At 38.4% G+C, this 60,948-nt stretch overlaps 2 protein-coding genes across 3 annotated transcripts in view; both read right to left on the bottom strand.

The window, feature by feature from the left end:
- Positions 1–5,166: 5,166 nt before the first annotated feature.
- Positions 5,167–52,620, bottom strand: CAV1 (caveolin 1). Of its 2 annotated transcripts, none has more exons than XM_081957012.1 (4): positions 52,464–52,620; positions 50,500–50,664; positions 6,456–10,211; positions 5,167–6,291 (listed from the first exon to the last, which is right to left on the bottom strand). In XM_081957012.1, the coding sequence occupies exons 1-3, from the start codon at positions 52,491–52,493 to the stop codon at positions 9,870–9,872; spliced, it is 537 nt and encodes a 178-aa protein (XP_081813138.1). In that variant the 5' UTR covers positions 52,494–52,620; the 3' UTR covers positions 5,167–6,291; positions 6,456–9,869. The 2 variants fall into 2 exon arrangements, with proteins under 2 accessions (XP_081813138.1, XP_081813139.1); XM_081957013.1 differs by lacking the exon at positions 52,464–52,620 and adding an exon at positions 52,114–52,354.
- Positions 52,621–57,714: 5,094 nt separating this feature from the next.
- Positions 57,715–60,948, bottom strand: part of CAV2 (caveolin 2) — an 11,698-nt gene continuing 8,464 nt past the window's right edge. The window contains exon 3 of the mRNA XM_081958618.1: positions 57,715–60,948. This exon is cut by the window's right edge and continues 166 nt beyond it. The gene's annotated coding sequence lies outside the window, so the exon portion shown is untranslated.

The following is a 60,948-nucleotide window of genomic DNA, read 5'->3' as shown; positions in this document are numbered from 1 at the left end:
CTAAAGAACAGCTGGGTTTAGACACGCTTATGTCAAGATCTCTGGACTTCACATTAGTGCTTTCCCAGTGATATCCAAAACCTGAGCTTTTTGTGGAGAACATAACAGTTTTAAAATTCTGGGCACATTTTGAATGTTTCCTCTCTCTTTTCCTAATAGTTAGAATCCTGTTTGCCTGTGTTGCTGAATAGATTCTGGGTCAAAATAAGGTTTCTAGTACAGATTCTCCACCCCACCCACCCCCGTCATTTCATTTCTACTCTATTTCATCTCGACAGTCAACTAGGTAAAAAAATTACTGAAATTAATTAATCATAGGCGTCAAAGTGTTTCTCAAGAGAGGCTTACAAATACTTCAAAATCGAAAAAAGAAAAGGTTGCATTCCAAAGTGTGAAGTATACAATGAAGCAAATTAAATAAGCTGTTAAATTAAACTAAACCATTAAAATGGTTCCTTGCTACCAGAAATTAGATTTATTAAAATCATAATTAGTGCATAAAATAGTTAGGAAACTTGCTGTGCACCTTCAAAAACTTTTGACTTATTCAATTTGGTTATTTTACACATTTGGAATATATTGCACTCCAGACAAAAATCTCTTCATGACTTCTGGTGGAGTGAGAGTGTTATACAGTAGTAGCAGATGAAGTTTGTCCTAAACTATTAGGTCATTCTAGATCAAAGGCTTTTTATTTTATTTTCTATATATAAATTTATAGAGACCCTTTTAGCAGACAGCCACCAGATGGCAACATCTGCATTTAGTTTATCAAGACTTGCCTATTAGGGAGTATCATTTTTGCAAAAACTTAACATGTTATACTTTATCTCCTTAAGCATATCGGACTGTATGACTAAATGATTCAATGCAGCCTGGTTTGTCGAGAAATTCTGGACCACAATGTCCTAGGCAGTATGTCCAATTCTAGATTGGGGAAGACAGCTAGGCAAAGATGGGAAGGTAAGAAGAATTGAAAAAAAATATTTCCCCATAATTAGGAATGGTTAGATTTTAACAAAAAGTGAGCAGTACATATGAATGTAATGCAGGTAGTCCTCAGTTTACAACTGTTCATTTAGTGATTGTTCGAAGTTACAATTGCACTAAAAAAAAGTGGTTCACAACCTGTCTTTGCACATATAACTGTTGCAACATCCCTATAATCATGTGATTAAAACACAGGCAATGGTCATCACCCTGGGGCACTGCAACCATAGGTGGTATTCAGCAGGTTCTGGAGAACCGGTAGCAGAAATTTTGAGTAGTTCAGAGAACTATTGGCCCTGCCCCCATCTATTCTCTGCCTCCCGAGTCCCAGCTGATTGGGAGGGAATGGGGATTTTGCAGTAACCTTCCTGTGGAGTGGCAGATTTTACAGTATCCTCCCCCTGCCACGCCCACCAAGCCATGCCCACAGAATGGTAGTAAATTTTTTTGAATCCCACCACTGACTGCAACTGTTATAAACACATGGCCTTTGCCTGAATTTGTTTTTTCATTCACTTCACAGCAAAAATATAAAATTATGTAGCACTAAGAGTGTGCAGGTTTCATTGATCTATTTTGAAATTTGTTTTTTCATTAACCCCCCTTCCGCCCATACACAAACACACTTCACGGCTTCTGTACAGATGGTATTGTTTTGCCTATGGATACTCAGTGAATTAAAGTAGTGATTTAGTATATTCAAGTAAGAACATACAAAATTGGAATGCACTTTTGGTGTGTTTAGCTAACAATAGTAGTAACAAAAAGAAATCCTGTCTTGAATCTTGGCTTTTATTTATGTGTAAATGTTTTTAAAAAAATGAAAGCATCAAATCAGTGGAACACACATTTTTTTACTTGCAGCCAATTTAGAAGATCAAAGGAGACACAGTGAGAGATTGGCAATCATTCAACTTGAGAGGCATGAGGGATTTTTTACTTTGGCAATAGTGGCAAGGATAGTCTTGCGGCCAATTCTAGCTCTACTGGATTTCTCTGTTGATAGCTAATGGGCATCTCTCCAATGTCCTAATGGCAGCCCAGTGAAAGCCTATAAATGACCATAAATGACCATTCTGGACAATGACTGGTTGTCTCTGAAGGTTAGGTTTTTTAAAATATATAAATATACATGTTATATAGATAGATGATAGATAGCTAGATAGCTAGATAGCTAGATAGCTAGCTAGCTAGCTAGCTAGCTAGATAGATAGATAGATAGATAGATAGATAGATAGATAGATAGATAGATGATAGATAGATAGATGATAGATAGATGATAGATAGATAGATAGATAGATAGATAGATAGATAGATAGATAGATAAATATTCTGTCTCTTTTGCACAGTCCTCTTTCAGAAAGGAAGTAGAGAAAACTATAACCAAAAAAGAGTTATAAAGAACGATAACTGAGATATAGACTGAACAGTTCAATTTTATTTTACTTTGCCCTCTCTGCACTCTGCTTTCTGTTGTAGCTAGCTATTCAATTATTGCAAGACTTTCAATCAGCCTCTGCCATTATATTCTATTCACCACCAGCAGATTCCATTCTTTACCCTGTCAGCTTCCTCTGGTCCCTTGTTCCTTTTCCAAGGACTCAATACTTTCTGTCTATTGTGTATGTGTTTCTCTCTGTAATACATCCAGAGCTTTAGACGTGTGTGTAGAGTTCAGAATTGAACAGATAAATCCATGATGTAGTACTTCTTCAAGCATATTGTCTACTTATATTTATTTATACAGAGACTGTCCAATCTTCAGAAGGCTTACCTCTAAAAACATGAAACAATTACACAAAAAAAGAACTGTATACACTTAGGAATAGACACAGCACACCAAAAAGAAAAACAAAAAAAACCCCAACCCTAAAATAATTACATTTAGGGGCTCAGCAACCATTCTAACCCGGGGCCTGAGAACAAAACCAGATATTCAAAGACTGCTAGTATAACTAAATGATGGAACATTGACATATGATCACCAGAAAAATTATCTAGAATGTCCTGTATAAAAGTGGTTCAAATCTATTTTGGAAATATGAATAACAAGCAGCCAGGGTTGAAATCCAGCAGGTTCTGGAGAACTGGTAGCGGAAACTTTGAGTAGTTCGGAGAACCGGTAGCAGAAAATTTGAGTTGTTTGGAGAACCGTCAAATGCCACCTCTGGGTGGGAATGGAGATTTTGCAATATCCTTCACCTGCCATGCCCACCAAGCCACACCACGCCCACCAAGCCATGCCCACAGAACCGGTAGTAAAAAAATTGAATTTCACCACTGCAAGCAGTGTCATTTTTGCTATGCTTGATGGACATGCAAAAAAGTTAGATGATTTTGGCTTCAAGGGCATATGCAGTATTGTTTCAGAGGATTTTAAAGACTGATATAGAAAGAACTGATGGATAAACTTTTGGAAAATAGTCATGGAACTTTGTTTTTATATATGGAAACAGCAGTTGGGGTTATTATAAGCACAAATTTGGAAAGATTTGGCAATATCCAAGTGGAAGAATATTTGGTGAAGATGAAAGAACTTGCTGATTAAAGAAAAGACAATATCATCTATGTTTATTGCTGTCTGGAAACCCCTTATGGGATTCTTGCATTAAACATAAAAAAATAAACATGTTCTATGGTTTTCATGATGAAATAGGATGGATTATAGAAAGAAGAGAATCATAATGTAACTTTAGAGAAAGTGGTAAATCTACAATTAGACTTATACCCCAAAGGTGCTTTTTCAAGAGGCAATTGGACTTTTTGGTTTTTCTTTGAAGACATTTCACTTCTCATCCAAGAAATTTCTTCAACTCTGACTGTTTGGTCAGGAATGGAAGGATTTATATTCCTTGTAGACAGCTGGTCATTTGCATTATTTTAGAGAGTCTTTGAGGCCACCTGGAGGCTTATCTGTGTTGTCATGGTCACCTGAGTTGTACAAATGGTTGTGGAGCCTTCTTGGAACTGTTGAAAGGACTGTGTTGTAGACTGGAGATAGATGATGTCACATCCCTCCACCTCTGTTGAGAGAGGGCTGTTCAATTTTGACACAGATGGCCTCTTTGACTCCTCTTTCAAACCAGTGGTCCTCTCTGTCCAAAATGTGGACTTTGCTGTCTTCAAAAGAGTGGCCTTTGTCTTTTAAATGCAGATGGACTACTTAATCTTGTTCTGATGGGTTTGTTCTCCTGTGTTGTGCCATGCATTTATGAATTTTGCTGTTTTGTTTTCCCAATGTACAGATCTGCCCATGGCTCACTGCATTGTACTGCATATAACCCATATAGAGTGTATTACTGTAGCCAATTTGTAAGTTGACTAAGTCATAGCAATAGCAAGACTTATATACCACTTCATAATGCTTTACAGTCCTCTCTAAGCGGTTTACAGAGTCAGCATATTTCCCCAACAACCTGGGTCCTCATTTTACCCACCTCAGAAGGATGGAAGGCTGAGTCAATCTTGAGCCAGTGAGATTTGAAATGCTGAACTGCAGCTAGCAGTCAGCTAAAGTAAACTGCAGTACTGCACTCTAGCCACTATGTCACCCCAGAAAGATATCATGGTTGGTGGTATTGAAACCTGCTAAAAGATCAAGGAACACAAAAATGTAAGCAGTACTTCTATTCTGTCACATCTTAACAAGTGCAACCAATACTGTCTCTGTATTGCAGTCTAAAACCCAACTGAATGGGTCCAGATAGTTCATTTTCTTCAAGTGCTCTGTGGAACAAGAGTATTACAGAAGTCAAGCAGATTTTTTTGAATATGGCAATCATTCTCCAAGAAGAAACATTCCACATTCTCTAAATTTCAGATGTACTGACCAGCTCCCCAAAATTGGGAAATTGAGCCATTGTCTTGTCATGATGTGGACTGGTTGGTTTTAGCTTAGTGTTGTATGAAATCAGCAATTGTGATATGTTGAGGCAATCAGATAAATATGGCTTATGGAGTAAACCATAGCTAAACAGACCATGGCTTAGTGTAATATGTGAACCTGGCCATTCTGCATCAAAGCGTGAACCCGATCAATCTGCATAGTTATTCAGACTTTGACAAACTACCATTATGGAAGATGCAGTGAACAGACTATAGTTTCTCGAAACTATCCCAAATCTTGTACTAGTAGCTAGAACTTATTTTTAAAGAGAAGAATTATTTAGACCAGTGTTTGTATTAAAACAGCTTTTATTGTGCAGATTGTAACCATGGCTATTGAACATGCAGAATAAAAAAAATGGCTGTTACATCTTGTAAGCATATGTGAATATCTTGGATCAATAAAGTTATTTGCTTTGGGATGCACTTTCTCAATATACCATTCTAGGCAATATATTTCAAAGTGTTTTTTTAATTATATAAAACTAAAATATGTTTACATTCTCACAAAAAGTGTGTTGTTGCTGTATTACAACTTATATAGATATATATCTAAATAATATTTCTTATTTATATACATTATAAAAATTATGCCAGACCAGTGTATGTTTTAAATGCAAAAGGAAAACATATAAAGTTATTTATATTTCAAAAACTAGTGTTCAAGACACAAAAAACACTTTTATAAAATGTCTATTTCTAGTGTTTAGAGTTACAGTACTGAAAGCTGATTGAAATTTTATAGGGATTTGCTCCCTAGTAAAACTGATATTTGTGGGTAATATTCTATAGCACTTTGTAGCAATAGCACTTAGAGCAATATACCACACCATTGTGCTTTGCAGCACTCTCTGGGCAGTTTATAATGTCAGCACATTAGCCCCAACAATCTGGGTCCTCATTTTATGACTTGGAAGTCAGATGGAAGGATGAGTTAACCTTGACTGTGTCATCAGGATCGAACTCTAGGCTGTGTGCAGAGTTTGCTTGCAATACTGATAGTTTAACTACTGCACTACCCAGACTGCTGTACTAATTTCTTGGCCAACAAAAGTTTTGCATTTTACATTTCTTGAGCAAACTGTATATAACTAAATTCTCATTACTTCATGTGATTTCAAGCTCATCTCAATGGTCTGGACTACATATTCAACCACATTCTTTTTCTCTGTCATGAAATGAGTACATTTTATATTAACTATTTTTGAGCAAAATATATGAATAAACACTGCTTCCATATTCCATACCAGCATTCTATAGCTTGATGTCCTCAACTCTTGGACTTCATTTCCCATAATTCCTATGGGGTGGAATTTATGGGAAATAGAGTTCAAGGTTGAGAAAGATTATTCCACTCCCCACAAAGTTTAGTTGGGAGACAAACTTTGTTAAGTGTAGATTACACACTAGAAAGAACTGTGTAAAGCAGTGTTTCTCAAACTTGGCGACTTTAAGTCCTGTGGACTTCAACTCCCAGAATTCAGAGCTGGTGGGGCAAAATTGAGCAAAAAGCATAGCTGGCTGGGGGATTCTGGGAGTTGAAGTCCACAGGACTTAAAGTCGCCAAGTTTGAGAAACACTGGTGTAAAGCATTGGGAGATCAAACCTAAAGGAAATCATAAGGATGGAGATCAGTCTGCTGTGCTCACTATTTGTTTCTTTGACTAAATTACTGTTGTCAATAGCTATGTGTAGTAAATTAATGTGATTTCTGAAAAGGTAATCCAAAAGATGGGACAGACTTTTATCCTTATGAAACCAATAAATAAATGCAATTGTTGGCACATTGCACTTTTCAAGCAATAAAATATTAGTCAAAATACAGTTGAATTTATATCTTATATTGTACAAATAAAGACATTCTGAAGTTCAGCTTCATATGTCCGTACAATATTATTCTTGACAATAATGTGGTATGTAATTGTTCTCTTCTGGATTTTATCAGCCTCTTTGTTTAGTATTTTACTATACTATTAGCATAAGTGAAAGAGTCCCTGTGGATTTTACTCTGCTAGTCGTTGCTGACTATAGGGGGTGGCGTTCAAGGCCATTGAGCCAGCACTGTCTGAAGACATTTCCATGGTCATGTGGCCAGCATGACATCACGAAGTGATACCTATTCATCTACTTGCATTTGTAGACACACACACACACACACACACACACACACACAAACCATATTTTTCGGAGTATAAGACGCACCAACGTTTGAAGAGGCAAATTTGAAAAAAGGTTTTTGCACTCTGCAGACCTCTCAAAAAATGCCCCTTTTTTCGTGAAAACGTCCCCCCCCCTTTTTTTCTTCAAAAAAGGGCATGAATAGCCTTTAGGAGGCTTGTAGATTGCTCCTGGGGGATGCCCCCCCCAATGAGCAAAAAATGTCCCATTTTTTTGTCAACAAAAGGGCATGCATAGCCCTTAGGAGCCTTGCAGAGTGCTCCTGGGAGCTGGTGGGGCAAAATTGAGCAAAAAGCAGCCTGTTTTTCTCTCATTTCTGCCCTCCCCAGCCCACAGGATCACCTGAAAGCCTCCTAAAGGCTATGCACGGCCATTTTGGTGAAGGGGGCAGGGTTTCAGGTGGCAAAAAAAATGCTGCATTCAGTGTATAAGTCTGCACCCAGATTTTCAGCCCCTGTTTTGAGGGAAAAAGGTGTGTCTTATACTCCGAAAAATACGGCACCCTATTAGTATAGGACAGTAATAAAAGAAAAGATGATTCTACACCTGTGCATACTGCAACTATTGCCTATTGTCAATAAAATGTTCATCCTTTATTCAAAATAATGAGCTGCTATGGTCCTGTATCAATGCACGTGGACATGAAAGGTAAGTCTAATCAATTAATTATCTAATGTAGTAGAAATGTAATTTAATGAAGGACACCAATATTATTCTTAGTAAAACCTGTATTTGCAAAAAGCAAGGCATTTACAGACCATCTGAGCAATTTTGGTATAATGTTAATTTCAATTACCCTAAAGATCTCTTCTTCAGAACTGGTCCTGCCATATGGCAGGATGAAGTGTTGAGGTTATATGAGTGAATTTTTATTTTTATTTTACAGGGGCAACTTTAGGTTGGTGTAGAAGAGAGATGCCATTTGAGCTCCAGTTCAGATAAGCAACATGTTTGGGAATTAGCACTTGCCTCCCTCGGCTGATGGATACCAATCTCTGAGTGATTATGCTTAGGCTTGCACTAAAAAAAATAGACAGGTTGAAGCAATCAGATAGTTTAAAAAAACTAGTCGGGGCATTATTATTAACTATGCTATGGCTGTAACCAGAACCTATTCTAGATACTCAAGATCCAAGTAAGTCACCCTTGTAATTAGTTTCTAACAAAAGCAGAACACACTTTGAAATTCTTCAGTTTATATTTAAGAAAGATGATATTGTTTAATAGCTATAAGGAAAGCAGCACATTCATGCAAAACCAATGCAGCTATTTTCTCACTTCATTGGCACTGTGGTGACAGTAAAGATTCTGCAACACGCTATTAAATAACACTATAAATGCTTTATTTCTGTATCTTTCATACAGTTTTATGCACCTGGAAAGCTCCTTGAATTATGTATAGTTCAGTTTAGAAGGGGGGGGAAGGTGAACCATAACATAGTGCTGCCTAAACCACTTGTATGGATGGTTAGGGAAAAGTTAGCAATGTGTAAACAGAACTAGCAGACTGGGGCTGCTTGGATTTAATGAATTCGTTTTAAAGATTCTTAAATCTGTTCTCATAGAAAACAGCCAAATCACTCTTAAAACCCAGTATATAGTTGGCATGATTCAACACAATTTGTACATACCTTGCTGTCTACTTTTAAGGGAATAATTAGTCCCTTTGTAGTAAGTTTTATTTAAATTAATTGGAACATCTGTTCTTAAGAATGATGCTAAAAAAAATTAAACACGATAGTGTCCTTGCTATTTTAATCTAGGGATAAATTAACTTTCAATATGTGCACACCATAAGGATTTTCTTCATGGAAGCCTTTTCAGAAAATAAATCCAACTATATCCCTACCTTGACTTTTGATTTATAGCTTGAACATTTTAGAAGTCTTTGTTCAGAGATAAAATTGTCTCATATTTCTAAAAAGCTGTTTATTCACATCCTGCCATTTCTAGTTAAGGAGATTTCAAAGAAAAAGGGTCCACTCGCATGCCAGTGTCATCAGGGTTTCATAAATTATTTGGTTAAAGCACTAAGGTTCCCCTTTACATTTTCTCTTAGTGACATATATTATATATTTATACTCCAAATACTCTCTCGTGGGGATTACAAAATAAGACAGAAGCAGTACTAGTAGCTTTTTGTCAACATGCCCAGTTATTTGAATAGAAAGCTTTGTCTTTTTAAAGACACTTGATCTCCTTTTCTCAGCACATATGTTACAGTAGTCATTTCTTTAAATCTGTGTGTGGCAATTAGATATGGTCACTACAGTGTAAAGCGCTACAGTCATCTGACAATACATCTATAAAAGGAACATTCTGTTGACATCTGCCAGCTTGTTGCCATGTGCATTATGCTGCAGTAGCTTTTATACCTCTTTTACTCACAGTAAAATGAAGAGCAGTGTGATAGTGCTGGAAAGCGTATTTGCAGTTCTGCATAATAATCAATGTGAGTTTAATTTGCAACAAATTAATGGAAGGGGTAAGCAGAATAGAAGTCAATTCATCAAAGGTCAGCAAAACAACAAGCAGGTGAAATGGACGAGCAGCTATTTAATTTGTTTGTGTTTGTTTAATGCAAATTGACTTTCCTCCTGAAAAGAGTAAATAGCATAAATCCAGGAGTGATTAAGTAACGAAGAAAGTTAAAAAGGAATTATTTGCTGCATTCAAGTTGGTTGGGTTTTTTTTTTTTTGAGTGATGCTGTTAAGTGCTGGTCACTTTATTAATTTATGGCAGCCTTGAGACTGGCACCAAACTATGAAGGAAGGAGGGGGGGGAAACCTCATTCTTCAGCTCCTTGAAATGTCATTTATGCTTCCTTTCGTATTGTTGCTCTGATAGAGCTCAGCATTTTGCCAACAGCCTCATAGAACGGGTCACAGAAGGTATGGATAAAGATAGAATAAACTCGGCCAATGCACTGGATCTCAATTAGGTAGCTTCTGATACAAGGCACCACCGCCCAGATGTGTAAGAATGACAAAATGGCAAAATAAATGCCCCAGATAAGAGCCAGGGGAATGCCAAAGATTGCAGACAATAAGCGATAAAACCAGTATTTTGTCACAGTGAAGGTGGTGAAACTGGCCTTCCAGATCCCATCGAAACTGTGGGTTCCTGCAGGTTCGGCAATCACATCTTCAAAGTCAATCTATACACAAAAGATGACATAAGTTAGAATGAAACTCATAATAGTTGCTCCAACACATGAACTTTAAGTCACAATCAGAGGTATCCACAAGTGGAGACCAAAAACGTCAAGGTGGTAGCTCCCAGCATGAGGTTGAAGTCCCATTCCTTTTTTATGAATGTTGCATAACATGGACATTTTTCAGCGCTGCTGAGGTTGCGCCTGGCCACAAGCTAAATAAATGGACAAACATTTCAATGATACATATGAAAAAGAAAGCCACATTCCATATTCCCTTTCAAATCTTCTGTCTTCCACATTGGAATTTTTACCTACATCCTAAAAGCTAATTACATTTACATCTTCTGCAGCATGCAGAGCAAAATAGCAATCATGAGTTATTCACATTTTTTACACTTGAAATGCTAAGAGGATGGAACTATAGTAGAAAGATCAAACCAGTAAGTTCAATCATGCTTCTCAGCAAAATTTCTATGCACTACATCAGCAACGAATAAGAGGATGAATAGAGTGCCACACAAATTAAATTTCTGCATTGACAACTCTAGAGAGGAAAAAACAGATCCTCCACTGACACCTTAACAAGCTCAAGTGAGCATGTGCATTCTGTACATTTTGGAGCTTCTAAAATGGTTCTGAAGAGAAAAGAAGAACTATTGGTACAACTACTGGAGGCACCCATAATTGAGATTGAAAAAATAGAAGGTGCTGTAGGCAGAATTGATAAAGAAGAAGGCGCGGTGGGTAGCGTAAATCCCAGAGAACAACGAGAACCCAGATCAACTAGAGCCATAAATCCTGTGTATAAAGTATAAACATGGAGGGAAAAAAATGGTCACAATCAATATAAACGGACTTAACTCAGCAATTAAAAGAAGGAAAATATTTCACAAATTAGAAAAGCTAAAACCTGACATAATCTGCCTACAAGAAGTGCATATTCAAAAAAGACATGAATACTAGCACAACCAAAACTTGGAAAAATGTTTACTATACTGGCGAATTGTAAGAAAAGAGGAGTGATCTTCTCTATTAAAGATAATATTCCAGAGAAACTAATCTATGCAGATGAAGAGGGAAGAATCTTGATGGTGGAAATTATGGATAATATTAAAAAAATACTCTCAATTGCAATGTATGCACCTAATGAAAAACAAGATGAATTTTACAAAAAACTGCACAAAAAAAATTCTGATTTGGACTATGTTGATATTTGTATGATGGGAGATTTTAATGGCATTGTAAACCAGAACAGGGACTATAAAACACACAAAACAACAAAGTTAAATAGAAAATTGCTTGCGAAATCCTTTTTCAGGATGATAGATGAAATAAATCTAAAAGATATTTGGAGAGAAAGAAATCCTACAAAAGAACAATATAGTTTTTATTCAAATAGACATTCATCATTTCCCAAAATTGTCATGATATGGGCCTCAACGGAACTGATTTGTAACGTATAAGAAATTGAGATTGAAACAAGCACTTGGGCGGACCATAATCCAATTACAATCAAATGGAAAGGTCAAAGGACAAGATCTAGATAAATAATACCATATTGAAAGAAAAAGACTTTGTACAGAAAATGGAAAAAAACCTGGCCTTTTTCTTTAAAGAAAATAGAAAAGTAGATACATCAATGCAGAATCTTTTGGATACAATGAAGGCTGTTACTAGAGGTCTGATAATAGAACACATAAAGTTTTAGAGAACAATTATAAACTACCTGAAAAAGAGCTACAGAGATCTCCACAAAAAAAGATGTTAAAATAAAAATGGATATAATTAAACATAAAATGGATCTACTGGAAAAGGAAGAACTGGCACAAAAAATTAGAGGTACTAAACAGAATTACTTTGAAAATGCAAATGAACCAGGCAGATGGTTGGCATATAAACTGAAAAAAGAGAGAGAAACAAAGAAAATATTGCAGCTAAGAGATGAGCAAGGACAAATTCAGTATGGAAATGCTGAGAAGAAGAAAATTATACAAGACTACTATGCTAAGATGTATGAACAAGAGAAAATAGAAGAGGGAGGAGTCAAAAATATTTACAGGACGCTAATCTTCCCCAGATATCAGGCGAAACTAGAACAATGTTGGAAGGTAAAATAATGATTATGGAGCTAACGGAAGCACTTAAAAAACAAAATAATGGAATGGCCCCAGGACCGGATGGATTACCAGTGGAATTCTACAAAACATTTGAAGAATCTTTGTCTCTCCCACTCTTAGAAATTATGAATGAAGTGATGTCTGAGAGTAGAATACCTAAATCATGGTCAGAAGCATATATTGCATTGCTACCCAAAGAGGAGACTGATTTAACACAAACCAAGAACTATAGACCAATCTCGGAGTTCCGGTTCCGGCGGCGGCGGCGACGGGCAGCTCTTTGCCCGCTCCGGCTCCCCGGTGGGCTTCCCCACTCCTTGGGGGGCACAGGACACCCCGCAGAGGGGTCCTGCCGGAGGGGCGGCATCGCGGAGGTCTCCTGCAGCGGCGGCAGCCGGCGGGGGCTCTCTCGCGCGCCCAAGGCACCGGGGAGCAAGCTCGGAGGGCGCATCGCGTTTCCACGCCTCGCGCCTCGCTACAAGCCGACTGGAGAATGCTACAATTGAAGGAAGCAGCTGCGGTGCGGTGAGGTTGCCTCTCTCTTCATCCCTTACTTTGCATGAAGATTTGATTCAGCTTTTAAAACTTTAAAACAACTTTCGGAGCATTTTGGAGGTGCGGCTGGAGGGAGGGGGGTTTCCCCCCCCCCCTTGGACAAGCGGCAAGAAACAATTTTGCTCTCAGCCCCTGGGGAAGGAGGAGGGGGGAGAGCCAACGAATGAAGCCTCACTTAGGCTGAGATGATTTTCTTTTCAATTTAATTTTACATATTACAATGATTTGAGGACTTTTGGAACTTTCTAAAACTTTGTTACGCCTCTGTGCCCAAAACTGGCAGGGCAAGATGGCACACTTCCGTTGTCTTTATGAACTCTGAAACCTGACTCCACCTTTAAAATTCAGGCTTCCGGTCTTTGTCTCCGTGTCTCCCAGAGGAACCTCTTGTGGATTGGTATTTTTTTAACCTTCTAGGGGAAATTTTCTATCTATTGCCAGACTTATTGGAGAGATTCTCTTCTGCCTGGTTATTCTGCTCCCGGATTCACCTGGCTACCCTTCTTTTCTAATTGCTTACTTCATATTTGGACTGAACTTTTAACGTTATAAAGGATGGCATCTAAAAGACCCCCTCCTGGAAAACCTGGCTTTGCCACTTCTGCTCCAACATCCGCAACATCCAGTCCAGCCACACAGTCAAAGATAACAGAACTGATGCAACATAAGACTACAGAGATGGACTTTCAACAAATGCTTCAACAAATTCTACAGGGCCAGGAGGAAATCAAGAAACAGTTAAGGGAAATGAAAGATGAAATTAAAGAAAATCAAGCCCAAATATATAAGAACTCACAAAGACTGAATCTTGTGGAAGGGGGGGTGGAGGAGGTGAGGGGGGGGGTGGAAGCCGTGCAGAAAGGGAACAAAGATCTTGACATCCAACAGATGAAATTAGAATTTGAGAGAATGTCCTATTATCTTAGATTTCAAAATGTTATAGAAGAAGATGGGGAAAATATAAGGGACATCATGACAAACATTCTGGCTGACTATACACACAAAGAAAAACAACAGATGGGGTGGGATATAGATCTGGTTTATAGAGTGAACTCAGCTTATGCTAGAACACACAATTTACCCAGGGAGGTTCACATTAAATTCCTTAGAAAAACCACAAGAGATGAAATTCTGGGTGTACAAAGGGGGCAAGCATTGACATATCATGATATGGAGATAACCATTCTGAAGCAGATCCCTAAGAAGATTAGAGAAAAAAGAAAAAATTATTCGCAATTAGCGAATAAATTATACCAGAAAGGGGTGTGGTTTAGATGGTTGATGCCTGAAGGTATGCTGATATTCTGGGAGGAGACAAGAATCAGAATTAATTCACCCATAGAGGCGCAGGCCTTTATGGAAAAAAATAAAACACTCCTAGAGAAACCACCAGACACTACAACGGACACGCAGGACACGGGAGGGGCCAGAGCTCTGCCAGTGGAGGGAGATGGGGCAACAGCAAGAAGACTCAGATCACAGAAATAAATATGAAAATCATATTATTATAAATTGACCGAAAGTGAAAATGGAATTATATTTGGATTTTATATTGTAATGTTTAATTTGATTGAATTTAATAATAGAACTAATATGCTGATTATAATTAATTATATACTAATGCATTATATATAAATGTACGCTATGGGTATGGAGGGAGGGGGGCCTCACACACTTTGCAACTGCCAAAATTTGTATACCTGTCCATTTACCCTTTTCCCTATAAATTTTGAAAAACCAATAAAATTTTATTACAAAAAAAAGAACTATAGACCAATCTCTTTATTAAATTCAGATTATAAATTATTTGCATCTATATTAGCAGAGAGAATTAAAAAATAATAGTTTTAGCCACTCTGATCAAAATGTTTTTTTTTACCAAAGAGACAAATTAAAGACAATATGAGAATGATTTTGAATACTTTGGAATATTATGAGGCTCATCCCGAAAAACAAATGGCTTTGATGTTTCTTGATGCACAGAAGGCTTTCGATAACGTGAATTGGCAATTTATGTTCTTACAATTGGAACAGATATAATGAAGATAGAAAATCAAAAGGTCTTTACAACAAAATGACTGAGCTAGATGAAATTTTAACATGAAAAAGTAATTTAAAAACTATATGGATATTAGAGGTCAAACTACAAGAGGAACAAGTTAAAGAAACTATGATAGCTTGGGGGGAAAATTTTGGACATGGGATTGATTTAGAGAAATGGCAGAAATTGTGGTCTCAAAATTATAAAATGACAGTGTCAACTGTATATAGAGAAAATTGTATAAGATGTTTTACAGGTGGCATCTACCCCCAATGAGAATTGCAAGAATGTTCAAGAATAAATTGGAAAAGTGTTGGTAATGTCATCAGACACCAGGCTCATATTACCACATGTGGTGGACTTGCATTGAAGCCAAAAGTTACTGGACTAAAATTCACATGTGGTTGGAGAAAATGATACATACATAGACCTTATACCAGAGATTTTTTAATTGGGAATCATACCAGAAATTTATAATAAAGACTTGAAATATCTGTTTGTAAACATTTTAACAGCAGCTAGAATCGTATTTGCAAAAAACTGGAAAAATGAAACAATACCAAAACAGGAGGAAGTTATTTGAAAGATAATGGAGTGTGCTGAAATGAGTAAATTGACATTTGAAATTAGAGAACAAGAAGATGAGCAATTTTATAAGATATGGGATTTGTTTTTATCAGTGGCTGGACAAAAAAACCTGGAAATGAAAAATCTTTTATTTATGTTTTAATTGAAGGAGATAAGTGATAATACAATTATGTTGTTAAATAGATTAATAACTATACAATGAAAGACTGACATATACTGTATATGAATTGAATAATTTAGAATATTTTGTTTTAAAATGAAGAATAAAGATAATAATGAATCTTTGTACATTTGATAGAGGAATGGTGATATTATGCATAACTCTAAGAAGTGATGTATATTACAAAGATATCTTGTTGTTGATAAATAGTTTAATAAGGAAGTAATGAAAGATTGGTATATGTATGAAGTGAGTATTTAGAATACTTTGTTTAAAAATGAAGGAATAACATTTTTGCCTGAATGTATGATGTACAAGGACAACAATGAACATAACCATACTTGATGGATGATTGGCGGGATTATACATAATTGAAAGTAGTGATGTATAAACATAAACATTGGTAAATTCTTTTACACTGTAAAAATAATCAGAATGAGATAAGTGATTACATAAAGGTATATTGTTATTAAATAGACAATCAAGAATGCAATTAGGTTCGCTGAAAAGAAAGAAATATTAACTGTAATTGAATATATGATGTACAATGAAAGTGAGGTACCTAGTTATATTAGACGGAAATTTTGTGATTGTATACGTAATTGAAAATATGGATGAACAAACGCTTGTAACCAAACGACATGCTGTATGTAATGGATGAGAATTTTTTATGTTGTCTTTTATGTTTAAAAATAAAAAAATAAAAAATAAAATGGTTCTGAAGGGGAAGACTTGCCAGATTTATAAAGGGATCTTGAATCTCAATTGGCTCCTGCTGCTTTACTTACTTAGAATACAATTCTGTGAGCTCAGCAGGCCAACCAAAAAATATAGGTAGTCCTCAACTTACAACAGTAACAAAGCTGGCCAATTACATTCATGGGTCATGACAGCCATAAAATTAGTCATCACATAACTGACCCAATTTTACAATTTTTTTTCAGCAGGTGTAAAGCAAATACAGGCAATCCTTGACTTAAACAGTTCATTTAGTAACCATTCAAAGTTACAATAGCACTGAAAAAAGTGACTTATTACTGCTTTTCATGATCAAAATTCAGATGCTTTGCAACTGCTTCATATTTATGACGGCTGCAGTGTCCTGAGATCATGTGATCAGCTTTTGAAACCTTCTGACAAGCCAAATCAAAGAGGATGACAGATTCACTAAACAACTGTATTACTAACTTACCAAATTCAACGATTCACTTAACAAATGTGGCAAGAAAAGGTCATAAAATGAGGCAAGTTCGCTTAACAAATGTTTCACTTAGCAATATAAATGTTGGGCTTAATTGTGCTTGTAACTCGAGGGATACCTGTACTTAATTATTAAGTGAATTGTTTGCTATGGGGCATTTTTGCTGAAAACTGGAGGTAAATGCTGACAAAAACATTGCAATCTGTGGTCATGTGGCTGGGGAATACTGCAAAACACTGTAAAAGCAGGCTGATTGTTGAGTCCCCAAAATGTGGTCATCTGACCATAGTGGGGTAGTGATGGCTGTCCAAACTTCTGCCCAGCCAGTAAAGATGGCAGAAGAGGATTCTTCTAATAATTGTTAAAAGAGAATCTGGTTAAAGTACAAGACATTCCCCAAGAATTCATTTAATGAATTCTCTTGGTATGAGAAACCATAAATGCCTTCTGAATTCAGACAATTCTTTTCCTAAATCTGTATGGGTACTGTGAATATCTAAGAAAAAGTAAGACTTTGGCAGGTAAGAAAGTATCTATCACAATTCTGAAGCACTTTACTACTTCAGATCTGAAGACTGCACAAGTTCACTGAAGCAGCTCAAGACTTCCCTTGCCACGGAGTACACCCATGCCTCTAATGATACATTGGAAACAGTAGTACCCTCACCTTACCCACTTGCTATTCACACAGCCATACAGAGGCCGCCTTCTAATTTCTTAGGCAGACAGCCATCCATCTTACACTACTTCTTTCTTATATGCATTCAGTTTTAATTTCTGGGCTCTAATCAAGTCGAGGCACCTGTCAAGAAGCTAAAGGGGGAAAGAAGAGACAGAAGAGCTAAGGTTCATCAGTGTGCTAATAACTTGGAATTCCAAATTTCTAGATGACCATTTTAAAAACTCTGTTACTATTTTAACATTATCTGTGGAAGTAATGTCATGCATAAAAATAATCTAAATAACTTGTGTGATTCATGACTTTATTATGGAAGTATTAATGTATTTTTATATGCAATGCTGGATCTTGATTTGAAAGGCTAACATGTAATTTGACTATTAAGAAGAAATATCTGGTGGTTTTTTTTAATTTTGGGAGGTTGAATGTTGGTATCCCATGAAAGAGAAAAATGTTAACCAAGGAAGTACATATTTATTCAAATAAAATGCCAAAATATCCCAGGAGATTTGTCATAACATTTCAAAGTAGAAAATTAACAGAAACAACTTGAGACAAAAGAGCTCCTCTATGTATCACATGACCACGTCTTTGATATAATCCACAGCACAGGATATTTATTGCAGCTAAAATAACCAAATAATAGAGGTATGTCAAGTCCACAGGAAAAACATAACACAGCATCTTGAATTTAATGAGCTATACACTAATCGTGCACAATAGTCCTTCTGAGAAACTCTTCAATCAAAGTTTCTCAGATTCCTGAGAGGGAGCTACAGATCGCTAGGGAACCTACTGCAATTAAATAAGACAATAGAGTAGTAGCTGTTTGAGTACATGACAATTTTCATAAACTTTTATTCCTGATTAAGCATCTAGAATTCACCAGATTGTTTTATTGTTCTTTCACAAGCAGTATAATGCATTACATTTGTCTGAAACATTCTATATCAGTGGCCCCCAACCTTTCCAGTTCGGAAACCGATGGCAATGGTAGAGGGAGGGGATGGTTTCACACACACACACACACACACACACACACACACACACACGTTGCTTGTGCAAATGGAGCTTCATATTGTGCTCATCTGTCACTTGTGTGGCCTGGTTCCCAATGGGCTGCGGACCAGTACAGGGCCATGGACTGGCGGTTGGGGTCCCTGTTCTATATTGCTTCATAGCAGATATTATCTTCCACATCCTCAAAAAGCATTTTAATATGTTCAACAGTAAAACTGACTCAGGGAAAGAGCAGATATCAAGTACACTGCCACTAGAATTATATGATGTTTTCTCAAATCTTGTGTGTCCGCTGATGATATTTTAGTTCTCTTCAGGAAGATAGTGAGATTCAAGATGGTTCCTGACATGCATTATTATAGTATTGATAGTTCTTTTTCAATACTCAAATAAGCTTCGATTAAATCTGTCAATATATGAATGTGTGTTAGACTATGAGGTTAAGTTCTTCTCAGTAATTAGAAAGCAGAAGCTGACAAGTAGCTACATATAAGGATATTGTTCAGTTTTATGCTATATAACTTTTCCTATTAGGCCTAGAAGTGTCATGTCACAAACAGAATGCCTTGTTCTGCACACCACATGGATCAGAGAATGTCTCTGCCTATAGATAATGCTTGTTAGGCTATCAACCTATAATTGTGACAGTTGAAGGTAGGATTTTCTCTAGCAAATGTTTTCAGGAAGCCTCTCTCTGGAATTATGCACTTCATAAAGATTTACCCTAAATGACCTGAAGAACTGGAAGGAAGCAATAATTCTGGATTTATTTACTGCACCTGCTTTATCACTTTTCTTTAAACTATCAATTCACATACTGTATTACCTGATATGTAGATATTTCTATTATTATTTCATAATAATCTGCTGTGCTAGCATAATAGGAAGCATACTATCACAGTAGGCATTTTTTTTCTACAAAAGGAAATATATTTTTGTAATATTTCCTATGCTGGGTGTTATGTTTCTACTGAATCAGTGAATCTGAGTAATGGCTGAGGAGACAAATACCATTTGGCATTTCATGGGACAAAAGTGAAGCACATCTCTACTGCCATAATAATGTTTAGTTAACTGAAAAACACACTGTGCTACTGGCATAAATATATGGGCAGAGAAGACCTATTCAGATGCAGAGATGCCAATATCTTCTGGTTGAGGTTGCCCCATATTACCTCAGCATTGCCTCCATCAGTCATAAATTAGTTTTTTGTGACATCTTGGTGATGCTTTTATAGTCTCTCTTTCCACATATATATATATACTGTATTTGTTCACTGGAATGTTTGGAGTTCTTGTCACTTTTAGCTGGGGACTTGGGGACCACTGTATTTGCTTTGTATGCCAGTGAAAAAAAATTGCTCAAGATTTCCAACAAAATTACTTAAAGGTGGGAAATCTTACAACACTCTTGACATTTCTGAAAATTTTGAACTTTTGGAAACATTTTAAAAAATGTAAAACTAATATTAAGGGACAGATTGCTCAGTTGGCAAGAGTCTTATTCTTTTCTTATTCGTTTTCAAATAAAAATGCACTTCAGCAAAGGATTTCCTCTGGCAATCTGCTAGTGATGAAAAGTTTATACTTTAAGATGAATCATAAATGAGAATGAATGCTTTGATGTAGTATACAACTTTATAACATTTTGATTAATTTAAAAGATACATCTTGGATCACAATCTGTATAGATTATTTTTTCAGTATCTTTTCTTGATAAGTTTGACATTTCAAACTGCTGAATTTGGTCAAAAAGAATTTTTAGGCTTGCATTATGAAAAATCTATTATTTGTGTAGGGAAAATCAAGACTTTTGGGGTTAAAAAACGGATGACTTCACAAAGAAATCTAAAATTTAAGTTTTTTAATGTAGTGATTGCTGCTAGGTTTCACGGAGGATGCCTTGGGAAATTACGACCTCAAGGATGCCCAATTTAGGATAGTCCAACGGCTCGTGGACATTTATTTACAATATCTACGAGCCAGAGTCAATAAAACTTGCTCCCCCCTGACTCTCAACCATGTTAATAACTATGGGTTGAGGATGGCTTCCTATTTTTATACCCTAACCATTCCCAAATATAGAAGAGCTTTTTCCCTAGCTCGCTTCAATGTCTTGCCCTCAGCACTTCTGGATGGTCGTTACAAGAGGCTCCCGATTAATAAGCGGCTGTGCCCTTGTGACAGAGCAGAGGTTGAGACAGCGGAGCATGTCCTTCTATTTTGCCCTATGTATAGCGCGGACAGATCTATGTTACTGTCTCTTCCTGAAATCGTCCCTTCTGGTCCTGATGGCCGTGATTTGTTTGTGCATTGCCTTGGGGATGTCTCCTCGTACATCACCTCTCAGGTTTCCAGGTTTTTCTTGAGAGCTGTGACCATTAGAGGAGAGAGATGTAACCTCCCTTAGTTGGGCTTTTGGTGACTGGCTGCTGTGTCTCTTTTGTACTGTTCGTGTTTTGGTCTGTGACTGTAAATAAAGTATGATTATTATTACTTACTATATATTGTATGATATATATTGGCTACATATTTCTAAGAATAGTGTATGTATTTAATGGATCATATCTATGTGATTGCTAAGAGTCAACACCAACATGATGGCATAATCAATCAATGATTTATCATAATGTTGTGGTAGAGGGAGGTGGTCTCTCCTTTCTTCTAATAGAATTATTGCATTTCTTTTTGTATGTGTTTGCTTTCCTTTCATGTTATATCTATGCTTATATGTATATGTGTACATTGGGAAACATAGGACAGGCTACATATGTTCCACTTCGGGTCACAGAACCAGAAAGGAGGGAAATTCAGAATGAAACAGTCAATACTATTCTAAGCTGCTGCTCAATTGTGTTTAACATTAGGATATTTTCTGAATGACTTTTTTCTGCAGACCTTCTATCCCATTTTTAGTTCTGTTGCTGGCTTTTCCCATCATATCATATAGCCCTAGCCCGTTTTATTTTCCTCCTAAAATATCATTCTGTAGATAGATAGATGGATAGCTAGCTGATAACTGATAGCTAGATAGTTCTGACCCTCTTTACATAGATTTCCCCCCTAAAATGTTGTTGTGTTAGAAAGTATAAAAAGAATATGCAAAGGACAGGGGATGGATGAATGAATGAATAAATACATGTAAGTCAGAATGTTGGATATGGGGTCAAGAAGTTTAAAGTTTCCATATTTAGGAAATGTGGAAAAAAGCAAATGAATTTACAGTGAATGAAAGGCTGAATACTAAATTATTGGTAATATCCAAGTCTGGTAAGCATAAAACATCAATGCTCTACTCAAGGCAGCATGTGTATAAGAGAGAAAGTCTACTTTAGAAAATTTTATGTTAAACATTGCATCTGTTATATGTACTACAAATTTTGTACCACTTACATATCCTTGGTCTTGAGAATCTACAAAAACCAATTATAGGCTAAGTACATTTTAGATTATAGGCTGAGTTTAATAAATGTTGATCATTCTTGCTAAGAGATAGATCAAGTCCTGCAAAATGCTTTGTCTAACATTGAGTAAGGCCTATTTGTATTCCACACACACACCCTGCAAATTACAATATCATTATAACATCATAATTCATTCTGAAGGCCAAGACCAAGAATTCAAAAAGTTTCCATGTCACTGTCATTGTCTGTATCACACTATTAGATTGTATGTTCCGTTACATTGATCCACAATGCACATATGATAAAGTATTTGGGGATGACAAATTTTAATAAATGGGATAACACTGTTGGCAGATACATTCTTTACTTCAGTAGTATCCAAGCACTTAGCAGAATAAATCATTTCTGATCTAAACAGCTGGGTAAGACTTCCAAGACTTGAACAGCACATTTTGAACTGGAAATCTCATTTAACTTTAATTTATATCAAAATAGCATTAGGTTGAAGGAATACGATCCCTGTGGTATTTTTATTAGAACTATTCTATAATTATATTCTTAATTTGGTTATTAGATTTTTATAGACATACTTTTTTATACATTTAATTCTTTTTCCTTCTGAAAATTTCCAAGTAGTCTATGTGGTTCTTTCCTACACTTTCCTAGTCCAACAATGCATTGAGGAGAAATAAGAGAAAGTCTTTGTTCACACATTATGCCAACACAATTTATTTTACCAGAGGAAATTAACAGGGCTATTAAACACACTAAGCAAAAATCACATTGCATTTTAGTCTTAGGTTTAATCTCAATTCATAAATAGCCCAAGATTACACAGAAAGTCCTGCAGTTGAATAAGGATTTAAACCAACATCTCCCTAGGTTACACTGATAAACTCTTTAATTTGGAGTTTGGTCTAGTGCAGGGGTGTCCAAACTTGGGAACTTTAAGACTTGTGGACTTCAACTCCCAGAATTCCCCAGCCAGCATGGCTGGCTGGGGAATTCTGGGAGTTGAAGTCCACAAGTCTTAAAGTTCCCAAGTTTGGACACCCCTGGTCTAGTGGTTAAGGCACCAGATTAGAAGACAATAAGTTCACTCTCTCAGCCTAACACCGCCTCACAGGGTTGTTGTGGGGAAAATAGGAGGAGGAAGGCACGTTGGATATGTTGGCCGCCTTGAGTTATTTGTAAAAATAATAAAAGCAGGATACAAACAAACAAATAAACAAACAAGATTAAAAATAAATTAGATGATCTATTCCACAGGCAGCATGATGATGATGATGAAATTGGAGTGCAATAATCACTAGAAATTTTTCAGATTGAAGAGGCTGTTTTAGCATCACAGAAATGCAATATATTTTTTTCCTAGTAGTTTCAGCTTGCCAGTTTACCAATTCAGCTTACCAGATTTGCCAATATCAATTAATAATTTATTTATGATATACCCTGGTCAAGCCCATAAATGGGCTGATTCCTATAATATATAAATTATATTATATAAATTATATAAACACTGGAAGTCTTTAAGAAGATGTTGGATAGCTATTTGTCTGAAACGGTATAGGGTTTCCTGCCTAGGCAGGGGGTTGGACTAGAAGACCTCCAAGGTCCCTTCCAACTCTACTATTGTATTGTATTGTATTATATACAACCTGTATAAGTTACACAATTGTATAAGTTATCAAGACATGTTGTGAAGTGACGCTGACATTTAAAACACTAGTGATACTATAGTAAATTATAGGAAGTAAAGAAAATGCATTTTGACTAGAGCCAATAAGCTTTGTAAAAAGCATTTGTTTGGGGCAAAAGGTTTTAAACTGCAACAGCTTTTCTTTTTCATTCGCAACCCACATCCTGATCTCAGTGCTTCTTTGTTTCCTACTATTCAATTTGGGCATGTTGTTGTTACAATGTCTTTTGTTCATTTTTGCTATAAAAACACTAAAAGCTAGTGTTGCATTTGGGTCATGATTTACCTTTTTTTTAAAAAAAATAGTTGCAGTGAATTCTGGTATTTTAATGAGGGCAGTTTCAAGCATAAGCATTCTTGCGCGAAAATTGAAGTTTAGACTCTCAGCCAAGAACTGTGTGTAGAAAACAGGGATTTAATGTGAAAATATGTTTCTAGCTAAATAGATACCATATTGGGCGCGGTGCATATCACCAAAGTAGACAGTTAAAAGAATATCTGTGGCTATGGACAATTTTGTCACAAAGATCATCACCTCTCCTTGAAGAAAATCAATTAACAAGGCATTTTGATTGGCAGTATACAGTTTTAGCGATCACACTGTAGTGCACACTGTTAAATAAATGAGATTACTATCCCTCATGTAATGTCACATGATGGACAGTTTGAGCATGTACATTATGTATTTATCAGAAGCATTTGTAGACTATAAATTGTGCAGATTCCTGCATTCAAAAACTGACAGTAAAAGCCATAAAAACATAAAACAATAACTAATTTACAGCATTCATTTTGGTGCCATCACCTAGTTAAATTCAGCTAGACTGCAACATATAGGCAATTAGAACTTGAATTTCTGTCACTAAGTGATGTGGTCATAAAGTGTAACTGCACTGGTGGCAATTCCTATAGTCCTGGTTACCTTCATTCTCTGAATCCTATAGTTGTTAGGGTGGCAATTTCCTGCTGTCTTCCCACAACCCCAGGTTTATAAGCAAGTACATGGCTGCTATGGATGGGAAACAGAGTCAGGGGATGGGTGCACAATGGAGGGTCAAGGATCATTCCCAAAGCAGCATCTCTTTCCCATCTCCTGAGATTATCCCCACATACCATTATAACCAATAGGCAAGGTTCCAAATGGTAATCACATGACAATGAGGTGCTTGGCAACTTGTACGAACAAATAGGTTGCCAAGCACTCTGATCACAGTCATGTGATGGGGGGGCTACAGTGACTAGGACTCTGAGCACCAGTCCTAGCCACCATTCTTCCCTGTGTGCAGTTACAGAAAATTTCCAAACTACTGGAATATAATCTGACCATGATAATACCTGATACTAAGGATAACATCACCCAACTTGTCATACCCCCATCAGAGTCTGAATCTGAGATGGAAGATGAGCTGAAACAAGAGCCAACAGAGAGCGAAAAGGCGGTTCCATTGGCCTTGGAGGAAACTGGGGAAGGGTAGAATCAGTCCAGGCAAGGCTTTTCAGGATTAGAAAGGCTTGCAGACAGGGAGGAGCAGGAGAGGCAGAACTCAGTTGAAAAGCAAGGACCACCCCCTCCTGATCCTAGAGCATGCAGAGAAGAGAGAAGGTGAGAACAATGCAGACTGAGCCAGCTACAAGGGAGTAGAATGCCCTACCCCGCTTCACAAGGCAAACCTGGGGACTGAGATGTAAGGAGGTGCTTGTGGGTGGGGCATTTGTCGGGAACAAGCATTGAATCTGTGGAGCCTTGTGTGAATTTGCTGACACCTGGAGATTACCATTTGGTTAACGTGGCTTACTGGAGTGCTGGCCCTGGTTACTGTTTGGCTAACCTGGCTTATAGAACTATTTGCAGCCAGAGGCTGCTGAAGGCATGTGTAGTAAACATGGGGACATTGGGGGGGGGGAAAGTTGGATCAATAAAGGGGAGTTAGACCTGTTCTCTGGCGGTGTTGCTTTTTGTGCTAGGCTCTGGGTCATCACACAACTCTAGAACATCAGGTCCATGGTTGCCATGGTAGCCATGAATTCCTGAGCCACCACTGCCTCTAGAGAAACTCTACTACCAAAAAGCCACAGCATCAAGCACTTGAAGAAGGGAAAATGCTTTGCAGCAGGAAAGCTGATACAATAGCTGCTAATCATCTGATCTTATCCTTGACCTAACTTCACAGAATCTCACATCTAGTTCTTTGAAGAGCAATGCCTTTGAAAACCACTCTCATAAGAATATAGCCACACCCCACCCTTCCTGGGAATGCTTGGTGCCACCTACAAAACAAAGATGGCTCATTTCCAAAAGTGAAATCCTCTTTGTGTTCAACTATGTCTTGATTATGTGCATCAAGTCAGCCCAATTATCCATTGTTAAGAGCTGGGGCATTTATTATAGGCTATATTGGCATTCAGTAGTAGCAGCCAAAATATCCAATGACTGGGTAATGGGGAAGACTCCAAAGGCTGGAATGTGGAATCCATACCTATTAGCACAGAGAGACAGTAAATCCACAAAATCTTCTCTTACCTCCAGGTGTCTCTCTCTCTTAATAAAGTAGATATTAAAACATATTTTGTTGTCATTTTCTGATACAACCAATAAATTGACTGAGACATCTGCTTTATTTTGCCTGAGGTAAGTGTGCCAGAAGAACATTGGTATGCTATAGGTAGTTCTTGACTTGCAATGATTTATGTAATGACTGTTTGAAGTTATAATTGTGCTAAAAAGTCCAGTCCTTGCATTTATCAATGTGACACCACCCCATGGTTATGTGGTCGCAATTTAGGTGCTTGCATCAGCTCACATTTACAGTCTGTTGCAGTGTCTTGCACTCTCTTGATTACCATTTGTGACCATTTTTGCCAATTTCCATGAAAATACCTTTTTTGAAGAATATTTTTGCATTTAGACTGCAGCTTCACTTAATGACCATCATAATAATGGTTGTATAATGAGGTCTGATTTGATGTATGACTACAACAACTTATGATAGAAATTCTGGTCCCAATTTTAATCTAAAGTCAAGGACTACCTATATAACATAATACAACCACGTTACTTCCTATAAGAGAAATTTGAGTAAATCCCTAATATTTTAACAATAATACTTCTCATTGTAGAGTGTATGCTCTGTAACATCATTTCCATCTAATGGAGGTAAAAAGAGATTATAACAATCAAATTTAAGAGCTATTTCCAAAGTATTAAAATTTTTATTTCAAAATAAGTATTTTCTAGAAAGCACATTTGATGTATTCTTGGAATTGGCTTCTTGGAAGAAGCTTCTACAAAAGTGGAGTGGAATATTACCTCACATATTTTTTGCTCTCTCCTTACCAATGTGATATTTATATACAATGACATCATCAGATGAAATACATAGAAACAAAACTGAATATGCTGTAAGTATAAGAAAACGAAGAGCTTAGTTGCGGCCAGGGTTTGAGTGTGGAAGAGATCACGAAATCCTCATGCACAAGTCCCATGCCAAGCTAAAATAGAAGAACAAAGTCAACCAGTTTTCACAATATGAACTTGGGTATATTTACCCTGTCCCTCATTTTCAAGGAGAACATCAGGAATCATTCTGAGAACCATAGGAACTGTCCAATGAAATTAAAGACACTGTTAATGATAAATATGAAAAGAGACTGTCAAAGACCCAGAAAAAATCAAACAGAAGGAATCAAACTGGATGTCAGAATAAATAGTGGACAATGCCAAGATAAGAGAAGCTAAAAGCCAAGAAAGACAAAGGAATTTAACACAGACACCAAAGAGCTGCTAAAAGAGGCAAAAAGTAATATTATAATTTCTGTAAAGGCATCACAGATAGAAACTAATGTGGAAAAACAAGTACATTCTTTCAAAAGATGTCTGAACTCAGGAGGTTCCAAGTTCAGATTGGTAGGTAAAAGATGCCAGTGGATAGATAACAACAGATTCAAAAAGTTTCAAGAAAGATGTTCCATAGTTACAAGTTTCTTAGTTTTACATAGTTTTTTTGTACTAGAAAATGAAATTAAATCAGCACTCTGGGATTACCAAATCAGAAGTCTATAGGAATGAATGGAATATCTACAATAATATGGCAAACAACATAAGAGGAATCAGTAAGAGGTAGCAAATCTGAAGAATGATACAATGCCCTACAGCAGGGCATGTGAAACTTGATTTCATTGAGGGCCACATCAGGGTTGTATTTGGCCTTTGGGGGGCCAGAGTGGGCATGGCCAGCTCAACATCACTCGCGTTGCGGGCACCTGTGATGGCCCAAGCAGTCTACCAGTGAAAATGAGCTCTCAAGCTCTGTTTTTGGCTGCAACAGGTTCCTGCAACCCTCTACCAGTGAAAACGGATCTCCTGCAACCTTCTGCCAGTGAAAACGGAGCTCAGGAGGGTCACCCATGGCCCTCCCAAGCTCTGTTTCCTCTGGCAGAGACCCCATGGGCCAGTCCTTTACTGTTTCCAGAATGGTCCCGCGGACCAGATCTAAGTACCCCACTGGCCAGATTCAGCCCCCAGGTCTTGAGTTTGACACCCCTGCCCTACAGAATGAAATCTATATATCAATGCCAAAGAAAGAAGGTTCATTAGTATGCAAACTATCACACTGTAATCTTAATTTCATATGCTAGCCAAATAATATTTAGAATCATCCAACACAATTTGAATCCTACATGGAAAGATAGCTGCTAAATATTCAACCTGGCTTTAGAGAAGGACAGGAAACCAAGAACATTATTGCTGATGCATCCTAGATACCTGAGAAAGTTAAAAAAAATAAGTCAAGATGTGCTTCATTGATTATAGAAAGGCTTTTGAAAATGGGAGTCCCAAAATTTCTTACTGTCCTGATGTGAAACTTGTACATAAGATAGAAAATTGTAGCCTAGATGGAACCTGGTGAAACAGACTGCCTCCAGAGAAAATGCTATATACTCTTCTTTTTCCATTTTAATTTTTATTTATTCTTGTAAAAATAAAATCATACAAACATAATTTTAAACATATTGCCGTCACAGCGCAAGAAATCATAGTGTTTAAATAACCAAACTTAACATTACCATCCTAATGGTAGGCCTAATATTTTACACCAACATTTACACTATATGCAGCCCATCTAGTCAGCGTACCTACTTCATCAATTCTTATTCGTCCTTTAAAAAAAAAACAGAGAAAATGCTATATACTCTTCTTATTTCTTCAACCTATATGCTGAATATACACTGTGGGAGGCTACAATGGAAGAAGATAGCATGGAGGAAGAAACATCTGTAATTTGCACTTTGCGGATGATACTATGCTGATAACGGAAAATGGAGGTAATCTCCATGCTTTAGTAATATATGTTATGGATTATAGTGACTAAATTTATTACAAAAAAAGACCCAATTAATAACAACTTGTACACTAAATAGCCTAGCCTTAGATTTGAGAATGAAGTATTAGATAGCTTCTGCCTTTAACACTGATTAACATGGAAGAAACTGGCAGTCAAGAAACATGCCATAGACTAGCACTTACAAGGTAGCACTGAAGCCCTTGGAAAAAATATTCATATGCTCACACGCACACGCACACACACACACACTATATTATCATCATCATCATCATCATTTTAGCCCTTGTCTATCCTGAGCTTTCTTTCGCCAATTGGTCCTGCAATACATGTTGATGTCATCGATCCATCTTGTTTTAGGTCACTTTAGTGGATACTTTTTATCAAGTGGGATCCATCCTATAACTTCCTTGGTCCACTTGCTATCATCAGCTCTTCTTGCTACTGTATGTGACCAGCCCATTTCCATTTCACTTCTTTTACTCTCTTGATATTGTATACCTTTGTTTATTCTCTAATCCATCTGCAGGTCTTTCTATCTTGTCTTGTAATGCTGAGCATCTATCTTTCCATGGCTCTTGGCGCTCCTCATAACCTTTGTATTGATTTAGTGCCCATGTTTCATGCATATGTTAGAGCAGGTAACACACACTGATCAAAAACTTTTCTCTTCAGGCATAGGGGGAGGTTGTTGTTGAAAATTATGCCTGCCAACCACATTTAACATGTTCAATTTCCTTTATTGTATTGCCTTCCATTGAGATCCATTGGCCAAGGTATATGTGGATGTATGTACTACATATAGTTCTTCTCTAGATATAAAAAAAATTCTTTCTTTGGTTAATTTATTAAACAGAACCTGATTCTTTTTCATGTTTCTTTTAAAGCCAAATAGTTCTCCTACTTTGTGCAGCTCTTGTATGTGTCTTCTGAGAAGAGAAAATGTCATTTGCAAATCTTAAGTGATTTAAGCAGGCACCACTGATTTTTATTCTATCTTTTGTCCAGTCTATTTTGTGAAAGACTTCTATAGCAGGCTGAGAAAAGGACAGGTGATACTGCATTGTCTTGTTGTGCATCTTCTTCTATGTTGATTTCCACTTTAAGATCATTAAGGCAAATTGTTGCCATTTTTTGTTATATTTATTGTAATAAGTTTATGCAAGCAATGTCTTTGCCTTGGATGAGCAATGCATTAATTATTGCTTGCTGGAATACTGAGTCAAACGCCTTTTCATAGCCATGCACAGAGATATGTTATACTCATTGTGTCTTTTAATGACTTGCTGAACAACCTGGATGTGATTGGTGTTAGTCTGGGTTATCCATCATGGTCTGTTCACCTTGGGAAACCCTTCTGCACATATATATGTCTGATGACATAGCCCATGATTTCATTTACCCTTCACCTCATCAAGGCCCCAGTCATAGAAGGATCTATTCTGATCTTTGTGTGTTTGTGTGCAGCACACACACACAGGGGGGGGGGATGGAAAGAGAGATCAGAATAGGGCTGACAATTATTTTCCCCATAAAACCCTATACAAAACAAAGTTGAACATTAAAGAAGCCCAATAGATTGACTCCTTTGTATGTCGGTGGTGAAGAGAGACTTGATAATACCATAAATAGAAATAAAATGGATCATAAAACAAATCATTCTATAGATCTCAATTAAGGCCCAAATGATCTGGGCTGAAATTATAATCTTTTGAACATATTATGCAAAACTGTAGTTCCCTTGTGAAGTCCATTTAGTACTGTAGGGAATGTGAAGAGAAAGAGAATAGGATGGACTTGATTATAGGCAATGGGTAAACCTTTGGAAAACCTGAAGGGGCAGATTGGGAATTAAGAAACTGTGCAGAAGATCTATGTGGTCTCAAAAAAAATCATACTCTTGATAACATATAATTATCAAACTCCCTAGTAAATTTGACTAAAGGAAGTTAATCAGTCTTATACCTCCAGTTCCGTATCTACTTATCTTATAATAACACCATTTGCTTTTGGGATATGTTGTTGAGAAAACACAAAGGTTATCTAATGTTATATTGACATTATTAAAGTGCTTAATAAGAAGTGCTGTGGATTTAAAATTCATGTTCAGAAGACTGATATTGTTCTTAAATAAGTATCCAACTCTTTACTGACATGATCATCTACATTGTTTAAATATCTATTTTTGTGTATGCATGAGAATCTATCTGAAGACTTGACACAAACTTGTTTTTGGAAATCATACAAATCGGTCATGTCAAGGCCAGTATCTTTGAATGCTTAACGTCCCAACTGTACAGCTGAAAACTAATAGGTTTATTACACTAGAGAAAGATTGTTAGCGTAGTCATGATCTCACATAGCTCTATTTCCTTTTTTTAACAATTAAAAGGGTTCAAATACACAATTGCTCATAAAATGGTCATAAGTAACTCCTACAAATCTACATTTGGGGAGGAGAGGAGAACACCAAATATGCAATGCTGCCAAACAATTAATTTTGCCAGATTAAAAGGGGCAAATGGACCTCCATAAACTCTGAGATGATGATGACGATGACATTAAAATATTTGGAGAACCTTGCAAGTTGGACTTAATTTGTAAAACAATTTTCCAAAAGCTACAGAGGAATACGGAGCCAGCAAAGTTTCTCTGACCAGCACTTTTCCACTTCCTTTGGAATATACATGTAACCCACAGACGTCCGGACATTCACTCCACTTATCAAAGAAACATTGCATTCGAAGAGGAAAACCAAGATAGGTCACTGTCCACATGGCTGCAAGAGATAACATTTAGGACAAACATGTGGGTCCGATTGTGTCTAAAACATTTAGTGCTTAACTATCTGATGAAAATAATTTCGGGGAGGCAAATATTACTGAGCCTTGTAAATCTCTGCACAATACCTCTCACATACCTCTCTCTCTGTGTATAGGTATGCAAACAGCTATGCTTGCAAATGTGTGTGTGTGTGTGTGCATGTGCGTGCGCGCGCGCACACACACACACATCTCTCCGTCTCTACCAAGTCAGCAATACTACTCTACAGTTCAGTGGCTAACAAAAAAGACAAGAGTCTATTTGAATTCCTTTATCTTTTAGAAGTGGATGTGAAGTTGCACAGACAACTCCCAGTATCAGGAAGCTGAAGCAGCGCCAGGAACAGATTCAGGGGATTAAGATAGAAAGAATATACTGAGGCCATGAACATTTTCTTACACAAGGAACCCTTGTGAACTCTTTCTGAGCGGATGGATCCAATTGACATAATATTAACCAATAGGAAGTCATGAAAGACTGGCTGGGGAATTCTGAGAGTTAAAGTCCACCCATTTTAAAATTGTCAAGGTTGAGAAACACTGTTCTAGGAGCTCAACACACATATTCTTGATCCCAGTCATAGTTGCTCCTGGCAATGGTTTTGCTCTTCTGATACTAATTGATACTTGGATAAATTCACAGATACTGTAACATCATATGTCCGTTTTTGTGAAGATCTATGTGTGCGGACCAGAAACCTGCGAATATATAGTAACAACAAACCTTGGTTCACAGCTAAACTTAAGCAGCTACGTCGTTCCAAAGAGGAAGTCTACAGAAAAAGTGATAGAATGCTATACAATCAGGCCAGAAACGTATTAACAAGGGAGATCAGAGCAGCAAAAAAGAAGCTACTCTCAAAAGCTAAGGAATCAGTTCTCAACAAATGAACCAGCAAACATGTGGAAAACTCTTAAAAATATCACTGGTTACAGCAAACCTCCTTTCCATGCATAAAGAAATCAACAAGTGGCAGATGACCTGAATGTGTTTTACTGTAGGTTTGAAAAAAAAAATTCTGCCACCTATCTCCACAATTCCCCATCTCAGACACACCAACAACAGCCAAGCCTCCTACAACTGACCTCATCCCATTGGCCCCACCACCTCTGGCGATTGCAGAAAATGAGGTGCAAGGTCTATTTCACTGACAAAAGCCAGGAAAAGCACCAGACCCAGACAAGATAACTCCTTCTAGCTTAAAAGCTTAGGCTGACCAACTGGTCCACATCTTTAATAAATTACTAGAGATGTATTATGTTCCTTGTTACTTCAAATGCTCTACTATCATCCCAGTGACAAAGAAACCTTCCATCAAGGAACCAAATGACATCCGTACTTACAAAAATATTTGAGAGGTTAGTCCTGGTCCACCTGCAAACCATCACGGATCCACTATTAGACCTCTTGCAATTTGCCTACCAAGCAAATAGATTGACAAATGATGCTGTTAATATAGCTCTGCACTATATCCTACAACATCTTGAATCTCCAAGGACCAATGAAAGGGTCCTCTTTGTAGACTTCAGCTCAGCATTTAATGTCATCATTCCAGATATTCTTCTAACTAGACTAAATCAGCTAGCTGTACCTGACCACATTTGTAGATGGATCATAAGCTTCCTACAAGACAGGAAGCAGCAGGTGAATTAGGCAAAATCACATCAGATACCTGTATAATTAGCACAGCCCTCCAGGGCTGTCTGCTCTCTTATTTAGTATCCTATGATTATCACTAAGTGTTGTACTTCTTTCTCTATACCAATGACCGTATCTCAATTTTAATACTTAAATTTAATGTAAATTTGATACTTAAATCAAATTTCAATACTGTTAAAGTACTGAAATTTGCAGATGATACAACAGTGCTTAGTTTCATTTGAGACAGCAATGAATCTGCATACAGATGGGAGGTTGAACAACTAGCGTTGTGGTGTAACTGGAACAATCTTGAACTAAATACATTTAAAACCATAGAAATAGTGGTGGATTTTAGGAGAAACCCTCTACACTACCACCTCTTACAATACTAGACAACACAGTATCAACAGTAAAGGCCTTAAAGTTTCTAGGATCTATCATATCTCAAGACTTAAAATGGACATCTATTATCAAAAAGGTCATCAAAAACACACAACAAAGAATGTTCTTTCTTCGCCAACTCAGAAAGCTCAAACTGCCCAAGGAGCTGCTCATTCAGTTCTACAGAGGAATTATTGAGTCTGTCATATGCACCTCTATAACTGTCTGGTTTGATTCTGCAACCAAACAAGACAGACACACATTATTATTTAACGGATAATTAGAATAGCAGAATAAACAACTTCTACCAACCTGCTTTCCATTGAGGACCTGTATACTGCACAAGTCAAAAAGAGGGCTGTGAAAATATACAGACCCCTCCCATCCTAGACATAAATTGTTTCAACTTTTACCTTCAAAATGATGGGCACTGCACACCAGAACAACTAGACAGTTTTTCCCCAAATGCCATCACTCTGCTAAACAACTAATTCCCACAACACTGTCAAACTATTTACTAAGACTGTATTACTATTATTCTTCTCATCTTTCCTATAACCTATCTCCTCCCACTTATGACTATAACCTTGTTGCTTGTATCTTTACAGTTTATATAGTTTTATTTAGTTTCCTAGTATGATTTAATTGCTTATTTAATATCCTATGAGTATCGTTAAGTGTTCTATCTTATGATTCTTGATGAATATATTTTTAATGTACACTGAGAGCATATGCACCAAAGGCAAATTCCTTGTGAGTCCAATCACACTTGGCCTATTCTATTCTATTCTATTCTATTCTATTCTATTCTATTCTATTCTATTCTATTCTATTCTATTGTAGAGACAAATTACACTGAGTAGAATTTTTAAATCAAGGTTTGAGTGATATAAACACCATTTAGTCTTATAGATTCAAGTATTGTATATACATCACATTAAGCTAAAAAGGAACAAATCATAATATTAAGTTGGATTTAGAAGGTCACAGCAGAGAAGATGGATGGATTATCCTACATCCAATTTTTCTCTCTAGTTTTCATTATGTGGACATTTATTTGCTGAGTAATCATTTACTGTTAAAATGGAAGTTTTAACCACCATAAATAGACATCAACATCTCCCAAAAATGTTTTATAGACATCTTATTACATTACTAATCTTTTCCCAGTCCTTTTAATCTCATTTTTACAAACAATGAGACTATGCTAGCTTCAGTTGATGGGCAGTGTTAAATCAGAAGCAAGCACAGCAGTCATAAACACATGACATGATCTTCTGTGTTTACAAGAAGATCTTAGGTGCACATTTGAGGATAGGATTTGATTCAGGAGCTATATGTCAATGCTTTCTTTCTCTTATTTTCTTCTGTAAATAAAGTAAGTAAATAAATTTCCTTCCAACTGAGTCTGATGCCTGGTGATTTCATGGACATGTCCATCTCACTTCTTAGAGACAGTACAAAAGCCACTGCTTTTTTCCAGTATTGTTAATTTGACTTCGCAATTTAGCTTAAAACCCTGAAATTTGTAAGGACAAGTCCATCTCTGCACTCATTTTTTGTGATCAGCCAAAATTGCCTATATGCTGTCATTTCAAGGATGCATTATCCAGGGCCTGCTGCAAATGTATACTTTTGCCATGGAGTTTGCATAGAGAGAGAGAGAAAGTGGGGGGGAGAACTCCTTTAAAAATCTTTGCGTATGTAGGAAGCAGGCTTACTAAAGAATGCAGCAATTTCACTCTTAGCTGTGATGGAATCTTTCTCTTTCCTATTTGAGGAACTGACCTTATCAGTCCCACTTTGTTTGAAGCAAGTACATATAAACAGAGCTTTGGATCATTTTCATCTCTCATGTAATTCTTACCAAAACATTCAGGTTGTAATTCTACAACCTGAATTAATTTGGCTTTTACTCAAGCAAAGTCACAGTTTAAAGCTGTGAACAGAAATGTCCTGAAAGGAAGAGCAAACTGAAATGCACTGCTTGGTGTACTGTCATGTAACTTTTAAATTACTATGCTTATCTTTTTTCCACCCTGACATCAGAAAATAATGTGGTAATGGTTACAAAATCCCCTTCCACCGGACGTGTTCACTTCATATATTGTTTCCCTACCATTTTGAAGGCTATTTATTTATGTGAATTGGAAGAGAGTGGAATATATACTCATAATCTGTGCATTTTGAGATCAGCTTAATGAAAAAAAGGACTAGTGAAAAGTTAGTGAAAATTTACCTTCATTAGTGAAGGACTAATGAAAAGGAATTTTCATTAGACTAATCAGTCTCAGTTTTGTTAGAATAATATGGACTATGGGGTGACATGATAGTGTTCCAATATTTGAGGAGCTCTTACACAGATGAAGAGGTCAAACTATATTCCAAAGCACCAAAAGGAGGTAGAGAAACAATGGATTGAAACTAACTAAGGAGGGAAGCAACCTAGAACTAAGGAGAAATTATCTAATGGTAACAGCAATCACCCAATGAAACAGCTTGCCTTCAGTAGCTATGGGTGCTCCCCACAACTGGACAGCCACGGTGTAGGGTCTCCTGCTCATGCAGGGGGTTGGACTAGAAGACCACCAAGGTCCCTTCCAATTCTGTTAGTCTATGTTCTATCACATCTATTGGGTCTGCCCTAAACACATTCCATAGACCCTGTCTATGTCAGTTTAAATGAGGTTGGGGAGCCTGTATTTCTGCAAGATGCTAAATTGAATGTAGAGAAAGGAAATGTAAGTGTACGTATTCCTTCACTCCCATGATTGAATAAAAGTGCAGGCTCAGCTGTATATGTTTTCATCTATACAATTCAGAATCTGATTGTGGGAGATTACTGATATCCCAGAGAAACAGAAATGCATAGAGCTGCACATCTCTGTTTTCTCTTACCACTATTTTACTGTAAGTCTAACAGACAGGCTGAGGGAGAGGATAGGTGGCAGCTGACTCATATTTCTGACTTTTGCAGTGTCTTGGGGTCATGTGATAACCTTTTGCAATCTTGTTACTAGCAAAGACAATGGGGAAGACAGATTCACTTAAAAACCGGTTTACTAATTTAACAGCTGAAATGTTTCACTTAATAACTGTGGCAAGAAAGTTTGTAAAATGGGGCAAAATTCACTTAATAACTGTCTTGTTTAGCAACAGAAATTTTGGGCTTGATTATGGTTGTAAGTAGAGGACTACCTTACTTCAATGTTGTTGGTTTAGAGCAGGGGTGTCCAAACTTGGGAACTTTAAGACTTGTGGACTTCAACTCCCAGAATTCCCCAGCCAGCATGGCTGGCTGGGGAATTCTGGGAGTTGAAGTCCACAAGTCTTAAAGTTCCCAAGTTTGGACACCCCTGGTTTAGAGTTATATACAAGGGATGATGCATCTCTGAATTCTATCATTAAAATCGAGGCTTTAGGATACAAAAACCTGACTGAAGGGGGAAGCCAGATAGGGAAATGTGTCTCTCACATGTAGAATTATACCTTATTTGCTGCAAGATATGCCCCATCAATGATAGCACAGCAGTGTTCCAACACAGGCACAATTCAAACAGCAAATAAGTAAACAGTTTGCTCTATTACTGTGATGGCGAACCTATGGAACCATTTGTTAGGGCACGCAAGGTGTTGCCCTGTCAGCTCCAGCGTGCATGCGTGCACTGGCCAGCTGACTTCGGCCTTCTTTTTTGGCAGTTTTTCATCCTCTGGAAGCCTCCCTAAAACCACCCAATGTGCAAACCGGAAGTTCAGGAATGGACCTCCGGTTTGACGTTGGGCTGTTTTTTGTGCTCCGGAGCTTTTAGAGAAGCCCCCTGAAGGCTCCGGAGGGCGAAAAACAGCTGTATCGGCAACCTGGAAGTTCAGGAATGGTAACTTCCAGTTTGTCCGTAGGGCCATTTTTCGCCCTCCTTCTGGAGGTCAGAGGGGGCTGTTTTCACTCTCCCTAGGCTTCTAGAAAGCATCTGGAGCCTGGGAAAGGCGAAAAATGGGTCCATCATGGGCCAAAAGCAGTGTGTGGGGGGGGGGTCCACGCACATAGCATTATGGGTGTGGGCACACCCGTGCATTACCCCCCCTGCGCTCCCCCTGCTTTTGGCACACGATCCGAAAAAGGTTAGCCATCACTGTTCTTTTATGAGAAGCTGTGCTTTCCTCCATCCTGTGCTGCTGTGTCAGATGGAATGCACATCCCAGCATATTTCTTCAGTGTGCTGTTTTTCATTGGAGACACTGACGGACTGCCACATCCATGCCTGCCCAACTCATGATTCTTAGTTATTTATGTCATCTATGAATGTAATTAAGATTTAATTTGTTTTTATTGTCAATCAATCAGTGGCAGCAGTAGCCTGAAGTATAACTAATATCATCAACTCCAGAAGCCAACATACCTAGCTGGGGCTGGCAAGAGTTTGTTAATCTCCAAACTAAGTATCTGGACTATGTCTAATCCTGATGAGAGTTAATACCAGACTGCTGAAAGAGTTGCTAAATTGGATGACCTGAATAACAAAACTGCACTTGTGCAATGGCTTAACGTTGCTGATCTTTGCTCGGTAATACCAAGTCATTCCACACATGCTTTTAATGGCTTGATTGCTTCTGATGAAAACAAATTTGTGAAGGGTCTAATAGCCAGATCCTGGTCTTCTTCAAGTTAATATTAACCAATTGGCAAGGCATTTATTTCCCAGTAAGCAGGCATAGGATTATAACTTTAGTTTAAAAAGCAACTAAAAGGAAACAAGTCATAGAGTACCATGAGTAGGAGTTGGCAAAGGGCACGCATATATACAAGGCCCTTTTCTCTCGGCCGCACCCTTTCAGGAGGCAGCATAATTTAACTGGCTGTACTCAAGCAGGCTGAAAACAATAATCCGTTAGTGCATCTGTGGCAATATTTACTGATTCAGAGAAAGGCCATGAGTGGGTGTAAAGAGAGGCTGCACTTGGGGAAGAAACAAAAAAGCATTGGGCAAAAAGCTAAATTCATCCACCTAACATATAGAATTATGTGCATAAACTTCACAACTGTTGAATACATGTGAGAGAGCACATAGCTTCTGGACTTTGTGTGATGAGATTCTTCCAGCAACTAGCTAACTCTCTTTCTCTCTCTCCCTCTCTCCCTGCTGTGTACTCTTCACATATTTAATACTACAATTCTAAGGGTTTTTTTTTAATCCCATGTTTCTCATTAGATCTTGTCTGTTTTAGATTTTTTTTAAATTTTAAACAGCAGCTTTCAACTATTCATGCTGGCATTAGATGCTAAAAAGTTCAGACAAAAATAAACAAATATTCATTTTCTCCCAGTTCTGTGGGTTCTATTATGATTGTGTAAGATAGATCAAAAAGGAAGTGGCCATGCTGCTTTATAAGGCAAACACTGGAAGTCTTTAAGAAGATGTTGTATAGCCATTTGTCTGAAACGGTATAGGGTTTCCTGCCTAGGCAGGGGGTTGGACTAGAAGACCTCCAAGGTCCCTTCCAACTCTACTATTGTATTGTATTGTATTGTATTGTATTGTATTAAATGCACTGTCAATAGACTTGTTTATGGGGGAACTACCGTAACCATCATCTTACAACTGAGCAAGCTTTCAAATTCTCTTACAGCTTTGAACAGGAGAGGAAAACTTCTCAGCATGAGCTATTTGTACAGTGACTGATCAAATACCTGCTTCCAACCTTGTCAGCCAGATCATTCCAGGGTTTCCAAAAATTGCTTAAAATTAACTGCATTTCGTACCCTCTATCTCACATTTCTGAGTATTTACAAGTAGCTGTCTTTGACCCTGGATTCCATTTGGGCTACACTCAGTTATTACAGCCTAGTTGTGCTAAGTCTCCCTTGTAAAGCAGTGCATCTCAAAGCAACTGCAAAATCTGTGAACTTCAAGTCCCAGAATTCACCAGCCAGCTGGAGAATTCTACAAGTCGAAGTCCACATCTCTTAAAGTTGCTAAGGTTGAGAAACACCCTTCTGTAGTTATCTAACTTTTTTCAAAGAGCCTCCTTAAATGTGAATTAAATAACATTCATTGGTAATATGGAAAAGCAATAAAGGAGAGGGAATATTGGAAAAAATGGCTTAATTCATTGCCTTTTGATTTCTCCAAGCTGCTTTCTCCAATTATATTCATGCCTGTATAATTTGTTAAAGGTAGGTGTCCATAAAAAGTAGAATTAAAGATGCCAATTCGCTTTGACATATTACTAAATGCACAATACTGTAGAAATCAAATGGTTTCTTATTAAAATTCAGCTCAGTGCATATATGAAAATCTAAGATTTAAGGGCTGCATGCAGCTCAAGTTTTTCTTTACAACCTCACACACCCCACACTCCATTGCCAATTATCTATGCTAGTGTCTCAATCTGGTCACTGAAACTTTCCCAATTCGGGTTTAATGAGGGCTGTAAGAATTCAGACAGAATCCAGATAAATATAAAGCTACTGTATAAGGAATATGCAAGATTTATATCAAAAAAGAGAGAGTAATGTATATATTTGTAAATATTGTTATAGTTTAAATTAGTATATAATACATAGTATAGTAATCTATATAATTAGAAATTATGTTAATATGAGTGACATCGATACGGAGACACTGTAATGAGTGGAACTGTGTGTTGTTTTTAATGTTGAAATATGCTTAATAAAAATTATTTTTTAAAAAAAATCCAGATAATTGCTAGATAGCAACCAAGTGAAACAGAATATTCAAATTCCACTATCACTGAATGGATGTCTGGACTTTTATAGCTCAGATGTAGTAAATTATTCTAATTCTAAGCCCAAGTCAGTGATTTTACCATAAACTAGCTCCGAGCATCTTCTAACTTGCTTTTAAGTCTATTATTGCTGATTCATCATAATAAAACTTCATATCCAAAATCTGTATTATTTATACAGAGGATGCAAAAAATAAAATTATAAAACCCATTGTTTTCCACAGATTCCAAAACAATTTTGGAAACAATACTGAGGTCATCTGAAGAATTGCTTACTTGTTTTATTTTGTGTGAATTATTCTTGTGTTATTCCACTGGAGGGCCAAGGAGCTTAGGCAGTGTCAGCAACTCAACAATGTCCATGCAAACTGGCAACATTTATCCAGCAACATGAAATTTAGTTCCTTCTCAGTCTTCCCTCTGTGTGGTTGTTACTTTCTGCCTTGTAAATGTCTCTGTCCCATTTGGTATGAAGTTTATGCACTTGCCACATGGCACACTGACACCCCCCAAATAATGAACCAATACATAACATTATGAGGCACTTTGTGAAACAATACTGAAGCCATGCAAAGAATTGCTTACAGGGCAGATTCCTTGGCCTTTGCTTAATCATCTGTCCGTGTTCAGCTGTTCTTCTGTGTAGATGTTGGCATTAGGGGAAACACAATGCAAAAATCCTAGACAATGGCTATAATGCACAGAATATAAAATAAACCAAATAATTGGAATAAACCGAGGATTCCATACGTGCAAAAATGTGACTCTGAAGAGTGTACATTCAATTAGCAGTATCCAATGTATTATTCATTACTTGATTTCTTATTTCCCCTGTAGGCATGCAATGAAACCTGGAAACCTTTCCACTTTAACAAATTTACTTGAATGGAAAAAGACCTGGCACCCCCACTAGGCATCTTTGAGAAAACATTGGCTCATAAGCACCCAATTATTGATACTGACCACTGGTAGCAGGCAGATAAGTGAGGAGAGTCCTATTTCATAATGGTCACCATGCTGTATGGCTTTTTTAAAAACCTATTTTTATCCTGCTTTTATTATTTTTATAAATAACTTAAAGTGGCAAACATAACCTTCTCTTCTTTTCTTTACAATGACATCCCTGTGAGGTGGGTTGAGAGTTGAGAGACAGTGGCAGGCCTAAAATTATCCAGTTGGCTGTCATGTTTCAAGCAGGACTATAATTCACGGTCTCCTGTTTATGGACTGGTACCATAATCGCTAGACCAAATTGCCTCCTTGCTAGACCAAACTGGTTTCTTTGTTATTTATTTTCATTTATTTATTTATTTAATTTCTATGCTGTCCATCTTCCCTACAAAATGACTCTGGACTGATAGGGTTTTGCTCTAGAGCAGTGGTTCCCAACTCTTTTTTGGCCATGCCCTACCTAAGCATCTCTAAAATCCTGATTCCCCCCCCCCCAACATATAATTCTTACTTTACTCAAAAAGTTAACTCAACTCATGCAGAGGAAGCCTAAAAGGCCATTAACCTTTTAGGTTCAAATTGCTCACATTAAAAATCAAATTGCCCCCTGTGGGGCGTAGGCCCCATGTTGGTAACCACTGTTCTAGAGTGCTGTAGGAGACTGAATAGGGTGGCCCAGGATCCCTCATGAGATGGAGAGCAATCTTCAAAAGAATAGATTTTGAATACAGACCTTAACAATCATTTTATAATGATAAAGATTCCAAATAGAAACCTTTATATTTTCTGTTGCCACAGAAACTAGGACCAGAACTAGTAGGTATGAATTATGCTTTCTAAAATTTCATTTAAGTGTAAGAAAGAAAAGAAAGTTATTTCAGTTGTGGATTCTCTAGAGATTTTTAGGAAGAATCTTGATAGCCTCTTCTCAAGGAAGATCTAATTGGTTCTGCGGGCTGCAAAATGTTGAACTAAGTGATGCTTGCAGCCTTTTCCAATTCTATGCTTTATTGGAATACATAAACACTGTCACCAATTTTTCTCTACTTTCTTATTAAACTCCAAATACCAGTTTGTAAGTTACAGCATGAGCTAAGCTGTCACTTGTTGATGAAAGGAAATGAGGCATCTACTGGTAGGAGAGCAGGGATAGCAAATGATATTACAAGCATGCTGATGTCATCTGCCAAAGGAGTGGGGCGGAGGGACAGGGAGAGAGCTACAAACTAAGAGACTGTGAGTTCTAATCCTGCCTTAGTCATGAAATCCAGCTGTTGGACCTTAGCCCAACTCACCTCACAGGGTTATTGTTGTTGTTAGGAAAATAGGAGAAGAAAGGAGGATTAGACATGTTTGCTGCCTTGAGTTGTTTATAAAATGATAAAGGCAAGACACAAATCAATGAATGTATTTGATCATTTCTCATCATGACATTATAATGTGTGTGTCATTATGTGAAACAATAATTTGCAGCTTATAATGGATGCCTAGTATGAAAGAAACATGAAGAATGAATTGACAGGAATAACTTCAAAAGCTGCCCCTATAACTGGGATGAAAGCAAAATGCATATTTTTGGAGGGGCCATACTAAATGATTATCACCTCTGTCATAAAATGAAGAAACCCTAAAATGGCTGTGATGGAGCAAACATTCAAGGAAATCAAGAATATCACAATATGACAAAAAAGGGTCCACTCTGTCCCTTAAAGTTTCATGTTTATTTCAAAGAAGTGTACTTTCAGAAAAGGACACTATATAAGAAACTTCTCACAAGAAAGGAATTGTGTCTTTCAAGTCAATGAAATATGTGACAATCATTAGAACTTTATTTTAAAAAATAATGTATTCCATTATCATTTAGCTTAATTAACAATCCCATGCATGCTTATTTAAAACAGGAACTCATTTCACAAAAGCCTATTCCTAGATAAATGGGTATATTTGCAGAAGATTACGCACTTTCAGCTATTTGGCTATGGGTCACACCCAACTAACCTTGTCTGGGCTTGAAAGTTAAGCAGGATTGGGCCTGGTCAGTTACAGCATGAGTTAAACAGGGTAAATATTTAAAGATGGCAACTGCGGGTAGGATAGGAGACAATCAGAAAACACCATAACTGTGACTAGATTGAGAAACTGAAACACATTTGAAAAGAAAGCAAATTTGCACTATTATTGTTCCAGACTTTGGTAGGAGAACTTTTTCTCTGTCCTTCACACAGGGGACTAAAAGTATTTATCGGTGTTCCAAACAATTGCAGTTCAAAAGTAACATTTCTGATCTTCAGTAGTTTAACAGTAAAAAAAGTACCTTCCTAAAAGAAGCAACAAAAAATGCAAATCAACAAAGGAACATTGTAATATATATTTTTAAAAATGTAATAAAGATATACGTCCAGTTCAGTTCAATGAATTCTGAAGAGATCCAAAATTTAATTTTATATGGGCATCTTTTGCACCAGATTCTGGCCAGAAGGATTTAAAATTTAGGAAAAGTCAAAGTACAACCTGCAAATCTTATGTCTAGTCACAATTCATCAATTGTTCGTGCAGAACCAGTTGCATTACTCTCTCTCTCTCTCTCTCTCTCTCTCTCTCTCTCTCTCTCTCTCTCTCTCTCTCTCTCTCTCTCTCTCTCTCTCTCTCTCTCTCTCTCTCTCTCTCTGTGTGTGTGTGTGTGTATGCAAGATGGCAAACAGAGCATTTGGATTCAAGTTGTGCCCTTTTTGTTACATGTGCAAATGTGGCCAGCCTTCTATTTCTCTCCAATGTCTTGCTGATTTTGAAGTTTCCCCTGCCCCGGATGCAACTGTGTAGAATGGCAACTTTCAATTTGGATGCAAAACTTTACTACAAATTAGATCGGTCCCCTAGTCACTGCAATCTGAAATAACCTTTATATAACATCACCCAGTTTATACTTGTAACTTGGATCTGGCTCTAAAGTATTCTTGGAGGTGATGAAGAGTTGCCTGCTGTTTTATCTGAATGAAAGAACAACAATTATCTTCAAAATAAAATGCTGCAAACCTCCATCCCCAACATGATAGCTTTTTTAAAAAAGCAGCAGATGAGTCTATGCTTTAGAAATGCCTCACCAGTAGCATGTAGGTACATGGAGATGGGAAAGAAAAGCCTTTTGTATTTAATGGGTCTATAATTTGAACCTGTTTGTAGCAAAGTAGCATTCCCATTTTTTCTTTAGCACATTGGATGTAACTGACATGTTTGATTTCTCTCTGGGGGAAAGTTTGCAAACATTTCCTTTAAAATACTCATTTTTGCCCTTATTTTTCTTTCTTGTGAGCAGCCTTTTATTCCCAGTAGTATCCATCTCTTTCTGTTTGGATATGTTGTTAGAGAGCAATGTAGATTCCATCCAGCCTTCCGTATATCACTAAGCCTTGTAAGATGTTCTTGCTTTGTGACCTTCAGCTGCTCTGAAGAACAAGCTAAGAAGTATGTGCTCTGAATTCCCCAAATGCTCCCTTCTTCCCAAGCCTATTTTCTCTTCCCAAATTTTTTTAAAAAGTTATGTTGTAGTATTAAGTTACTTTCTCATGCATTGTTTTGCAAGAAGACTTTATGTACTGTGGGACAATGTTGCCTTCTGGTGAAAAACCCAAATCCAATTCAGTGTGTTGTTCTTCAAAAGAAATTTAGTATTTAGTGGTGCTTAGTTCTACCTAAAAGGATATTAGACTAGAGTCTCAAATTTAAGTCTGTTTCTCAATTTGGATTTGCAATGGCAGAAATCAGAATATTTGACTTGTGGGGAAAATTCTGCTGGATGATTGTTGGGTTTAGAAGAGGTACCTACATGGTAGTGACTGGTGGAAGGGTCTAGATTAGAAGGCCCTTTGGCCTATCCTAACAATGATTATTTGGTGGAGAAAGTGAAAGTTTCCTATTCTTTTGGTAAAAATTAAGAACTAATGGAAACCGAGAAGAGAAATGTGACAATGCTGACTTTAGTGTACCACTATAGAATACAGATATACTAGACAGTGATGATTGCTCATCTGGCAATCAATTAAAAGACAGTCCTTGAGAGAATCTCAGGGAAATGAGTTCTGGCATTAGAAAACATTCAAGAGGCAGAAACATCCAAATGTACAATCTCTTAAGTAATTTACGGTATGTTCCTAACCAGCTCACTGAACCACTTGTGCTATAGAAGGAAACATCTGAATTAGCTTTGAGACAAAAGAAATGTTAATAATGCAAGCAAGACATTGTGAGCAAAACACTGTGAATGATATAATTTCCTTTCAGGATATGAAGTAGCTTAAGAACTTCTTCAAGCCTATGAAATGTGAGCATACTAGATTTCGAACCTCAAATGAAAAAAACTACTTTGAAAGCTCTAGTCATATATCCCAAATATATACCATCTGTTTATTCAATTGCAATGGATGCTCCATATATATATATATATATATATATATATGTGTGTGTGTGTGTGTGTGTGTGTGTGTGTGTGTGTTATATTTGTACTGATAAATAAATAAAGGGAGTCATACCAGGGGTTGTAACACAAATACATACATACATACACACACACACACACACACACACACATATATATATATATATATATATGTGTGTGTGTGTGTGTGTGTGTTTGTATGTATTTGTGTTACAACCCCTGGTATGACTAAATATGGGAGGAAGGTCACTACTCCCTCTTTCTGTTCTAATCCCAGTAAGGGTATGGCTAGCTGATGAGAGCTAATTAGCTCGAAATAGATCTATCCTAGTCTCCCTTTATTTATTTATCAGTACAATTACAACATATATATATGTAAGTATCTATATACTCTTCTTCTATTACAAATTACCTACAATTGTATTGTTGTTGTCAGTTGCAAAGGCGTGTCCGACCCATAGCAACCCCATGGACAACATTCCTCCAGGCCTTTCTGTCCTCTACCATCCTTTGGAGTCTATTTAAGCTCATGCCTACTGCTTTGATGACTGCATCCAGCCACCTCATTCTCTATCGTCTCCTTCTTCTTTTGCCCTCAATCTATCCCAGCATTAGGCTCTTTTTCAGTGAGTCCTTCCTTCTCATTAGGTGGCCAAAGTATTTGAGTTTCATCTTCAGGATCTGGCCTTCTAAAGAGCAGTTTTATAAAGCTAACTAAAAACAAATAACCAGAATCAACTTGAATCCCCTTCAATTTCATAAAAGTCCTTCATAGAAATTTGGAAATTTAAATTTCAGAAGCACAAATTCAGTTGCTTGTTGGATAAAATACATTTTATTTTATTTATTTGTCAAATTTACATAGCTGCCCATTTCACAAAAAAAGTGACTCTGGGCAGTCTTCAACAAAGCTTTCTCATGTATATCAACCTTCCTCAGAAATACTAGAAAAATCTTGCCCACTCCAATATTCTAAACAATAGTGTTAAACTCTGTTTTTCTCCCTTACAAACTTCCACTAGGCAACACTGCTGTGTAACATGGATTTATCTCTCTCATAAGTAAGTTTCAGGCCTGATAGCGCTGTACACAGGGATGGGCTGCAGGGAGTTCTCACAGGTTCAGGCAATCCTCCAGCTAGAATTCTGCCCAGTTTGGCGAACCCCCAAATGCCACCCATGGCTAGCCCCGCCCACCCTGCCCCGCCCCTCCCACTCCTCCCCTCCCAGGAGTCTCCATGTGGCCCATTCATCATACCAGGTAAGTACAGGGCCCACACGGAGGCTCGGGGAGGGGGAAAAAAGGGGCCTACCAGAAGTTCCAGAAGTCCAGAAATGGTCCTGTTTCTGGAGGGCCTCCGGAGTCCGGGGGAAGCAGTTTTTGCCCTTCTGGAGGCTCAAGGAAATCCTCTGGAACCTGGGGCAGGGTGAAAAATGTCTCCCCATATGGTTCAGGAGGCCAACTAGGCCACGCCCACCATGGCCACACTTGTCCAGCAATGGGGCAGCGAACCTGTTGCTGCAATTTTTGAAGCCCACCCCTGGCTGTGCAGCCTTAACTGAGACTTCCAACTTCATCCCAAATTTGCCACCAAATGGCAATTTCTCATACGGAAAAAGATTAAAATGATGCAATACACTAAGAGGAATCATTTTAACTGTATTTCATTAGTTTCAATGGGTTTTAATTAATTACATTAAATAGAAACAAAACCACTTTTATCCTAGCTTTCCCCACTTTTGCTCCTGTTCTTCAGCATGCAGTCTCTGGCATCTCACCAAAAAAGCCAAGAGCAACTTTCAGTTATTGCATGTCTCGGTTTTAAGTCAGTGCAAGCCAGATGGAACCTGTAGCACAACGTGACAGTATAGAATCCAGCCAGACCCTTTCCAGCCTTCTCTAATGCATGGGCCCAGGGCTAACCTGGACATTATTGTAGGCATATAGTACATTGGCTGCTTCAGGTATCAGAGAGAAAAAGTGAGGAAGAGGGGCAGATTGGACCCTATCCTTAGTCTTAATCTCTGTCTTCCCCCCACCCCCATCATATTGGTTGCTTCCTCCACAGACCATGCAGCCATTGCAATGACACCCTTCCTCTGACTTACTCTGCCGAGTGCAAATGTTTACTGGTACCACTTTTAATAGGCACTAGTATAGAACACAGGTGTCAAACTCAGGGCATCACATTGCCATCATGTGACGTTTTGCAATGTTTTTCCCATTGGAGCTGGGGTGGGTGTGGCCTGCGTGTGACGCATCTGGCCCACGGCTGCCAGTTTGACACCCTGGTATAGAACCACCTTTTGGGAAACCCCACTTCTCTCGTTGTTTTTACCTTCCCTCCGCTATTTTAGTTTGGTTTTTGTGTACTTCCACAAATTCTAATTCTGCCATCCCACACTAGCCCATCTGTGATCTGTGATGCCACAGTGCCTGCATAGGCAGAAATGCTGAGACTTGAAGCTAGAAAATAGAGTAAAATAATAATTTATTTCTTTTCGTCAACCGGGAATCCACATCATATAAATTTTCAATTTTTTTTCAATTACAGATATCTGACCATCCTTTAATGATTTAAGAGCATGGGTTTGCCATTTTTTTTTCAAACTGCAGGACCTCTGAATCATCAACAAACTTACTGAAATCTCTGAGCACAAAATGGAGGCCATGGCACTTTTTTTGTGGGAATACAAGTCCCACCCTTTCTTTATACTTAAAGAAAATTTAATATGGTTGTTGCTAACTGCATTTGAGTGAAGTTTTTAAAGAAAACCTTTTGAAAAACTCTGCATCAGAGTCTAGAACTGTGCATCCAGAAGTGGTGAGATTTATTCTAAGGCCAATCTGCATGCAATTAAATTCTAAATTTACTTGTACTGGGCCATGGTTCTGAACAAAATGTCACCACTGTTATATTTATGGCTTTCAATGTGAGGCCATATGCAACCCCCCAAAACCTATATGAGACTTCTAGACCATCTCCAGAAGTTGCCACCAGATGGAAAGGGTGAAGAAGTGAAAGTTGTCCTGAGAATTAACTTAATTCAAATTTTGTTTTTGTCTTGGCAGGCCCTGTCTACTTTATGTGTGGCCTCCAGTACACATCTCAAAGTGTGCCTTTCAGTTTTGCAATTGTTCTTTTTAACTCATGTTTATCTTGTTTTTAACTTTGTTTTTGACTGTGGTTTTTATATGATTTTGTTTTATTTGTAAACTGCTCATTCATGCAAGTATGATGGACAGTACAAAAATTGTATAAATAAATAAAAGTCTACATATACTTTCCCTCCTTTAATAAACCTCACCTCAGAGTTGGCATTTCCTTCTGTGACACAGAAAAAGGGGAATAAGTTTCTAAAGCGGCACTTCATATTTGCAGTTGTTGAAAATCTATTTAAAAGAAACAATTTGCCCAATTCCCTCATTTTAGAATTAAATAATAATTCCCTCATTTTAGAATTAAATAATCCAAAAGGGATTAAACATTGCAGACCTACTCTTTTCCATTTGTTTAGCTTACCAATTAATGATTCATGGTTCTCCCCTCCTCCTCCTCCTCCTCCTCCTCCTCCTCCTCCTCCTCCTCCTCCTCCTCCTCCCTTTTGTAACACTTCTGAAGGCAGGTTCTTGTGAACAGTGTTACGTTTAATATTCAAATGCATGTTTCTCTTAATCACACAACCTCCCAAACTTATTCTAGGTGGCAACTTGTTTTCTCTTCTATGACCAGATGTTGCAAAATAATGCAATGGTTATTCAACAGTAAGCCCTGAGAAGTGAGTGTACAATTAAAATTACCCAGTATTTTAAAAAAGACACCAGAATTACATGGCATCTTAAATATAACCACATATAGAACATCAAAAACTTTATGGAGAATGGCCACCCCCCCCATTCCAAAACTCCAAAGCCAAAACACATTCTACAAGATCTACTGTTCTTTTTTAAATGTATCTTGTGATCCTTCACTTTTTCCAGTTTTAGCACTCTTGTCACTAGCACTGTTTCCATTTTACAGGTGTTCAACAAGTTATTCAAATATTAACTTGCTGGAAAACAGAGACCCACAATCAGCTGCATGCAGTTTTTCCGGAGGGTTATTTACCGAATAAGTCACATTTGTAAAAGGTAATAATATACTCAAATAAAGCCTCCATTACGACGGTAAACATTAAAAAGCTTCATGCGTGCAGTAGAGTGTTTTTCCTCGTTCTAATCTAAACATGTTAACTGACCCATTCAGCCATCAAAATTGCTTAACCGAGATAAAAAGGTGTACATCCTGCATCTCTCAGCTGGTTCGGGCGTCAGATTTTACACACCGGCCCTTAAAAAGTGAGCACTGAGCAACATTATGCAAACTTCCAGCAGTGTTTGAAAGCCCGAGCTTAGGAAAGAAACTGTCATGAGTTTCCCTGGGGAAATCCCTGCGCATCTTCTTACTCCCTCAGTCCATTCCGACCCGGGAGAGGGGGGGGAGGGAGCGTAGAAACGGATCCCCGACTCTTACCTTCACCACTTCGTCGTTGAGATGCTTGGGGTCCCGGTTAACTAAGTCGATTTCTTTGGTGTGGACGTCCTGGAATTCCTTCTCGCTAAGTTCGTCAGCCATGACCTTGTTGTTGGGCTTGTAGATGTTGCCTTGCTCCCGGATAGGCCCCGTGTAGAGATAATCCTAGAGAGGGAAGCGGGATGGGTGGGAAAACGATCAGTCCGCCGCGCTGCCTTGAACTGAGCGTCCCTGGGAAAGGAAAGGGAGGGAGGGGTGGGAAAAAGATTCCCGCGACGATTCAGAGCTGCTGGCTGAATTGGGGAGCCGATCAAGGCAGGTGGAACTTCATCCAGCCACTGTCCCTCAAGGCCCTGGGCTTTTTAAAAAGTACGGCATCTCCAACACACCCCTCTGGGAACCGGCCTGAGCTGCAATTCTGCCTTGGGCCGCCAGGGGGCCTCTACAGGCAGAAGCAGGGCGAGGCGAACTCCGCGGGGCAGGGAGCGGCTACCTCGCCCTTGAATTCCGGCGCTTCCAGCTCCGAAATCGCCGATAAATGTCATCGCTGCCAGAATGACCCACCCGCCGTGGGAGAAAACCAGACAACACTTCACAGATCCTTTGGTTAGACGGAGGCTCTTGACTTCAGTGCCCACGATATTTTTTTTGGGGGGGGGGGCATTGCATGAGCTCCCCTTTGATAGAGGAGTGGCCCTGGAGGAAACGCGGGGGCATCGCCTAAGGCCTCCTTTTATTTCGTTCTAAGATCTGCTAGAAAAACGGCTCCTTGCTTGGACTCTCCAGGCAGGATCTGAGGTTGGCATAAAAGCTCTTCGCCCGCCTCAGTTGAGCGTCCCAAGGAATTGGGGTAGGTAGGAAAGAAGCCACGCAGCGATCATTAAAAGTGCAACAGTTTTAGCCCTATTTTCCCGCAGGCAGGTTTGGGATGAAGAGGGCGATAGCTAACAATTCATTAGTATTAAAACCACGGAATGATGGACGAGGCTTCAAAAGATTTAGTTTGAAGTAAAGTGGCAATGAAAAGTGAAGTTTCAAGCCTTCCCCAACTTGGAGCCTGTCAAAAGTCTTGGCACTCTAATACCCAGCACCCAGCCAGCCTGGTCATTGCATCTAGACTGGACCGCGTCGGAAAGGTGATGGTGCCCGGGAAAAAGAAAACCAGTTTTCTAACCTTGCTGCGTTTTGGGGAGATGCTCTTAAAATGAACGGAAAATCGGCTTTCCCGATGCCCGGTCGGTTTTACTTCAAAGGGTTCAAAAAAAAAAAAAACAAGTCCCGAAACCTCAGTAAGTCAGCCATGAAAACTCTCGGGCGGAGGCCCAACCCGAGGCATTCTGCTAAGGCAACCCCAACCCCTCGTTGCCCTCTTCTGGATGGGTGCAACAGATCTGCTCCTCCTAAGAGCGAAAGAGCCCCCTCGTCGAACGCATGGCCGCTGGACTCGGGGCAGCGTTCTCCAGAAATCCTCTCTCCCGCCTTGATCAATGGCTGTATGTGTGTGTGCGTGTGTGTGTGCGTGTGTGTGTTGTGTGTGTGTGACTGGGGTCCTGCACCCGAGAGTTTTTGCAGAGCGGCAAAGCCTCCCCCCCTCCCCACCCGTCCCGCACTTACGCGCCGAGAGCCGTTTGCTTGCTGGCCTCAGGGTGGAGACGCCCGAACTGGTGCGGTCTTTCGACTGCTGCGGGGCGAAAGAAACTGAGCAACTCAGCTCGGGACGGGAGGGGGAGGGGGAGGAAAGAGAAGTGCCCAGCCAAGGAGATCGAGTTACCGGCCACCACCGAGAGAATAACCTCCCCTTGCCCGGAAAAGTCCGGATTTCCTCCCCTCTCGGGAAGAGGCTCCGAGGTGGAGAAGAACGAGATAAGAGGCGATCCAAGAGGGTTTCGCGAGACGGCTGGAGCAGGTACCGGCTGCCAGGAATGTCAAGCAGTTTTTTTAAAAAAATGCAAAGCAGCTCCTACCTCGGAATCTACGTATTTGCTCCCAGACATGCTGCCTTGGGCTGGCTGGAGGCGCTGCAGAAATCTTTCTGATGGGTAAATGGCAGGATCCGAAGAAGGACGGGACCTGACGCTGGCAGCACACACGGTTCCCCCCACAGCACCCGCACGCACACGCAGAGACGGCTGCCGAGTGGGAGGTATCTCCAAGTGGCCGGGTTGGCCGCCCGCCAGAGTTTCCTTCTGCTGCTACCTCTGGGGCAGAGTTGATAGGTCTTGAGGCACATGATCCCCTAAGGATGCGGGGACGCCAGGGGCGGGGGGATGCCACCCACTACAGGACACCCTAACCGTGTTCAACAGATCCCCCCCCCCTGCGTTGCATCTTTATCCCCCAATATTGAAAGCCGGAGGCGATCCCTGTTTTTAGGCCAGCAACCCTGAAAATCCCCGGGTCCACGCGTTGGCACTATCTCTCGAGCGGTCCCTGCTGCTCCAGTTAAAGAGAGGGGAAAGAAAACCACACACCCACAGCCCGAACACCGGTTGCCTTGTTTACAATTGCTCGTCGCTGGGATTGCGGTCTTTCTTTAACGGTTAAATAAATAAATAAATAAAAGAGAGCCTTCTACTGTTCTGCCTCTCTCCTAGTCCTGTCAAAGCTGTGATGCCAAAGTCACGGGGCTGCCTTGGGGTTCTGCTCCAAGACGAGGAATCATGCGGAACGAGCCGAGTCAAAACTGTTGGTCATTACGAAGCTTCTGCACGAAAAACCTTTTAGGCTTTGGAAACTTGGGCTTCTCTCTGCCCGACGTGAGGACCTTTCGTTCCAGGCTGCTATATTTCAAAATGTTTTTATTCGCTTGTTTCTCTCTCCCTCCCCGTCCCCCCAAAAAACTCCTGGCTCTATAATTAGTACAGTGTGCACATGATTATATTAAAGAATTGGTTTGTTCTTCATGGTGTTCTATTAAACATAACCCATTGATGGGTACCATAAACAGCAGAAATTGCAAATGCGTTGCCTACAAAGGTAATTGTATTGCCACTGGATTGCATTGGCATTGGAAATGATCGTTTAAAGGGCATATGGGGTTGGCTGGTAATGCATAGGTATTTTAAAGGGCATTAATGGTAGAGAAGAGAGAGAGAGAGACTCCAAACTGTTTTGCTCATATTGAGAGCATGGAATCCAGGGTGTGTTTGCTGGCAGCAAAATAAAAAGTGTAAGAAGGAGCTTCAAGAAACTAAAGCAGGCAGAGAATCAAAATACTGTAGATAGAGACTTAGAATGAGACAGTTGGGGCATTGGGTCCAATCCTCCAGCAAAATCCTGGAAATTTAATCAAATATCTGGTTGTCCAGCATGTACGGTACATTGGACAATGATTTGCTCTTGTTTAGGATAAATTAAGCTGCTCAGAATCCGGTCATTCTACTGGCTCTAATAAGAGCCAAGCTGATGCAGGTCTTAAAGGCATTGGGCTAAAAATGGGAGACTGTGAATTCTAGTCCTGCATGGAGAAGCCAGCTGGGTGATTTCGGGGCCAGTCCCTTCTCTTTCAATCCCAGGAAAAAGGCAATGTCTGAAAATGTTGTCAAGAAAACTACATGGATACACTTACCAGGAGTCAAAACTAGATAGAAATCATACATCAATAATAAAAAGCACACTTGCACAAACTTCCTTCCTTCCTTCCTTCCTTCCTTCCTTCCTTCCTTCCTTCCTTCCTTCCTTCCTTCCTTCCTTCCTTCCTTCCTTCCTTCTTGGTCTACTGATAATAAGACTAACATTAGATCCACTAATTATTTTTCAAGTCTATTTCATTAGTTCAATGTATTCCAGAACTCTCATTCTTTAGGAGACCACGCCCTTTCCTATGTTCCAGTGTTGGTATTTCAGATTCACTGCTGCCGTTTTCTTTGTGTCAAGATTGAATCCAGTGAGTGGATACAGAAGGATTGTGAATTACAGTATTTCAACAGTAGCCAACCTCAATTGAACCCAGCCCTGCTATGCTCATCCTTCCAGCCCATCCCCAAAGGGCAAGGCTGCATAAATCATGGGAGCAGGGAGTAAACTGGGTTTGCAGAGCCTTTCTGGTAATCTTTAAATAACTTCTAAAGGGGGGGCCATACTTGAAGAGTTTTAGCCCAAAAAGTTATCGGAATTGTCCAGAGGACAGCGCCTTTATTTATGATAACTTGATCTCTTCAAGGCACCTAAGCAGGAGAATTTTGCCACACCTCAGATGCAAATATTCAGCAATAAATACCAAAAAAATCATTTATCATAAGCATTTCAAGGATATCTTAAAAAGGCCTACATAGAATCCAGGAACAGCAAAGTTTGTTAAAAGACCTGTATGAAATAATTTATCATAGTAAAAGCTAGGAAGATGAAGTGGCCAAGATTTGGCTCCAGAAAGTTGCTGTCAGACAAGCTCTTTATGAAAATAATATTTAAATATCTTTTTTCCTCCCTAAAAGCTACCTGATCAGGGACCATCTGAAGAAATGCTTTCCTTTAAGAGATTGATGTGTCACTGGCAAAATGTGATGGCAGGCAAACATTCATTCATCCTAATCTCAAGTCTGTCCTTCCTTCCTTCCTTCCTTCCTTCCTTCCTTCCTTCCTTCCTTCCTTCCTTCCTTCCTTCCTTCCTTCTTTCCTGTCTAATTAGTTAGTATTTGCATTGGGCATAAAAAATCTGTCTGTTTATTCAGTAAACATTAATATTTGTCAGAACTTTAAAATCCTATGTAACTGTTTTTTGTTTGGTGTTTTTTTTGTAATAACCATGCAAGATTGCAATACAGAGTTCATGGAATGTTCCATGCTGGCATAGTTTATATTTGGCCAGATGAATTCCACAACATGCTAGGAGGAATTGTGATGTCTGGTAAAATGGTCAAGTATAGCTAAAGTCAGATTTGAATTAGGATATAAAAGAAATGCAGGTATTTGAATCAGTGCATCAGTAGACGGTGGGCAGGAAGGGGCCAGCAAAGTTGGCTAAGTGAAAGTGTCTTCCTGCTTCAGCTAAATGATACCCAGGCTGTGACAGCGTTGTTGAAAGAGGAAACTTACACTGATATATTTTGTACCCCTCAGGGCCTGGAGACAACGTTATACCAGATGCCCATATTTCTCCCAATCTTTTTACATTGCCACCATGCTGTAGGAAAGCGTAACTCTCAGTGATGTTTTAGGGCCCAAAGGATTGAAGAATATATAACTCTCCAGATATTGCTTAACTGCACCTCCCACAATTCCCTACTGTGGTCTTTTCTAGTTGGGGTTGTAGAATTGTAGTTCAGCAACATTCACGGGGCCAGAGTAGAAAAGATACCAATATTTGATTTTTTTAAAATATTTTTTTCAGTTTGACTTTCCTTAAAGGGGTGATGTCTCATTTTATATCATTCTATGACAGGGTGATTAGTTTGACAGAAAGGGATGATTCTGAAGACATGCCATCATTTCCCAAATTATTATCCCAGAAACCAAAGAAAGTGATATACATTATTCAAACACATAGAGAGGATGCAAAGGATATAAATGTCCTGTAGTAAAAAATTAACTTCACTTGGTGTCTGATTTGTCAAATATATAAATAAAACCTTCTGTTAGAGTTAATGAGAACTTTATATTCTCATTAAAAGGATTTTGAAAATACAAATTACTGTACTCCACATTTCACATCTATATTAGACCTGAAGCTCAAATCCAATCTGATTGATTTTCTAAAGCCTTTTAAAACATTCTGTATAGGGTTTTGTTTGCAGCATATGAACAAAGCAGATCTTGTGATACACTGCTTTGTGATATCCGCACAAATTGCTTTTTTCTAGAATCATAATCCTTTTGCCCAATTATTCTTGCTCAAGCACCAATTTGATGTGCCATGAAAGGCAAGGGTAAAACATTTAATGTGTTTATATATATATATATATATATATATATATATATATATATATATATATATATATATATATGTGTGTGTGTGTGTGTGTGTGTGTGTGTGTGTGTGTGTGTGTGTGTGTGTGTGTGTGTGTGTGTGTGTGTGTGTGTGTGTTGCATTTGTGATATATATACATATACAAATACATGCTATACTATACTATACTATACTATACTATACTATACTATACTATACTATACTATACTATACTATACTATAAAGGGGAACTCTTCAAATGTGCAGATGATACTAAGCTGGCAGGAATAGCCAACACCCCAGAAGACAAGCTCAGGATGCAAAAAGATTGACAGACTTGAATAATGGGCCCTATCCAACAACATGAATTTAATGTGGAGAAAAGTAAGGTTTTACATCTAGGCAGAAAAAACCCAAAGGCACAAGAACAGAATAGACGAAACCTGGCTCAAAAATAGTAAATTCGATTCTATGCCTCTGTTTATACAACCAAGGACAATTAACCAGTGGAACAGCTTGACTTCAGAGGTTGTAGGCGCTTCATCACTGGAGGTTTTAAAGAAAAAACTGGACAGCCACCTATCTGAAATGGTATAGGGTCTCCTGCTTTAGCGGAGGTGGGACTAAAAGACCTCCAATGCCCTTCCAGCTCTATTCTGATTGATATTTTTTTTTTATTCTTAAGGAGTGGTACTTGGGGAGTCAGGTGCTAAAAGAACTTAAAATGACTTCAGTGCCAAGAGTTTGATTTGTAAATGCAAGTATATGTGTGAGCATTTGCAAAACAAGGTACCTTTGGCCTATACTACACTTTCATCAACAGCCAGCTGATTAAATGCAACACATGCAAAATAGATATCAAGTGACAGTAAGAGGAATACTATAATCTAGGACTGGACAAGATTCTCCAGGACACCGAACTGCCTAAAAGAAAAGAACAATCCATGTTGCAAGCATGGAACCTGACTCCCTGAGCATCTAGATCCTTGTCCTAATATATGCTAAGTGCGGCAAAAACCATTCACTTTTTTGTTTTGTTTTAAGTCAGATGTAAAAAAGATCCTGGCAGATGCCCAGCATTTTACTGATAATTCGGTAAGGGTGGTCATGGGCATTATATTGCCTATTGATGGTTTAATGTAAGTTTGTTAAAAGTGAGTCCACTTGACATACCTATTGACATACCTATTTATGCAATGTTTGTCAAAGACTATAATAAATGTTAACTAAATAAATGTTCTTTGCAAGAGAGCATCCTTCTAACTCTATATCAGTAATATATTATGAGAAGTACAGTATTTATATTCAATCATAAAGACAGAAAAATTGAATGTTGTATCAACCACTTTAATAAAAAATAATCTTTAAAATACATATTATAGAATTGTTGCCTAGATTGTTTGAAGCATTAAAGGGAAATTACAGGAGGTCTTGTGTATGTTTTGAATTGAGCCTGTGCATTTCAATGGAAGTTTTATATAACTTAATCAAAGGCCCTTTGATTAATACAGCTAATTGAACATTTGTGTGTTTAAAATGTATATAAATATTGCACAAAGTAAGAGCACAGCTTGTAGATTAAGTATGCGCACATACTAGGGGAGAAAGGAGTATATACAAATTTCTTAGTTCTATGTCAGATGCTTAGTTCCCAGGCGCAGTAAGTGCTCTGCTTGGTTCTTTGTATACAATTCAACTTCACTGGACCGTCTGCTCTTTTTCTCTTGCATGCATGAAATTGTCCTTTGTCTGCCTTTCCATCAGAGGTGGATTGCTACCGGTTTGCACTAGTTCGAGTGAACCGGTACTGGAAATTGGGACTGAGTCACTGAACTGGTAGGGACAGCAGGCTGGCCATGCCCCCAAAGCCTGGTCACCGCTGCCGGCTTGGTTTTTCATGTTCTCTGCATGCACAAAACAATTGATGCTCAACTGCACACACATAAAGCGCACACAAAGCTAACTGACAGCAACCTACCCCTGCTTTCCATGCAAGGCAGATCTCTAGAGCAGACCACTGGCTGAAGTAGTCCATGTTTTTAGAATAACCATTTGGCAAGTTCACAAAAATAATACTTCAAGATAACCTTTTACTTTGTCATTTACATACAAAACACAATATATACAAAAAAGTCAAAAAGTTTAATTAAATATAGCATAAAGATTTTCTTTCTTCTCAGATCAACATCTCATTTTAAAGAGTGGCTTTGGGAAGGTTTTGTTTTTCTTCTGATACTTAGGAATATGCACAGAGGGCAATATAAAAAGTATTCAGCCAGTATCTTTTATCTGTTAAGCTTTGTGTCTTTTGAATTCACAACTATTACAGAATTTTAGAAATCCTCAAATCCTGTTAAAAGATATCCTTATAACCTCCCTTTTCCCATGAGGCATGTACTTGGTTATACAGCTCGGAGTCTTTAAATGTTAGTCTAATTCACAGGAGTCCTGCGAGAGTTTTCCTATAGACATTGATGCAAACAAGAAAAAAAAATGTTTGCATGAATTCTTCTATTATTTGGAAATTGCACTTGGAGCACATTGATAGAGCTGAACACCTCACTGTCAACTTTGGGAATGGGGCTTTCATGATCTGGGGCTGGGACTAATCAGTGATCCAAGGATATGTGTATATATGTTCCAAAATATTTGTATGCATAAAAATGGGAGGAAAGGCCTCAATGACTTGCAGGCAATACTGTATTAAACTTCTCAATTGCTCACATAAGCATTTACCTGTTTTTGCTTGTATTGTACTATAAACATTTCTGCTGCTCTCTAAGCAATCATCAAAATTTCACCTTTAGTATTGACTGAATGTGCATGGATTCTACCAGATTTTAAGATCCTATTGTTTTGGAAATCCATGGGTTTGGGAAACTGGCAGTACTTGAAATATGAATTTACTGTGGCCTGCCAGTGGCCAGCGAAGCTGGCAGTAGAGTCGGACAGTGAGGAGGTTGGGGAAGAGCATGGGCCAGTCCTGGAGACTGGGGAAGGCTCGGACGAGGGTTCTGCGTTGGAGGCAGAGATGGTCCCGAGGCCATCTGGTAGTGATCAGGCGCCTATGGAGCTAGGCAGCAGTGAGGCAGAGGAACAGCTGGAGCCTGTTCCCAGTGTGCACATGCGCAGAGCTGCCAGAAGAAAAGAACAACTCAAAAAGCAGGATCGACTTGGGAGTAAAGTCACAGATGGAAGGTGATTGGCCCCTCCCATAGGAAATAAAAGAGGAGTGAAAAGCTTTTGCAGGAAACAATTTGTTCGTTTGGTTGTTAAGATTCGTTTCAGGAGTGTGAAAATCTGTCTGTGAACCTCAGAAACTCTGTACCCAGTCTTTCTTTGCAAAGTACCACATTTGGAAAATATTTGCATGGCAGCTTTCCAAGATAGATAAGGTCTGTAGTCATAATTATTCCTTTGAAAGACTGTTTGCCAGGCCTTGCTGAATGTGAATGAGAGGGATTCACATTTGTTTAATAAAAGGGGTTTTGTTGGAACAGGACTCTGCTTCATGTTTTTGGGGGAAGCCTAGGTTAGAACAGAATTACAGGTAGTCCTTGACTTACAACAGTTCATTTAGTGACTGTTCAAAGTTATGGCACTGAAAAAAGTGACTTATGATCATTTTTCACATTTATGACGGTTGCAGCGTCCCCATGGTCATGTGATCAAAATTAAGATTCTTGGCAACTGACTTATGAAGGTTGCAGTGTCTCGACCTTTTGTGACCTTCTCACAAGGAAAGTCAATGGGGAAGCCAGAGTCACTTAGCAATTGTGCCACTAATTTAACAACTGCAGTGATTCATTTAACAACTATGGCAAGAAAATGATAGCAAAATAGGGCAAAATTAACAAATGTTTCACTTAGCAACATAAATTTTGGGCTCAATTGTGGTTGTAAGTCAAGGACTACCTCTATACTAAGAGCTTATACCAGGGGTGTCCAAACATGGCAACTTTAAGACTTGCTCTGCTGGCTGGGGAATTCTGGGAGTTGAAGTCCACAAGTCTTAAAGTTGCCAAGTTTGGACACCCCTGGCTTATACAGTTCAAGAAGCTGATAGATTATAGAATCTATAAACAGACAGAGCTAGCTGTTTGTTGAGCTAGAAATGCTGATCAGCAGAATTCAGATAAGAAAACTCTTCCAAAGTAACCTTTTACATTCTGTTCTTATTTCTAAGAGCTGTATAGTCTAAAATCAATAAATAGGCAAATCTATTGATAGAATGATTTCTAGGAAATTTGAGTAATACAATAGATGAAAATTTGATTGATACACCTCAAGATGACATCCCTTAGTTATCCACAACACATTTATGGAAACCAAGCATTAGCAGTACCATTACCTTAACATTGTTAAATGTCACTTGTTATCTTTTAGTTACAACATAGGTATCTTCCCTGTCCCCAAAGCAAGCTTTTCCCCCTATAAAAAGTGCAACCCAGCTGAAGGGCGGAAATGTCATCCCTTTAAACAGCAATAGCTTTGGAAGGAATGCTTATGTGTCTCTATATTATACCAATAAGGAGACATTAATAGCACTTAAGACTAAAATAGCA

The sequence above is a fragment of the Natrix helvetica genome (assembly GCF_964273705.1).
Source record: "Natrix helvetica genome assembly, chromosome: 6".
Classification (NCBI taxonomy): Eukaryota; Metazoa; Chordata; class Lepidosauria; order Squamata; family Natricidae; genus Natrix; species Natrix helvetica.
Note: the sequence above shows the minus strand (reverse complement) of the source record. Positions and strands in the feature narration are given on the sequence as shown.

What these genes read in the sequence shown, in the direction of transcription:
- CAV1 (XM_081957012.1), bottom strand. Translation starts at nt 52,493, where the DNA reads ATGTCTGGGAGCAAATACGTAGATTCCGAG. An exon ending in GCAAATACGTAGATTCCGAG is followed by an intron (nt 50,665 to 52,463) that starts GTAGGAGCTGCT and finishes TTCCCTCTCTAG; the next exon opens with GATTATCTCTACACGGGGCC. An exon ending in TCAACGACGAAGTGGTGAAG is followed by an intron (nt 10,212 to 50,499) that starts GTAAGAGTCGGG and finishes TTTTGTGTATAG; the next exon opens with ATTGACTTTGAAGATGTGAT.